Source organism: Centropristis striata, chromosome 18 (assembly GCF_030273125.1).
Source record: "Centropristis striata isolate RG_2023a ecotype Rhode Island chromosome 18, C.striata_1.0, whole genome shotgun sequence".
In the NCBI taxonomy this organism is placed as follows: Eukaryota; Metazoa; Chordata; class Actinopteri; order Perciformes; family Serranidae; genus Centropristis; species Centropristis striata.
The window spans coordinates 35,506,483-35,559,681 of record NC_081534.1 but is presented as its reverse complement, the minus strand read 5'-3'; the positions used below and the strand labels follow the sequence as shown (position 1 = coordinate 35,559,681).

The 53,199-nt window shown below is 39.8% G+C and overlaps 1 protein-coding gene and 1 pseudogene across 1 annotated transcript; both read right to left on the bottom strand.

Annotated features, from left to right (window-relative positions):
- Positions 1 to 1,932: 1,932 nt before the first annotated feature.
- LOC131990768 (NACHT, LRR and PYD domains-containing protein 12-like) lies at positions 1,933 to 9,983 on the bottom strand (annotated as a pseudogene).
- Positions 9,984 to 17,692: 7,709 nt separating this feature from the next.
- Positions 17,693 to 52,813, bottom strand: LOC131990887 (NLR family CARD domain-containing protein 3-like). The gene is made up of 6 exons (XM_059356092.1): positions 52,780 to 52,813; positions 50,151 to 51,954; positions 49,888 to 50,061; positions 49,434 to 49,595; positions 18,634 to 18,680; positions 17,693 to 18,420 (listed from the first exon to the last, which is right to left on the bottom strand). The coding sequence occupies exons 1-6, from the start codon at positions 52,811 to 52,813 to the stop codon at positions 17,834 to 17,836; spliced, it is 2,808 nt and encodes a 935-aa protein (XP_059212075.1). The 3' UTR covers positions 17,693 to 17,833.
- Positions 52,814 to 53,199: the final 386 nt, after the last annotated feature.

The following is a 53,199-nucleotide window of genomic DNA, read 5'->3' as shown; positions in this document are numbered from 1 at the left end:
CCTCCTCATCCTCCTCTTCCTCCTCCTCCGGCTTGCCATAGCGGCTCAGTTCGCTGGCCGACAGCGAGCCTTCGGGGTTCGGCCGCAACGCGCAGCTCCTCGCCTCCTCGTCATCGTCTCCTGCCGAGCGAAGACGCTTCCTGCGACACGTGGAGCCGAGAGGAAGAGGAGCCTCACCCTCCACCAGCTGCAGACAGACACACCAGTCAGGAGGAGGCCAGGAGCTACAGATAAGGGACCAGGACCGGGACCGGGACCGGGACCGGGATCAGGACCAGGATCAGGGTCAGGGTCAGGGTCAGGGTCGGGATCAGGAACAGGAACAGGACCGGGATCGGGATCGGGGTCGGGGTCGGGAACGGGATCGGGATCGAGGTCGGGGTCGGGGTCGGGGTCAGGGTCAGGGTCAGGATCAGGATCAGGATCAGGGTCAGGATCAGGACCAGGATCAGGGTCAGGATCAGGATCAGGATGGATGATGGATGATGGATGGATGGATGGATGGACAGATGATGGATGATGGACGGATGATAGATGGATGGATGGATGGATGGATGCTGGATGGATGGATGGATGATGAATGGATGATGGATGATGAATGGATGATGGTGGATGATGGATGGATGGGTGATGAATGGATGATGGATGGGTGGATGGATGATAGATGGATGGATGGATGGATGGATGGATGGATGGATGGATGGATGATGAATGGATGATGGATGGGTGGATGGATGGATGGATGGATGGATGATAGATGGATGATAGATGGATGGATGGATGGATGGATGATAGATGGATGGATGGATGGATGATAGATAGATGATAGATGGATGATGGATGGATGATAGACAGATGATAGATGGATGATGGATGGATGGATGGATGGATGGATGGATGGATGGATGGATGCTGGATGGATGATGAATGGATGATGGATGGGTGGATGATGGAGGATGGATGATGAATGGATGATGGATGGATGGATGATTGGTGGAAGGTTATAAAACACAGCCAAATACAGAAACACCGCTGGTAGCATAAGATGACAACATGAACTGTTTTGACACCAACAGAACTATAAAAAACTGAAAACAAACTCTGAACTCACTGAATAATCACTGACCTTCATAATAAAAGCATTATGATATCAAATAGCACACATGGAAAACAGGAGAATCATGAAAATACAGAAAAAATAAGAGTGAATGATGCCAACCTCTGCCATGCAAAGAACTCCAAAAACTTCCACTTCAAACACAAACCTCTGAAATGTGTCAGTTTTTTTTGTCTGTTTGTCTGGACTCCAGCTGCAGCAAAGCTCAGACATGATAAAGTGAGATACTCACTGTGTACCTCCTGTAGTCCGGCCTGTGTCCCTGAGCTGTGTCCCAGTACTGAGAGTACATCTCTGTTAATAAACTCTCTGTTCATTAACTTTAATACAAACTCTGAGAAAATAGAGATTCTTCAGCGACTTCTTCATTTGAGAGGTGGCTTCAGTCTCTGAGTGATGAACTCTTCTCTCAGTACAGTAGAGCTGTGTGTGTGTGTGTGTGTGTGTGTGTGTGTCAGGACTGTAGGAGGGGAATGATGTCATTGAAGCGTGAACTTTCAGACTGCAGGACGGTGAAGAGAAGAGATGAGATCCTCTGTTCTGACACTTGGTTACATCACTGCTGAGTTCAGCCACGTGAATAACCAGTGGATACAACCCCAATTACAAAAAAGTTGGGACGCTGTGTTAAATGTAAATAAAAACATAATTCAGTGCTTTGCAAATCTCAAACTCATGTTTTATTCCCACCAGAACATAAAGAACATATCAGATGTGAAAACTGAGCCATTTTAAAGTTTCATTGAAAATATTTTTAATATAACAGCAATATATCTCAAAAAAGTTGGGACCCAATGTTTTTGGAATTAGGTTTTTATTCAACACGTCATCATAGCAGATGATGGATTAAGAGAGTTACTAAACTATCAATTTGGAACTCTGATTAATAACCAAATACCATTTTAATATTTATGAATGGTTGAAGGAATTTGGAGTCCTTTCCATAGAAGAGGTTAGTATCGTTCATACATGTACAACAGTAAATGGACAGGTTGTGGATTCCAAAAAGCTTTTATTCAAAGGAAAACAAAGTAAACTAAACAAACAGCTTCAGAGAGCCGGGGAGGAGGGCAGGGAGGCGGGTTGCAAAGTCAGATCGGTGTGCAGCACCAGAACAAAAGCACAGATAGTTTGATCAAACACTTGTTTTTTCATCAAGGAGACAAGAGTTCTTGTCTAGTTGTCAGAAGTGGTGAAGAGAGTTTAAATACAATGTTTATTAGGACAGTGTGTATAAACCTGTGACCTGTGGGTCTTTAATCCATTATTGAGCAAAATGACAATCATTACAACATCAGCAGGTGCTGCTAAACAAACTGTAAATAAGTGAAAATCAGTTCAGCCCTGAGATCATTCATTAATGATAAATTTAATTTATATAGCGCTTTTCTAAACACTCAATGACACTTAGCAGGCAATAGGGGTGGACAGGACAGGAAGACAGGGATGGAAGAATTAGCCATCAGCGTTTGTAAGAAGAAAACATTTCTGACATTAAAGAAACAATCAGAGAATGAAATGTTAAACAAAGAGAAGCTTCATCCAACATTCAGACCACAGGACAGGAAGTCGTCTCCATCCTACAGACCACACAGAGACACTGAGGAGTCATAGGACCAGAAGCTAAACCCAGGATAAAGAGGTTCAGAGAATGTGGTGTTGAAGGTGTGGAGGTGGATCAGTGAGTCAGAGGAGACTCTGTAGAAGGACAGAGAGCCAGCAGGACAGTCCACATACACTCCTATTCTACCAGAGGAGGAGGAGGAGGAGGAGGAGGAGGAGGAGGAGGAGGAGGAGGAGGAGAAGGAGGATGTTTTTCTGTTATTGTGCCAGACAGTGTAACCAAAATCAGAGCAGATCAGATTCCAGGACTGATCATTCCTTCCAAACCCACAGTCAACAATCTCTCCTTTCCTGCCGATTCCTCTGTAACTCACTGCTACATTAACCCATCCTCTTAACTCGACCTCCCAGTAACAGCGACCAGTCAGACCATCTCTACACAGCAGCTGTTCCCAGTAGTCAAATCTCTCTGGATGATCAGGATATGACTGATCCTCCCACACATATGTCACCTTCCTGTTGTTTTCAGACAGTTTGAGCTCTCTGTGGGCTGTGTTTGTGTCCAGTGTGAGTTGACAGAAATCTGATGGAGAGAAAAAAACACAACACAGCAGCAGTTTATCATCAGACACATCTGAAGGGTTTATTCTTTCTTTGTGTCCTGATGTTGTTCATTTCTATAAAGTTTAATGATGACACATGTTGTCAGTCATGTTTTAAAGGATAAATATCACAACTATTAACTTTGTATTTAAAGCTGTTTTGTCTTCATTAGTCAAATGTAATCCACACTTACACTTCCTCAGACCAGGTGTTAACCTGTGCTCTCCACCATGGTCCACCCTGGAGGAAGAAACACAGTCACAATGATTTTCTATCCAACATGAGTCCTAACTGCTGTTCAACATGAAGCAGAGCTCCTCAGTTTGTCAGTGTGACAGAGAAACAGGCTGAAACTCTTCAAAAAGATAATGTGATGTATAAATATTAAGAGCTCAGTCACCACTGAACTGTCCTCCCTCATAATAAAACACAATGTGAAATCTGGTCCCTTAAAATCAACAGTATGTCCTGCATTCACACATGTCTTTAATGTCTAAATGTCTTTAAATCTCACTTAAAAACCCACCTCTTTTCTCTTGCCTACAATTAAAGTTGTTTTGTTTTGTTTTGTTTTGTTTAGTCTCTTTTTTACCTTTGTCAATTCTGTATTTTATTGCACTTTTTGCACTTTTATGTGAAGCACTTTGGTGCGGCTCAGCCGTCTGTAAATGCGCTATATAAATAAATTTGACTTTGACTTTGACTTTGACATGAACAGCTGAACAGTTTACAGACTGTTCTCAGATCAGTCACCATCACATTCAGTTTGTATTGTGTCATTCATGTTTGAATCTGAGCGTCTGATGAGAGGAAGTGTTGGAAGATGTGCAGAGTGGAAACACCTTGACATTAATGATTCGTTTTAGTTTCAATAAATAAAACTGACTTCACTTGAGATGTCTAAATAAGTAAAAATATTTCAATTTTCAGATGAAAATTACATCAACAATTTTAAAGTTAGCAGAAAATAAGTTTTCTGTTTGGTTTCTGTTTCTGACAGAAGAGTTCATCACACATGATTCATTCAAGGATTGTAGGAAACCTGGAAATCTGACTAATATTGCTGTTTTAATAGTTTCTGGAAATTACTTGAGTTATTTTGGCTTGTCAAAGCTGCCAAAGGTTTTGTGGATCAGAGGGTTCATGAGTTAATGAGACTGCTTCTCTGTTATGAAGCATATGAGAAATACATTTGGACTACAGTGGTAGCTGTACCTGGAACCCAAACAGTGAAGGAATACCCTCAGACCAAACAATATCAATAGAACAGCTTTTTTATATTTCATAACAATCAAAATAATGATGTTTTTATGTTTAGTGTAAACTTTTAGTGTATTTTTCAAGGTTTTCTAAATGTATCATTGAAATGAAGAAGTTTAAAATAACACTGCTGTAGGACATTTTATTTTCTGCCAATTGTTTTGTTTGTCCTTACTGTACTGTGTCCATTCCTGAGAGTGTCTGTCTGTCTGTCTGTCTGTCCATCCATACCTGAGAATGTCTGTCTGTCTGTCCATACCTGAGAGTGTCTGTCTTTCTGTCCATACCTGAGAGTGTCCAGTCTGCATCGTGGATCCTCCAGCAGCTTCACTCCCGAGTCTCCTGGATGATTGTAGCTCAGGTCCAGCTCTCTCAGATGGGAGGGGTTGGAGCTCAAAGCTGAGGCCAGAGAAGAACAGCCTTCCTCTGAGATCAGACAGCCTGACAGACTGGAATTAAGTAAATAACATGAATACAGGTTTTAAGAAAATTATCTTAGCAGGAAAATCATATAGAAGTTGCCCATCTTCACTATCATGGAGCTAAATTTAAATTGAACTTAAAGGATTTAAAAGATCAACTGTTATTGATAATGAATACTGACCTGAGAGTTTTCAGTTCACATAGTGGATTCTGCAGTCCAACAGACAGACGCTTCACTCCTGAATCCTGCAGGTCGTTGTTACTCAGGTCCAGGTCTCTCAGACTAGAGGACTGGGAGCCCAGAGCTGAGGCCAGAGAAGAACAGCCTTCCTCTGAGATCAGACAGCCTGACAGACTGAAACCAGGAGAATATCAAAGCAGGAACAGCAGGAAATTCAAGAATATGTTGACAATCTTCCTTTACAAGAGCCTGAAGCATGATGAGCAGGATTTCAAAGATAAACTTTTTAACAATCAGCAGATACAGACCTGAGGGTTTTTAGTTCACATAGTGGACTCTGCAGTCCAGCAGACAGACACTTCACTCCTGAATCCTTCAGGTTGTTGTTACTCAGGTCCAGGTCTCTCAGACTAGAGGACTGGGAGCTGAGGACTGAGGACAAAGCTTCACAGCTTCTCTCTGAGAGCTTACAGCCAGTTATCCTTAAAATAATTGTACATATTCATCAAGATTAGTTTAAATCCTCCATGTGTTTGAAGGACATGTGTTCAATAATGCAATAACTCCTATTTTAGACTGTTACATATTTTTTATATTTAGCTAAGAGACATTTTTCTGTGCAGATTTGTGTTTGTCTGGCAGCTTTAATTGAGATGTATATGATTAAAATGACTGGGTTTAAACTTTAATTTAATTATTACCTGTGATTTTTTCTTTCTGTGTGCTATTCACGAATAAAAAGAACAAACAGACCCTCAAAAATCAACATGTACATGTAGATTTAAGGTATTTGTCTTTTCATAAAACTGAAAAACAAAGAAACAAACAAAGAAACAAACAAAAAAAAAACCTTCTTAGTGAAATGGCTCTTCAAAACCAGTGTGGCACTTAAGAAATTGTTTCATACTGACTTGAGGGTTTTCAGTTCACATAGTGGATTATTCAGTCCAGCAGACAGAAGCTTCATTCCTGAATCCTGCAGGTCGTTGTTATTGAGGTCCAGGTCTCTCAGACTAGAGGACTGGGAGCTCAGAGCTGAGGCCAGAGAAAAACAGCCTTTCTCTGAGATCAGACAGCCTGACATACTGAAACCAGGATATTATCACAGCAGGACCAACAGGAAAGTCAAAAACATGTTGACAATATTTGCTTAGAAGAGCCTGAAGCATAATGAGTGGGATTTCAAAGATAAACTTTTTAACAACCAGCAGAATACAGACCTGAGGGTTTTCAGTTTACAAAGTGGGCTCTCCAGTCCAACAGACAGAAGCTTCACTCCTGAATCCTTCAGGTTGTTGTTACTCAGGTCAAGGTCTCTCAGACTAGAGGACTGGGAGCTGAGGACTGAGGACAGAGCTTCGCAGCTTCTCTCTGAGAGCTTACAGCCAGTTACCCTTAAAAATAATTGTACATATTCATCAACATTCGTTTAAATATTTCATGTGTTTGAAAGACATGTTTTCAACAATGCAATAACTCCTTTTTAAGCCTGCTATATATATATATAACATTTAGCTAAGAGACAATTGTTTGTGCAGATGTATATTACTCAGGTGGCTTTAACAGAGATGTACATGAATAAAATGACTGGGCTTAAACTTTAATTTAATTATTACCTGTGATTTTTGTCTTTCAGTGTGCTAATGACAAAGAGACCCCCTAAAAACATGTAGATTTAAGGTATTTGTAATTTAATAAAACTGAAAAAAGAAACCCTCAAGAGAAATGGCTCTTCAAAAGCAGTGTGGCACATTATAAATAGTTTCATACTGACTTGAAGGTTTTCAGTTCACATAGTGGACTCTTCAGTCCAGCAGACAGAATCTTCACTCCTAAATCCTGCAGGTTGTTGTTACTCAGGTCCAGGTCTCTCAGACTAGAGGACTGGGAGCTCAGAGCTGAGGCCAGAGAAGAACAGCCTTCCTCTGATATCAGACAGCCTGACAGACTGAAACCAGGAAAATATCACAGCAGAAACAGCAGGAAAGTCAAAAAGATGATGACAATCTTCCCTTACAAGAGCCTGAAGCATGATGAGTGGGATTGCAAAAATCAACTTTTTAACAATCAGCAGAATACAGACCTGAGAGTTTTCAGTTCACATAGTGGACTCTGCAGTCCAGCAGACAGAAGCTTCACTCCTGAATCCTCCAGTTCATTGTTACTCAGGTCCAGGTCTCTCAGACTAGATGACTGGGAGCTGAGGACTGAGGACAGAGCTTCACAGCTTCTCTCTGAGAGCTTACAGCCACTTAACCTGGAGAGGAAAAGAGATGAACATCAGTAAAATGTTTTACTTGTCTTGTATTACAGAAAGCATGTTTCATGTTGTTCATATATCCACTCACAGAGCTTTGTTGGAGGCTTTAACCACTGGCAGCAGCCTCAGAAGAGCCTCCTCTGATGCAGAGTATTTCTTCAGGTCAAACACGTCCAGATCTGTTTCTGATGACAGTAAGATGAAGACCAGAGCTGACCACTGAGCAGGAGACAGTTTATCTGTGGAGAGACTTCCTGATGTCAGGGACTGTTGGATCTCCTCCACTAGAGAACGATCATTCAGTTCATTCAGACAGTGGAACAGGTTGATGCTTTTCTCTGCAGACAGATCCTCACCGATCTTCTTCTTGATGTACTGAACTGTTTCCTGATTGGTCTCTGAGCTACTTCCTGTCTGTGTCAGCAGATCTCGTAGGAGTCTTTGATTGGTCTCCAGAGAAAGACCCAGGAGGAAGCGGAGGAACAAGTCCAGGTGTCCATTTGGACTCTGTAAGGCCTTGTCCACAGCACTTTGGTAGAGATGTTTTGGTTTGTCACTAAATACTCTGGACCACCAACTTGCTTCTGCCATCAGATTGACTCCAGAGTTGATGAAGGTCAGATGGACATGAAGAGCAGCCAGAAACTCCTGAACACTCAGATGGACGAAGCAGAACACTCTGTCCTCGTACAGTCCACTCTCTTCTCTAAAGACCTGTGTGAACACTCCTGAGTACACTGAGGCTGCTGTGATATCGATGCCACACTCTGTCAGGTCTGAGTCATAAAAGATCAGGTTTCCTTTCTGCAGCTGATCAAAAGCCAGTTTTCCCAGAGACTCAATCATCTTCCTGCTCTCTGGACTCCAGTGTGGATCTCTCTCAGATTTCCCATGATATTTGACGTTTGTCCTTTTGGACTGAACCACCAGGAAGTGCATGTACATCTCAGTCAGGGTCTTGGGCAGCTCTCCTCCCTTTCTGGTTTTCATCAGCTTCTCCAGAACTTTAGCAGAGATCCAGCAAAAGACTGGGATGTGGCACATTATGTGGAGGCTTCGTGATGTCTTGATGTGGGAGATGATTCTGCCGGCCAGCTCCTCATCTCTGAATCTCTTCCTGAAGTACTCCTCTTTCTGTGGGTCAGTGAACCCTCTGACCTCTGTCTCCATGACAACACAGTCAACAGGGATCTGATTGGCTGCTGCAGGTCGTGTGGTTATCCAGAGGCGAGCAGAGGGAAGCAGTTTCCCCCTGATGAGGTTTGTCAGCAGCACATCCACTGTGGTGGACTCTGTGACATCGGTCAGGGTCTCAGTGTTGTGGAAGTCCAGAGGAAGTCGACACTCATCCAGACCGTCAAAGATCAACACAACGTGGAACTCTTCAAACCTGCAGATTCCTGCTTCTTTGGTTTCAGTAAAGAAGTGATGAACAAGTTCCACCAAGCTGAACTTTTTCTCCTTCAGCACATTCAGCTTTCTGAAAGTAAATGGAAATATGAAGTGTATGTCCTGGTTGGTTTTGTCTTCAGCCCAGTCCAGAGTGAACTTCTGTGTTCAGACTGTTTTCCCAATGCCAGCCACTCCCTTTGTCAGCACTGTTCTGATTGGTTCATCTCTTCCAGGTAAGGCTTTAAAGATGTCTTCTTGTCTGATTCTTGTTTCTGGTCTGTCTGGTTTCCTGGATGCTGTTTCAATCTGTCTGACCTCATGTTCATCATTGACCTCTGCAGTTTCTTCCTTTAAGATGTAGATCTCTGTGTAGATCTGATTCAGAAGGATTTGGTTTCCTTTTTTAGTGATCCCCTCAAACACAGACTGGAACTTCTTTTGTAATTTGGATTTGAGTTTTCTCTGGCACTCAGCACGAATCTCTGAATGAAGAGAATAATGAAACCAATGAGGGGTTGTTACAGTGAATGTGAGTCATGAACTTGTTGTTCACATTTCTTTATGTATGAAATCTGTTCAGCTCGATAACTACAGTAGGTTCTGAAAAGGTGGTCTCCAGAGACCAATCCAGATCGAGTCAAGTCGAGGGAAGTAATATTGTCCAAACAAACTTACAGACTTCAGCGTGTGTATATTTTAACCAGCTAGAAGCAACCCAAAAACTTTCCCTGCTGGATGTGTTTTTTGTTGCTTGTTCTATGATCAAAAGTGCAACACAACAAACGTGTCTATATTTTTAGATCAGAGAGACGTTAACTACACACCTCATGTTTGCTAAAGTCTCTGTAATCTACGACTTCAGTCTTTGTTACATGCATTTTTACAATGAATAATGATTCTGACTTACCTTCAGGTTCGAAGGAGGTGTTTGATAATTTCTTCACTAGTTCATTCTCATTTATTTTCACTAAAACTGTTCTGGTCACTTGCATCGTCTTTATACTGTAGGTCTGAAACATCTCATCCACGGTTTCCATGCGGTTTGCATTCTCCAGTTGACTCTTTGGGATTGCTGGGAGACCTTCTAGCTCCCCCTGCTGCTGCAGGTACCATTTAAATTCTGTAAAGTTCTCAGCTCCCAAATCTTTTAAAATTCCTAAGAGGACCCCTCGAGGTGTCGCCATCTTTTCTCCCTGCAAAGATCCAAAAGATGCCAAAAACAAATAGTCACTTTAAAAATACAGAATGAGTTATGATGAAGATAGTTTATTCGTTTTTAGTAGTAAGTTTTGTACTGTTGTTAGATCAGAGCTGCAATAATGAGTGGACTTATCAATCAACAGAAAAATGATGGCCAGCTAATAATTGTGTTAATTAATTGTTTAAATTGTTAAATTATTTTGTTGAATACACAACTATGACATAATGATGTTTTTAAACCTAAACCCAAACCTAAATTTCCTGATTTTCTGACTATGTTTGTGTTTTGGACTGATAGACAAAAAGGTTTAAAAATATCAGATGGACTTTGACAAACAAAACTGACTTTTACTGACAATTTATTCATCATAAGATTAATAATCTGGAAATGCATGTTATTTATTTTTACATTATTTATCAGGAACAACAACAAAATGCTGCAGACGTGTTGCATATAGTTTTTCTGTCTGCCCCTTGTGAGGCTTTTATGTTGAAAGATACTGGCAGATTAATTGGTAATGAAACTATTTATTCGTTGCTGCCCTACTGAAGAGAGTGACCTGCCTTTCCTGTGTAACACTTCATCACAGAAACCCAGTCACAGACATCACTGCAGAGGGTGTAGTTCCATGATCTGTCCACTGGGTGATGCCAACTAACCATTGTTGGGACCACCGGTATAAAACAGTTTCTTTTCGTTTGTGCATCCTTGATTGAGTTTAATGGGAAATTGTTTTTAATTTGTCGGCCTCTTAAAATAGCAGCTGAGTCTCTTTTGTTCTCCAACAAAGGAGCCATTGAACTCCGTCCCCCAGGAGCCCTCACAGCTTCACCTACATGAGAAGACCTCAACACTGACTGCTCAGAGGAACCTCTGGACCAAGAGACAGGCGGCTGTGGCTTAGTTGGTAGAGCGGGTTGCCCCCCAACCGATGGTGGTTCGATCCCTGACCGTCGCAGCCTACATGTCGAAGTAACCTTGAGCAAGATACTGAATCCCGAATTGCTCCCGATGCTGCGTTCATTGGTGTGTGAATGAATTCCCAATGGTGGCAGGTGGCACCGTTTAGGGTAGCCTCTGCCACCTGTATGAATGTGTGTGTGAAAGGGTGAATGAGCGCAGTCTGTAGTCTAAATAGTGGTTGAAAAGTGACTAGAAAAGCACTATATAAGTGCAGGTCCATTTACCATTTAGCAGCCACACAGAAGCCTGCCTAAAGGTTCCTGATTAGTTAACAGAGTTTTTACTAAGCCACAAGTTGGCCCAGACACCAAAACACAAGGTCTGCCAGCTCTCTGTGAAGGCAACAGGAGCCAACAAAAAGAGTTAGCACTGAGCAGCTAACCAAGCAATGGACAACAAGGAACTAACTGTCCCAGATTGTTTTTGCTTTTCTCTACAGATGGATGAAATCCTCCCCCTTCATGGACTTGGCAGTAATGTAACTGGGCTTGACATTAACATAGCAACAAGATCTGAACTGTACTCAGTTATTTGGTTTGATGTGTTACATTAGCACCTTTCAGACTGCTGTTTCAAGCTGTGACATTTCCTCCTCTGTGTCACCTTCAACCTGAACGTCCCAGAGGCGTAATGGGGGACCAAGTGATCCTGGCTCTGTACCGCCTTCAGAGGTAGGAACAGAGGTGATATATTTGGTGAGGCTGTTCTAAGTGGGATCAATGTGAACCGACGGAACCAGCAAGGGAGGAAATATGCGACATGCGTTTTTTGTGCAACCAACAGCTGAATAATAGGAAACAAAGTGGACATTATCATCAGAAACACGCCTCTCATTGCTGCTCTGTCACTCTCCACCACTCTTTGTTCTGTGATGCCAGATTACAATGTGAATGGAACCAAATATTACGATGTTGTGGCACCAGTATGAATCTAAGGAGAAATGACAGCAGAGCTCATTACGCAAATTCTGCTGAAACACAGTATAAGAAAGGCTATTGAGTATTATTGTTGTGATCGCTGTGAAGGTTATTGGTAGAAGGTTTCTAAAGAACAATAACTTGAATGTTAGTTTTGCTTTAGATATTTTGTGTTTTGTTTTAATTTCCTTTCTTGTGAATAAAAGCTTTTTGGAATACACATGCTGTCCATTTGATGTTGCACAAGAGTGAATGATGCCAACCTCTTCTAGGAAAAGAACTCCAAATTCCTTCAACCTTTACCAAACATTATTATGGTATATGTTGTTATGGATAATGAGTTAATTAATAATCAGAGTTTATTATTGACAATTTAATACATTTATGAGAATGATTCAGTTGAATTTGCTGTCATTACTCAAGACTGTTTTCCAGAGTGCTGTGCCATCCAGAGGCAACTTGACTTGAGGAGACTAAAAGAAGTTATATTATTGAGTATAATGATTAATTATTTTCAGTATGATGAATAACTTGGATAGCCATCTTAACACACTTTTGAACAGTGACACCACTATAAATGGTGCTCTGGGTTGAGGCAGAGTAAACCCCAACAATGTTTATGTATTTCTTTAGAAATTAACTATTTTGTATGAAAAAATGTGGAAAAGGTTTTCTACAATGATGAGAGCAACATAGGAACCATCTGAATGCTCTGCTCCAGAATGTAAATTATTAGATTCCACTTTCTGAGCAGCAGCTTGTAAAAGTTTACAACATATTCACTCAGAACAATGAACATGACAAATAAACAAACATCAAACAATAAATCTATAGACAAGAAAGTGAAAACTGTGTCTTATCCAAGTATTTCATCACAAACAGATCATCATCAAACTGAATAATTCAGATGTTCAAAGTTCCATTCAACTGTGTGTAATGTTATTATAACTAAAATGAAGTTTTACCATTTGACAGAGAAATGGACAGAAGTGTGTGTCAGATGTTGTTTACAACAGATAAAATGTTTTAACTTCTCTGTCCAACAGGTTTGGACATTCTCTACTTTCTTTACTGATGATGAAAGATTAGATTAAAATGTAAATAGTTATAAATAAACATGAGAATCACTGCAGAAATACATGAAAATCAATCTAAAATCATTGTAATTTAACTTCCTACCAGACACTTTCCACCTTCATGTGTGGAGGAGCGGCTCGTTTCTGTCTCATCAGTCCTGGTGTCTGTGACGCCGCCACACCCTCATAACTTCACAATAAACAACAGAGTGAGGTGAAAACCAGTCCAACCAGTTGGGGGATCCTGCCCAGCCAGAGAGCCGCAGGTTCACTCTCACTCACTGTTACGTGTCAGGCAGCAAGGTGTGTATGTGTGTGTGTTTTTTGTGTTTCTCCTCCCCCTTCGCTGTGTTTTCAGGTGATTGCTGCAGAGCTGCTTCCTGTGTCGCCAGGCCCTGCTGCCTATTGGCTCCCTGCCTCCCCAGCTGGCCAATCACAACCGAGGAGATCCTTTAAAATGGAGGCCATCTCGGGCCTTCAGCTCCTCTCTTGATTTTGATGCTTTTGCTGTCTTTGTTTCTGATGAAAATGGTCTGTGGTAAGTTGGGCTACCCTGTACACTTCACACACGTAGTTGACTTTCTGTTCCTCCACTAGGTCTATTGGTTCTTCCACCATTGTATTGTTTTGGAAAAGTTTTTTTGTTAGAGAAGTTAGTTCTGCCTTTTGTTTGTTAGATCCTAGGCCTTCTTTTGTATGAATTTCAACTCAACATCCTCCCCCACCTTAGTGTGTCTTTTCGTTACAATGAAGCACATTTTTTCACTCCACTTTTGACTTGTTTGATTTTATGATTGTCATGTTATTGTCTGCTGGCTGGGTTTGGTCAAGTCTGATTTTTCATTTTATTTTAATTAAAGTATAAAGGAACCCAAAATACAAAAGTGTCTATGGAAATGTACCTTTTTTAAAACAATTTATATGTCCATGTATTATTGTTGTTGTTATTGCTATTATATTAAAGGATAGAAGGCCTAGAGTATAGTAGGTGGCGCTGTCGGCCTGAAACTGCAGGATTCCCTGGTGGAAGTGTTTTTATTTACCTGTCCCAGGTGTTTGGATCTTTCTTCTTGTTGTTGTTCGCCTGTGTTGAGTGTTGTCTGTATGTTTGTTGTATCTGATGTCTGAAACATTAAACTTGTTAATTCTAATCAACTGTCTCGTTTTATCCTGTTCCACTTCATCCCAGAAACCCAATGAGAGGGTGTAGTTGTGTTATGTGTCCACTAGATGGAGCGAACTACCGTCTGATGAGCTGAAGATCAGCTGTGTTCTAATGAAGCATCATGGGACACAACGTCACATTTACATGGATTTATTTTGAAATCAACTATTTACAATAAAAAAAAAAAAGGCAAATGGTTATGAATTGCACTCTTCTGCAATAATCTGTACCCTTCACTCTGTTCCTCAGTCTGGATTCACTAAAGTGTTCTTAAGATAAAACTTAAGAAAATTCAGAAGAAAAAAATAACATGTTCCTCAGAATGTTCTCAAATCACCATCTTTCTCTTAAGAATTCTCTAAGAATTTATTGTTGTTGACTATTAATCATGAATGTATTATTCTTATTTTTTGTTGTTTCTTTTTTCTCTCTTTGTGTCCTTGAGTGCCAAGAAAAGGGCCTTCTAAATAAAATGTTTTATTATTATTATTAGTCATTACTATTTATGAATTATTGTTTATTCCCTGATTATTGACTCCTATATAATAGGACCATCAGGATCAAAACAGCTCAGACATTTTATTATTTCATGTTCATATCCGTCTTCTGCTGCTGCGTCTTCACTTTGTCTTCTGTTTCTTCACAACGTTTAAATGATGATTTTATTATAAAATGACAAATAAAGCTGTTACAGAATATAAATAATTGTTACTAATGAGGATTTAATATTCTGTTACTGATTGTTAATAACATTCATTATTACAGACAGATAGATAGATACTAATATTACTGATAAAACTTTATTATAACACAGATACTACTGTAATACTATTATAACTACTGTAATACTATTATAATACAACTGTAATACTATTATAACTACTGTAATACTATTATAACTACTGTAATACTATTATAACTACTGTAATACTAATATAATACTACTGTAATACTATTAGAAACGCTCCGTGCCGTAGACTCTGATGTGATGAGTGGGCCGGCTGTCTGTGGTAAGATGGTGACGTATATTTTATGTAACTTTTAATATAATAGAAGTCTTCTGATTTTAAAAAGGACCCAGTCTGAGCTTTTGATCAGAACAGAACTGTAACAACTGGTCAAAACCAGAATAACGTGCTGGAGGATGTGGGATTAGTCAGACAGTAGAAATATAAACAGTATAGGTTGAATCCTTTTAAGGTTAAAAAGTAGACTCAGCAGAGTAAAACGTGCCATACGTTGGCTGTGGGACGTTACAAACAGAATTATTTAAATATTCTTACAGACAGAAAATCCAGAGAGAACACGGCTTCATTGGACTCGGGGACACCGTCTGTTCAGCAGCCTTGAAATGTCTGATCATAAAGGAAACTAAAGGAACTTTGATTGATCTTTGATTGATCTTCTCACTCAGAGAGGTAGTAAATGGAACTACAATGGCCGCCGTATAGGGACAATGGTGACATCCAGCCTTTCTCATAGATATCTCTGGCTGGTTATTTCGCGGGCGCCATCTTTACGACCGTCCCAAAGCTCTTATTTGTGATCGGAGGATAGAGGATAGAGGATAGAGGAGGCATATTGGAGGAGGCACAAGCGAGGATACATGAGAGCATCCTAGGAAGTCTTTTAGCGGTGGCCCCGCCCCCTGACTCGTTGAATAGATGCAGCAGCTGATCGGACTGATGTTATACATCAACATCGCTGTAGTTTCATACCGGAGAAAGACAGATCACAGATTAAACTAAAGTGTGTCACCACAAGTTTTATATTTTATTTATATGATTCACCATGTACTTAAAATCTGTTTCATTGTGACTCTGAACAACAAAAACACCACAAACATATGTCTACATTTATAATAAATTAAGAGAAAGATCGCTCTAGAAGCTTTTTTCCACCATACAGATTTATTATGGATATTATTAAAGTTAAAAAAAACAGTAGAGAGTATGAGAGTCTGTCTGTCAGCAAGAAACACTTTTACATTGTCATTTTCGACGGCGTATTAGGGCCATATATGAAAAAAAAAAAAAATATGGACCCAGGGGAGAGGGGCCCAGCCACCATGGCATGATTAAAAACACCATCACAAGGCCTTTGGGATCAAAAGTTATTGAAAGCTTTACCAACGCACACACTATGTGGGCGTGGCATGGCTGCAAAATATGGCGTCTCGCCATAAATTACAAGATCTTTATAACTTTTACATTCTTTGTCCCATCTGGTCCAAAGATCTCATGCTTCATCAGAGTCCAGCCTTTAACACTTCTAAATAACAATCTTTCATCAAGCCCCGCCCCTTATGCTTTATCCCCGCCCCCTTTCATAAAATGACCACAATGCATACTTTACATAACTCCTCCAACAGATTTAACCCCAGTGACTTCAAACGTGGTCAGTACCATTACAAGGCCTTGGCCAACACAACTTATCAACACCTTTAGTCACCTTCACACTATGTGGCCGTGGCATCCCGGCAAAATATGGCGTCTCGCCATCTAACACCAGACTGCATAACGTGACCATACATTGTCCAATCTGTCCCAAATTTCTCACACATGATGAGGCGCCAGCCCTGAACACACCCATGTGTCAATATTGAAACACAGTCATAGCGCCCCCTGCTGGCTACAGGAAGTAACATGTTTTACACCTAGCCCGAGCAGTAGGTTTCACGTAGAGACACGAAATTTGGTACACTTATGAATCATGTAGAGACACACCAAAAAGCCTCTTGGAGCCATACCTCAAACCCAACAGGAAGTCCGCCATCTTGGTTTGAATATCGCAATATTCAGCGCTTTTGGCCATTTCCAGGTCGCATACTTTAACGAACTCCTCCTACAGATTTTGCCCAATCAACTTCAAACTTGCTCAGTACCATCACAAGGCCTTTGGGATCAAAAGTTATTCAAATCTTTCCCAACGGTCACACTTTGTGGGCGTGGCATGGTGACAAAATATGGCGTCTCACCATTTAACACCAGACTGGATAACTTGACTATACATTGTCCAATCTGTCCCAAATTTCACACACGTGATGAGGGTCCAGCCCTGAACACACCCACATGTCAATATTGACACACAGTCATAGCGCCCCCTGCTGGCAACAGCAAGTAACATGTTTTACACCTGCCCCGAACACAGTGGTAGGAGACCATTTGGGATGCATAGGGACTGAGACCACTGCACCGTGCCCGACGTGGCCTCCCTCGATAGTTAGGCCTAGTTATTATTATTATTATCTTAATTATTATTATTATTGTTGGTACTGGTATTCTTTTCTGATTGTTTTGTTGACAAATTTGATTCAAAGATTTTGACTTTTATCATTCCATAAATCAGAAAATCCTGAAGATAAATATGAGAAGACATCTGGTTTTGAACATGAGAAAATGACTCTGGATTGTGAAGGTAATGTCTTTATTCCTCTTTAAAACAGAATCAGATTTACATTTGTTAGAAGCTGCTGTTCTCGTGAGTCTTTAAACCTTTATTGAGATCAATCACGACAGACATTAGCAGCTACAAGACACTGCTCCAAAAAAAACTGGATTCAAGAGAAAATCAGAGTTCAGCCCTGAGATCATTTCACCGTTTATAAGAAGAAAACATTTGAGACATTAAAGAAACAATCAGAGAGTCAAATTTTAAACAAAGTGAAGCTTCATCCAACATTCAGACCAAATGACAGGAAGTCGTCTCCGTCCTACAGACCACACAGAGACACTGAGGCACAAGAGGACAGTAAACCAAATCCAGGATAAAGAGGTTGAGTGAATGTGGTGTTGAAGGTGTGGAGGTGGATCAGTGAGTCAGAGGAGACTCTGTAGAAGGACAGAGAGCCAGCAGGACAGTCCACATACACTCCTATTCTACCAGAGGAGGAGGAGGAGGAGGAGGAGGAGGAGGAGGAGGAGGAGGAGGAGGAGGAGGAGGAGGAGGAGGAGGAGGGGTGGAATACTCTCTTATTGTGCCTGACCAATAATCCAGAGTAACCAACATTGGAGCAGTACAGACTCCAGGACTGATCATTCATTCCAAACCAATAGTCACTGTATCCTCTCCTGATTCCTATGTAACTCACTGCTACAGTAACTGTTCCTCTCCACTCGACCTCCCAGTAACAGCGACCAGTCAGACCATCTTTACACAGCAGCTGAGGACAGGAGTCAAATCTCTCTGGATGATCAGGATATGACTGTTTTTCTGCAACATATGTCACCTTCCTGTTGTTCTCAGACAGTTTGAGGTTTCTGTTTACTGTGTTTGTGTCCAGTGTGAGTTGACAGAAATCTGATGGAGAGAAAAAGACACAACACAGCAGCAGTTTATCATCAGACACACCTGAAGGGTTTATTCTTTCTTCGTGTCCTGATGTTGATCATTTCTATAAAGTTTAATGATGACACATGTTGTCAGTCATGTTTTAAAGGATAAATATCACAACTATTAACTTTGTATTTAAATCTGTTTTGTCTTCATTAGTCAAATGTAATCCACACTTACACTTCCTCAGACCAGGTGTTAACCTGTGCTCTCCACCATGGTCCACCCTGGAGGAAGAAACACAGTCACAATGATTTTCTATCCAACATGAGTCCTAACTGCTGTTCAACATGAAGCAGAGCTCCTCAGTTTGTCAGTGTGACAGAGAAACAGGCTGAAACTCTTCAAAAAGATAATGGCCCTCATTTATCAAATAAGCGTACGTCAGAAAGTGAGCGTAAAGTGGGCGTAGGATGATTTCTACGCAAGCCTCGGCATTTATCAATTTGGACGTGAGCGGAGGGTACGATCAGATCTCAGTCTGCTCTCAGCTCGTGTAGCAAATTTGAGTCAGCGTGAAGTCCACACGTCTGATTCTGAGAATTGATCTGAGACTATTGTATCGATGCCTGGAGCTGATAAAACTCTGTGGTGTTTTGATTTTTAATAGTGACAAAGCAAAACATGTTTAGACTACATAATTTATCACTAAAACATAATCCAAAAATAAATACACCCTGCGACCGTGAAATTCTTTAAACAGAATACCAGCCGAGGATATTAAATGTTGTTGTCTTCTGCTGTTTACTGTTATTATTATTATTATTATTATTATTATTATTATTATTATTAGCCAGCGGTGCTGCCCGAATAGAAACATTTCCAATCATCGCTGTCACACGCTCCTCAGACTAGGACATCATTATTACAAAATGTAAAGAGGTCAATAACATCTCTCCATCATAATAATAGTAATATTTGGATATTATATAGATTATTAGGCTTTATATATCACGATGTAATTACTCAAACCTCGCCGGGAGTTAAATAGTCCGCTACTCTGCTGACAGCACCACTGATTTCCTCCCTTTTCACTTTTTCTGCTGCCAAACAAAACCAGTTTGTTGTGTTGCAGCTGTTGGACGTCAGCGTTTCACTTTCTGAGAAATTCCTCTTCTTCTTGAATTAAACTTGAATTAAACTTCTTGAACTTACTTTATTTAGTTTATAACTATAAGTACTTTTATTTCATAAACCTCCGTCGCTGCGTATTTCTGTAATATGTCTATATTGTCCCTATTGTTAATTGTAACGGTGCACTTTGCTAATAAAGCTGACTTTAAAGGGTGAAAAAATCCTCTTTTTGGCCGTATTGCGCCCTTCGGTGTCGTAAACTCTGAAGGCGAGTCTTCTGAATCGGGTATATATTATATATATATTATATATATTAGGACGTGGTATTTAAATTACGCATGTTTCGAGCCGCCACATTTATCAACAGCCGATCATTCTCACGATGTGATTGGCGAGATACGATCATTTGATAAATCACACGTGGACCCTGTCGTTAGACCAAATATACGATCAGATCTGAGCTGGTTTCTACGCTCGTTTGATAAATGAGGGCCAATGTGAGGTCATGTCAAGGACCGTAGGAAACCTGGAGATCTGACTAATATTGCTGTTTTTATAGTTTCTGGATATGATTTGGGGTATTTTGGCTTGTCAAAGGGGTTTGTGGATCAGAGGGTTCATTAGTTATTGAGACTGCTTCTCTGTTATGATGCATATGAGAAATAAAGTTGGACTACAGTGGTAGCTGGACCAGGAACCCAATCAGTGAAGGAAAACCCTCAGACCAAACAATATCTATACAATAGAACAGTTTTTTTTATATTTCATTACAATCATAATGATGTTTTTATGTTTACTGCTAACTGTATTTCCTTTTTCTTTTTTCTTTTTCACGGTTTTCTAAATTTAGTATTGAAATGAAGAAGTTTAAGTTAAAACTGCTGTATGACATTTTATCTTCTGTCAATGGTTTTGTTTGTCCTTTCTGTATTGTGTCCATACGTGTCTGTCTGTCTGTCTGTCTGTCTGTCTGTCTGTCTGTCCATACCTGAGACGGTCCAGTCTGCAGCGTGGATCCTCAAACGTGTCTATATTTGTAGATCAGAGAGACGTTAACTACACACCTCATGTTTGTTGAAGTCTCTGTAATCTACAACTTCAATCTTTGTTACATCCATTTTTAAAATGAATAATGATTCTGACTTACCTTCAGGTTTGAAGGAGATGTTTGATAATTTCTTCACCAGTTCATTCTGATTTATCTTCTCTAAAACTGTTCTGGTCACTTGCATCGTGTTTATACTGTAGTTCTTAAACATCTCATCCACGGTTTCCATGCGGTCTGCATCCTCCAGTTGACTCTTTGGGATTGCTGGGAGGCCTTCTAGCTCCCCCTGCTGCTGCAGGAACCACTTAAATTCTTTAAAGTTCTCAGCTCCCAAATCTTTTAAAATTCCTAAGAGGACCCCTCGAGGTGTCGCCATCTTTTCTCCCTGCAAAGATCCAAAAGATGCCAAAAATAAATAGTCACCTCAAAGATACAGACTGAGTTATGATGAAGATAGTTTATTAGTTTTAAGCAAAATATATTCAGTTTTCTACAGCTGTTAGATCAGAGCTGCAACATTAGTGGACTAATTAATCAACAGAAAAAGAGAGGGTTCTTTGTTCCACTCCTTCATTAGGTGTTGAGCTAATTCTTGTTCTCATTGTATAAAGTATTTCAATCAGCCCTTTGTTTAGCTTTTCTGCTTCAAGTTATTGGCAGATTTGTTTGTAATAAAAACGTTCATTAGTTGCAGCCCTACTTCCCTGATGAGAGGGTGTAGCTCTGTCACCTGTCCACTGGATGGTGCTAACCAACCAGCTCAGCTCAGACAGATGAATCACTTGCTAGTCTGACTAATGACACACAACTGCCCTCATTTATCAAACAAGTGTACGACAGAAAGTGAGCGTAAAGTGGCGTACGATCATTTCTACAAGGCTCGGTGTTTATCAGTCTGGACGTGAGGATCAGAACTCAGTCTGCTCTCAGCTCGTTACGCAGGTTAGAGTCAGCATGAAGTCCACACGTCTGAGTCTGAGAACTGATCTGAGACTGTTGTATCGATGGAGCTGATCAAACTCTGTGCTGTTTTGTTTTTAATGGTGACAAACCAAAGCTTGTTTAAGCTACATAATTTATCATTAAAACATCATTTATCACTAAAACATCATTAATCATTAAAACATAATTTATCACTAAAACATAATTTATCATTAAAACATCATTTATCATTAAAACATAATTTATCACTAAAACATCATTTATCATTAAAACATTTATCACTAAAACATCATTTATCATGAAAACATCACTTAAAATAAATACACCCTGCGACCATGAAATTCTTTAACCAGAATACTGGCCGAGGATATTAAATGTTGATGACAGAATTATTATTAAATGTAAAGAAGTGAATATTATTTCTCCATCATAATAATAACTATATTTGGATATTATATAGACTATTAGGCTTTATATATCATGATGTATATGTGAAATATTTGGATGCTACTCTGCTCCTCTGCTGACAGCACCACTGATTTCCTTCCTTTTCTCTTTTTCTGCTGCCAAACTAAACCAGTTTGTTGTTGCAGCTGTTGGACGTCAGCGTTTCACTTTCTGACTCTGAGAAATTCCTCTTCTTTTGATTAAAACTCACTTTAAAACATTGTTTACCTCCTTCAACCAAAAAGATGTGAAAACTTTTAAGTCTGTGCTCAAAATGTAAAATATTCACTAAACTTGTTTGAGTTTAAAACTATAATAGTGGGGCGGATTAGCTGAACAATCGTTCACTTTGTGATAAAAGCATGAAATTTGGTAGATGTGTTGGTGAATATGTTTCAAACAAATCTGGATATTGGGCCACCTCAAAAGCGCCCCCTAGTGGCCGTGGCAGGCATTTGTTATACAAATAAATCAATGATGAATAAAAACTGCCCTTTTAATAATACCAACTGGTGATGAATTGTATATTGTTGGAAAGCCTGATTAGTCACCTTTACAACGAGGTACAGCTTGTAAGGATCGTGCATTCATGGAATGAGCAACGGGGCTAAACGTGTGGGTCGCACCCCCCAAAAATGTGCATCCCCAGTGGGGCGGATTAGCTCAATAAATCACAAGAATTGCTTATTTTGTGATAGAAGCACACAATTTGGTGGATGTGTTGGTGGATATGTTTCAAACAAATCTGTATATTAGGCCATCGCAAATTCGCCCCCTAGTGGCCATAGCAATCATTTTCTTCGTTAAAATTACAAAAAATATTTAAATTATTTCTTAAAATATTTAAAAAATTTAAACTAAATATACAAACGTAAATTAAAAAAATGTAAATACACATATTAAATTAACGAAAATCCAGTTAGACACTCTTTCAGTTATTTTTCCTGCCCCACCACAATCGGACTAGCCATTGAGCTAGCTAGCAAATAAGCTAGCTAGCATTTGCTTCCTGGGACAAGCAGTGCAGTGGACTGTCCATCAAGGTATGTCTAAATATTTTATTTCACCTGTTATAATTATGAATAAAATATGCTATGAACATCATAAAGGCTAAAGAGAAAAACAATCATCATGGGCCTTGGCGGAAAAGTAAATTAGCAAGATAGCAAAAATAGGTACTTAAGCTAGCTAGTTAGCTTGGAACATGTATCAGTGGCTGTTGGGTGTGAAAGCTTAATAAGACACTGTTAAATTATGTCCTGTGGAATGTGGACATCCCTCTCTGCACACACACACACACACACACACACACACACACAGGCACACACACACACACACACACACACACACAAAGGCACACACACACTATATGTAATGTCTCCTTTGCCCATGTGGTTCTTTTTAATCTTTTTTTAAATGTATTTTATAACTCCATCACAGTTAGTCAGGCGGCTTAGGACCAGATTTGAGAAGAAAGGGGACACGCCGGACAAAAGCACCAAAATTTTTCCACATGCTCTCTATCACCAAAGGTTTCAACTTTTGGTAGGAGCCACTTCATCAAGATTGCAGATAGGAGATGGCAGCCATATAAGCCATAAGTCTATGAGAACCAATATATCTTCCAAGCCACTTAGAAGGTCAATCTTGGTGTCAAAATATACATTTTCTGGGTCAAAGAATCATTTAAAGCTATTGAGAATATCACTGGATGACTCACTGTAAATAATTTGTTGATCAAGATCTGACATGAGATGAAAGTGTACCCTTGATTGTTTTGAGCAGTGTACATGGCAGCTAATCCACACTCTCCCATGAACATTTATTCCAAACAGTTTCAACTCAGGATTCCTTGCTGCAGCACTTGAAGCGAGTTGCCCAGTCTGAGTGAAAATGAACATATCTATTTGATCAAATAATCATCTAGTGATATTCTCAATAGCTTTATTGATTCCTGGACCCAGTAAATGTATATTTTGACACCAAGATTGACCTTCTAAGTGGCTTGGAAGATATAGCATTTCTCATAGACTTTATATGGCTGCCATCACCGCAATCTTGATGAAGTGGCGCCTACTAAAAATTGAAACCTATAATGATAGAGAGTATGTGGAAAAAATGTGGTGCTCTTGTCCGGCGTGTCCCCTTTATTTGGCTAAGCCGCCTGACTAAGTCACACACCTCAGTACAAGGATTTTGCCAGAAAGAGTAACCTGCTACAAGTAACCCTAGTAGAATTTTTAAAATGTATGATTTTTTTCTCTGTCTAACTGTGTTTTGTTTTTATTGTTGCAGGTCATACAATATTGAAAATTATTTTTTCTTTTTAAGGAGCAACAGAAGAATACAAGCCAAAGAGCAGGCTGTAGCCTGTGAATGGGAATATCAAGACCTAATAAAATGTTATACAAAGTTAATGTTCTTTCCTATTAGACTGTAATAAAGCTTTTGTCACTTTAACATGTCTCTAAATTATATTTGTGGTGCTGAAAACATGAAACAGCAGCTGTAGGGTAGGCAAAGCATTCCTCGCCAGTAACCACCAGCGGCCATTTTTAAAAATGGCCGCTTTTAAATGGCCATTTTTAAAAAATGGCCGCCACAGCCATCAGAATTTTTTTTGCGATGGCCCAATATCCAGATTCATTAAACATGTATTCAGCAATGAGTGTACCAAATTTGATGCTTTTATCACAAAATGAACGATTGTTCAGCTAATCCGCCCCACTACACAGGGGATGCACATTTTTGGGGGGTGCTACCCACACGTTTAGCCCCGTTGCTCATTCCATGAATGCACGATCCTTACAAGCTGTACCTCGTTGTAAAGGTGACTAATCAGGCTTTCCAACAATATACAATTCATCACCAGTTGGTATTATTAAAAGGGCAGTTTTTATTCATCATTGATTTATTCGTATAACAAATGCCTGCCACGGCCACTAGGGGGCGCTTTTGAGGTGGACCAATATCCAGATTTGTTCGAAACATATTCACCAACACATCTACCAAATTTCATGCTTTTATCACAAAGTGAACGATTGTTGTAAAATATTGAGCTAATCCGCCCCACTATAAGTACTTTTATGTCATAAACCTCCGTCGCTGCGTATTTCTGTTAAATGTCTATTTCCTCCTGTTGTTATTTGTAATGGTGCACTTTGATAATAAAGCTGACTTAAAAAAAAGAGAGAGGAAACTCTTTTTGGCCGTATTGCATCTTTTGGTGTTGTAAACTCTGAGCTGTCTGAATCTAGCGCATAGTATTTAAATGACACTGCCACATTTATCAACAGCCGATCATATTTACGCTGTGATTGGAGAGATACGATCGTTTGATAAATCACACATGAACCCTGTCGTTAGACCAAATATACGATCAGATCTGAGCTGGTTTCTACGCTCGTTTGATAAATGAGGGCCAATGTGAGTTGGTGTGACCACAGGTACAAAGGTATTTTGTTCATTTGTGCATCTTGGACTGATTTTAATTCAGATGCAACATCGTTTTTCATTTGTTAGCCTCTTAAAAATGGCACAAAATGCTCCATCCATCCAGGTTCTTTAAGCCTCTGGGACAGTTGAGACCTGGACTGTGCTAAAGTCTGTTCAGTTAAACCAGGTCTCAGTGTTAGAAGATGTCTGCATTTAACCACTTAACACTTCATTTATACACATAACATCAGAGTATTAACAGTTAAGAAATATAAACACACCTGAGCCAAGTGGATCCAAGCTGTCAGACCAGTTCTGACAAGTTGGACTAGGACTTTATTCTACATTGTCAAAATGTGCCCTTTCCAATCAATGTGTTGTTCACTATAACTTAAAAAAAAGTTAATAAGATGATTTTATTTTCAGGTTGCTGTTTCAGGAAACTACAGCTTATACAGGACAAAAAATGCATTACTTGTATTACTGTATCCACAAATGTATTGTTCTCAATAATGAAAATAAGTCTTAAGATGTAAATCCCCGAACTTTTGTAACATCCTGAAGAACAAAAAGTATTTTAGGGGTTTATGTGTGTAGAGAGAAAACAAGATCTGTGTCTTTAAATCTTTAAGTGATGACAAAAGGTGAGACACAAAAGCTGAACAGAGACACAGATAACACACCTTAGCTGAGTGGATCCAAGCTGAAATTATGCAGAATAATTCAGGTATATACTTTTAAAAACAGCCAATCAGCATCAAGAAACATTCCTCCTGTGCAGTGAAACAGTGACGCAGCACGAAGTGATCAAAGTGATCCTGATGATGAAACATTAACTGATTCCTCTGGTAGGATTCTCACCTGCTGAACTCACTTCAGGTCGACTTACAGACACTTTCCACCTTCATGTGTGGAGGAAACTCTGGGAGAGAAGAAGCTGCTCGTCTTCGTCTTCATCAGTCCTGGTGTCTGTGAGCGTCTGAGCTGAGGACGCCGTCACACCCTCACAACTTCACAGTCCAAGTCTAAAAATAAAACAGAGTGACGTGAAAACCAGTCTAATCAGTGGTAGATGTCAGCCTATTAAAGAGTTTTTATTTCCTTGTTCCACTCCCTTACTTGCCTGAGGTGTTTAGCTAATTATTGATGTAGTTACTGTTGTTATGTTTGTTGTATCTGAAGGATTAAATATTATGATTTCTTAGTTCAAATCAGTTGTTCACAGGTCTTGAGACAGTGTCTTGTTTTATCCTGTTTTTCACTTCATCGCAGAAACACAAACAGACAAATCACTGATTAGATGGTGTAGTTCTGTTACCTGTCCACTAGAAGGTGCTTACTAACCATCTGATGAGCTAAAGATCAGCTTAGAGATTTAATAAAGCAGCACTTTGGATCACACAAGTCTTGCATTCTTCCGAAATAATGTCCGCCCTACATTTTAAGGCACTCAACAATCAGGAAACTATAGGACACCTCTTGTAGAATAGAGCCATACTATTCAGTAACGCTCCACCTACTTCCATGGCATGGATCCACCCATTCTCACCTGACTTCACTCCCTCCTAATCAATGCTCTACTCTATATGTCCCGCCCATTTCCTTTGTTCTGGCTGGCAGCAACAGGAAGCAGCATGTGAGGCTTCTGTCCCTGTGACTCAGATACAAACCTATGGTTGTGAGTGATAAAGTGAGTTTACTGCTTTCTTCATATGTTGATGTTCTTTAATGGTTATTTGTAGATTGGATGTGATTAAATGTTAGACCAGTATAGATTGGTAAATGCTATAATCATCATCTTGTTTGTTTGCCTTGATACTACAGACATAATATTGTGTGTAAGTGCACATGATCTGTTAATTGTAGCTCTTAAGGAAATGCAATAATCTTTATAACCTAATTTAGAATGTTGAATTTCTTATGTTATGTAATTGTTAAATTAATGTTTCTTTGTTATGGAGTACTCGATAATTTCAGCAGTGGTAGGCCTACCCCTAACCCCCCTGGTTAGAGTACTAGTATTCATTGTTTGCTAGGTACCTAATTAAGTGTGATGTTATATATTGGTTAACTGTATTGTAATTCTTGTTTGTTTTTCTGTTTATCATTTATAGAAACCATAACCCTCAAGCCTCAGCACCTCCTATTGCTCTAAATGTGTGCATAGTGACAATAAATGGCTTAAACAGGAACATCAGTTGTCCCTCCTACATTCTTATTGATGTACCATGGTGATGCTCGACCTCCGCTGAACCAATCCTAGGGATAGATTCTACATCTCTGCCTCGGGATGTAAATTATTCAGTATTTTCTATCAAACTGGATAACTCTGTTCAAACTTAATATTCAAAGAAACTGTTTTTAAACACAAAGTCCAGCAAACATGAGACACTGGTTCCCACCAGATCAACTCTGAATGTTGGAGCTGATCCTGGAGCAGTTCCACAATAAACATTAAGTAGTTAATAAGATGATTTTATTTTCATGTTGCTCCCACACCTTGAAAAGAACTACAGCTTATACACTACAGAAATGCTTTAATTGTTTTAGTGCATGGACAAATTTCTTGATTGCAATAATATTTTTAAAAAATGCTACGATGTAAAACCCCTAACTTTTGTGACATCCTGAAGATTTTTTTTTTTCTTTATGGTTTCATGGGTGCAGAGAGAAAATCAAGGTCTGATTCTTTGAATCTTTAAGTAATGACAAAAGGTGAGACACAAAAGCTGAACAGAGACACAGACAAAAGATAAAATTACCTGAGCCAAGTGGATCCAAGCTGTCAGACCAGTTCAGACATTCCAGACATTTTTCACTGATGTGAACAATCAAAGTGTCGATTCTACCTGAGAAACACAAACGTTACTGTTAAATCTTTATAAAACCATTTTTCTTTAACTCAGAGAAATTCTGCAGAATAATTCATATATATTTAAAAACAGCCAATCAGCATCAAGAAACATTCCTCCTGTGCAGTTAAACAGTGACGCAGCACGATGTGATCAAAGTCGACTTACAGACACTTTCCACCTTCATGTGTGGAGGAAACTCTGGGAGAGAAGAAGCTGCTCGTCTTCGTCTTCATCAGTCCTGGTGTCTGTGAGCGTCTGAGCTGAGGACGCCGTCACACCCTAATAACTTCACAGTCCAAGTCTAAAAATAAAACAGAGTGACGTGAAAACCAGTCTAACCAGTGGGAGATGTCAGCAGATTAAAGTGTTTTTATTTCCTTGTTCCACTCCCTTACTTGCCTGAGTTGTTTAGCTAATTATTGATGTAGTTACTGTTGTTATGTTTGTTGTATCTGATGGATGAAATATTATGCTTTCTTAGTTCAAATCAGTTGTCCACTGGTCTTGAGACAGTGTCTTGTTTCATCCTGTTTTTCACTTCATCCCAGAAACACAAACAGACAAATCACTGATTAGATGGTGTAGTTCTGTTACCTGTCCACTAGAAGGTGCTTACTAACCATCTGATGAGATAAAGATCAGCTTTGAGATTTAATAAAGCAGCACTTTGGATCACACAAGTCTTGCATTTTTCCTCAATGTCTACCAACAATTTTAAGCACTTAATCAGGAAACTACAGGACACCTCTGCTTTGGGATGTAAATGATTCAATATTTTCTATCAAACTTGATTACTTGGTTCAGACTTAGGGTGCGTCCCATGTCGTCTATTTCGCATCCCTGCATCCCTCACTTGCGTCTTAGTCCCGCCCACCGGGGATGATGGAGAGACGCAAGTGAGGGAAGCGAGGAGAGAGGAAACGATTTAAGAGACATGGGACGTCCTTCCCTCCGGAGAGTCACGTGAAACGACGTCTGTTTCTAATGACGGCGGGAGCGGATCACAGCTGGATCAGCTGTCAGTCGCTTTAACAGCTGGAGACATGCACTAATAATAAGAATAATAATAAGAATAATAAGAATAGTAATAATAATAAGAATAAGTGTTTTCTCTGTTTAACAAACACCTGCACATGAATAACAACCTCCATTGTGTATTTATACTGGGAACTGTGTCCAGCTCAGGGGCACGGGAATGCCTTCATATTATTTATTTATTATTATTTGCTTCTGTATATATTAGGACGACTATTAGGGCCAAGTATGAAAAAAAAACCGACCCAGGGGAGGGGGGTAATACTGGTCCATGCCTCACTGGGTCCGTCCGGTGCCACACACATACACACACACACACACACACACACACACAGACACACACACACACACACACACACTTCAAAGATGAATAAAGATTCCATAAACCGGCTCCATGGCAGCGTAAAGACGCATCACATGAGGATGACCATGAGGAATGAAGGCTGGGAACAATAAACCTGCTGCTGTGAAAAAAGTTTAGACGAACGTTACACACTGTAACTGTCAACAAGGAGCAGAGGAGGTCTGAAAGAGAGCGCTCCGTGTGAACGCGAGGAGGAGGGAGCGTCAGTCGGATCACTCTGATAAAACACCTTAAACAGAGCGAGTGATGGAGAAGAAGAGACATCCCGCAGGTAGAAAGGAATGAAATGTGCTGATGTAGTACCATCACCTCATGTTATCTGTTTTTAATCATGCCATGGTGGCTGGGTCCCTCTCCCCTGGGTTCCTACTTATTTATTTATTTTTTTCATATATGGCCCTAATACGCCGTCGTAGTAGACGATCCTGGTGATAAATTAATTATTTAATATCCCAGAACATGATTGTTTCCGCTGAACACCGGCCAATATTTTATTAGGTTAGATGATGAAGGTAAAATGTAAATTATGTCACTCAGTAATGATCAGCCTCGCGTGGGACTGATGAAAATGACAAACAATGTAAAAGTGTTTCTTGCTGACGGACAGACTCTCATACTCTCTACTGTTTTTTTTTTTTTAAACTTTAATATATATATATATATATATATATTATATCCATAATAAATCTGTACGGTGGAAAAAACAGATCACGAAAACGAAAAAAAGGAAAAAGGAAAAAAAACTTCTAGAGCGATGTTTCTCTTAATTTATTATAAATGTAGAAATATGTTTGTGGTGTTTTTGTTGTTCAGAGTCACAATAAAACAGATTTTAATTACATGGTGAATCATATAAATAAAATATAAAAATTGTGGTGACACACTTTGGTTTAATCTGTGATCTGTCTTCACTCCGGTATCAAACTACAGCGATGTTGATGTATAACATCAGTCCGATCAGCTGCTGCGTCTATTCAACGAGTCAGGGGGCGGGGCCACCGCTAAAAGACTTCCGCATAGGATTCTCTCGTGTATCCTCGCTTGTGCCTCCTCCGATATGCCTCCTCTATCCTCTATCCTCTATCCTCCGATCACAAATAAGAGCTTTGGGACGGTCTTAAAGATGGCGCCCGCGAAAGAATTTCCGGTTCAAGCGAGGATAGAGGATAGAGGAGGCGAACATTAAGAGCTTTGGCATTACCCTTAGTGTTCAAAGAAACTGTTTTTAAACACTAAGTCCAGCAAACATGAGACACTGGTTCCCACCAGATCAACTCTGAATGCCGGAGCTGATCCAGGAACAGTTCCACTATAAACATCATTCAGAATGTTTTCATTTAACTTGAGACTACAAATTATATAAGGTCAGTGTATGTGAATACTGTGTGTTTATTAGGACAGTATAAACAAGCAACAGATAGTATTTGTACTAAACAGATCAACATCGAGTCTATAGTGATGGTGATAGTAGTGGTGGTCTACAGTGATGGTGATAGTAGTAGTGATGATGGTGATGGTAATGATTATAGTAGTATTGGTCTATAGTGATGGATATGGTGAGTATTGGTCTGTGGTGATGGTAGTAATTTAACATCATGTATGGGATAAATAAATTGTTTAGATTATTTTAAATTGCTTTTGGTCAATTCCTCTATCTGCTGACCTCCTGTAACCTCTCAGAGAGAAGCTTTCGTCAGTCCTCCCAAACCTCCAGTCTGAGGGTTTTCCTGGTACATACACATTATAACCAGCAGGTGAGCTGTGGCACCAAGACATCAGCAGCAGATCCTCGATGTCCTGTAAGGTGTGAGGCGAGGCCTCCATGAATCACACTTGTTTGCACATCCCGCAGATGCTCGATTGAGAAATTTGGAGTTCAAACTGTCAGCTTGAACTTGTGTTCCTGAGCTATATTTGCAGTGTGGCAGGACGTATCATCCTGCTAACTATCAGTAGATCTTTATGATGCTTTGATAAGGATTTATTCTGTTAATGTTTAACTTGAGTTCACTCCAAAGTTCAGAGCTGCTCCGTGATCATATTTCTTTAAAGAACACTTGAGTCTTAAGATGAATTCAGAGAGTTGAGACTGTGTGAATATACAGACCTTTGAAAACCTCCTGCTTTCAGTTACATGTTTGCTCTTGATTCTCTGGTTGGTTTGGATTAATTTCACCTTCACTCATCAGCGTGATGCAGATGATTTTCACCCTCAGAAGGTAACGTAACCAACAGTTTTCAGCCTGTTTGTGTCACTTTTAAACGGATCTATAGTAATAGAGGTGGTTGTTTTAATTTTTTGAACATTGACGCAGCTCAGAAACCCCATTAATATATTATAAAATTCAAAATTATGTTATGTTTACATACTGAAAAATGCAAAAACTGCCTGAATCAGATTTTTTTTCCTTTTCTTTTTTTATTGTAAATGAAGCGCAATATTTATTGAAGTATGACATCAGAAGTTTTGTAACAGCTTCAAGGGTCACACTGCACTCATGATCTTAAAAACAACCATTAAATATCTCTTTATTTCTTGGTAAAAGCAATGATGCATCCTAAAAAACACACATCGGAATAAAACATTTTTTTATTATTATTATTTTTTCTTATATAACATAGCAGAAAGCTGCAGACACCAGAAGACAAATATAAATGATTTAAAGTAATGACAATCAGGATATTTGTGCTACATAGATAATATGACATAAACTGAACATACTTTTTGTACTGTAGCAATACATTTTCCATTTAGTCAGATGGACTACACAAGCACACTCTTTTAATCTTTCAATCATTAATTTTTTTTATTGTAGCTGATGTGTTTACTGTGTGATAAGGTTCAAGGTTATATTTTCACAAACCATATAATCACATAGACTTCTGTACAAACATCTTTATCACTGACTCTGATTAAAACACTTACCATCAAAATAAAACACAGTCCAGCACCTAGACAGGTACAACAAAAAAGTTGGAGACACACCGTAACAGAATGACGTCATCTATTAGCAACAAAAACATCTGTAGAGTAAGTAGAGTAGCTTTGGAGGAGTGAAAACATGCTGTGTGGGTGTTGAGATGTTAAAACAAGAAAAAAAGGAAATCAAAAGGCACTAAAAAAGGGGGGTTCGACAAGATCTGGCTGCTGCTGTGGCTCTTAAAGCATGGTGTGTCCCAGGTATGTTCCATATTGATGATTACACTCAATCAGGTCTGCAGCCCTGAAGAGAGAGAGATGGGGCATACCCATGAAAGAACAATATTTATGCCAATATTTCAGTCTGTAACAGGCAGAAATTGGTTGTTTAATATCATCAACAATTGTAAAATGTTGCATGCCCAAAATTACATTTTGTAAATATAAATAAATAAATAAAAATAAACTTTATTTATAGAGCCCTTTAAGACAGCGTTAGCTGATACAAAGTGCTGTACATGGCAGGACAGACCAACAATAAAAACAAAACAAGCAAAAACAACTAAAACAAAACAAGTCTCATGCTGGGTAAAAACCAATGAATAAAAGTGGGTTTTAAAATGAATATCAATTTTAAAATTAGTCTTAATTTTAATATCAATCTTAATTTTAAAAAACCACAAAGAACAAATAAAAACAAATAAAACAGAACAAAGATTCATGTTGAATTAAAAGCCAATGAATAAAATTGGGTTTTAAGATTTCTTTTAAAAGCGGACAGTGAGGAGGCCTGCCTGATGTGCAAAGGTAAAATGTTCCAAAGGCTCGGAGCAGCGACAGAATGTTTTTTTTTTGTGGTGCATTAAAATGTTGCAGCCTTATTTTGTTTTAAGAACTTAAGGTTTAAACCTTTTTTAAGAATTTGTAGAGTTTCTCCTTTTTCCCTTGGTCACTGCGAGGGTCAGAGGACAGAGGGTGTCGTAACATGTACAGTCTATAAAGCCTTTTGAGGCAAATCTGTGATTTGTGATTCTGCTCTATATGGATGAAATTGAATTGGAAATTGAACTGAATACATTATCTTGAATGAGGACAGGTTAAGGTTTAACAACTTTTTGCCCTCTTACATATAAGAACTGCTATGCTTTAGTCAAAAAGATTTACTCCTTCTCTCAACATGTGTTTCATTCTGTTGTTGTGACACGATTTAACTGTTTTAGCATGAGTATGTTATTGTCCATTTACCACTTTTTTAAATGTCTAAATAGCTTTCCAAATAAAAGTGAATTTGATTGATTGATTTAAATTTGAACTAAATTAAAAAAGACACTACAAAGTTATTTTTTAATACATTTTAGTTCTTTTTTATGTTTGAGTCTGAGTGACAGTTAAGTGGCTCTGTGATGAGCAGCTTGTTGTAATGACTGAGCATGTTGTTGTGTTTGTGTGAAGGTGTGGACTCTGCTATGGATCAGTGTGAGGACAGAGAGGAGGGAGTCCGTCCCTCTAAAACCACTCTGTGTGGGGAACATGACAGCCAGACCAAAGCTCAGAGGTGAGATGAGGATCTCTAACTGTCCAGGACTCTTCAGCACTCAAATCACTCCACCATCATTATTCACACTCAAAGCTCTGTGTGTGTTTGTGTTGAACAGACCAGACTCTCCTGGACCTGGACGTGAACCCAGCTGTGTGTCCATCAAGAGTAACTGGTCTATGGATAAACGTATTTACCTCAAAGATGAACACCAGACTGATCATCAAAGGTCATACATTTTGTAATGTTACAAATTAATTTAGCAAGCAATGATCTAATCAGAAGACAACACATGAGTCAGTGACGTGGAGTTACATTTGGGTCCAATAGGATAGCGGTGCCATCAGTGTGTATAAGGACAGTGCAAATTGTGCATAGAAGCACTACTTTGTGTTACATTCAAAACTATATGTGTGTTTGTGTTGTGTTGAACAAAAGTGAGAATTCAGTATTTTACCCATTTATAAAAAGCTGTATTTATCAGCATGTATTTTCTGACAAAAAGAAGATATCAAAGCACAGACAAGGCATTAAAGAGAGCCATAAAAAAAAATGTATATGACGTTGAAAGATAAGGATTTATCTGAGTAAATTATTTATTTTTGTAGATAAGACTCTGGTGTTTTTTTAAATATATAATTTGCTGTGTTTGTAGTAAAACAAAACAGAAGAAAAAAGACCCCCCAGTCCCCAGCTGTTTGTCCATGAAGAGTGACTGCTCCATGGATAAACGTATTTACCTCAAAGATGAACACCAGACTGATCATCAAAGGTCATACATTTTGTTTTGTTACAAATTCATTTAGCAAGCAAAGATCTAGTCAGAAGACAACACATGAGTCACTGATGTGGAGTTAGATTTGAGTCTAATAGGATATCGGTGCCATCAGGAAGCGTATAAGGACAGGGCAAATTGTGCATAGAAGCAATTTGAGTTACACTCAGAACTATGTGTGTGTTTGTGTTGAACAAAAGTGAGAATTAAGTATTTTACCCATTTAAAAAAGCATTAATTATAAACATGTATTTTCTGACATAAAGAAGATATCAAAGCAGAGACAAGACATTGAAGAGCTCCATAAAAAATCTGTATATGATGTTGAAAGACAAGCATTTATCTGAGTAAATTATTTATTTTTGTAGATAAGACTGGTGCTCACCAGAAACCATCTAGCAGTAGTATTTGAATAAGATATAAAACTGTTTTTTAAATATATTTTGCTCTGTGTTTGTAGTAAGACAAAACAGAAGAAAAAAGACCCCCCAGTCCCCAGCTGTGTGTCCATGAAGAGTGACTGGTCCATGGATAAACGTATTTACCTCAAAGATGAACACCAGACCGATCTTCAAAGGTCATACACTTTGTTTTGTTACAATTTAATTTAACAAGCAAAGATCTAGTCAGAAGACAACACATGAGTCAGTGATGTGGAGTTACATTTGAGTCCAATAGGATATCGGTGCCATCAGGAAGCGTATAAGGACAGGGCAAATTGTGCATAGAAGCAATTTAAGGCTACGTTTACATGAGGACGGTCTGAACAGAAGACGCAAAAGTGGCGTCGCGTCTTCACTTTTTATTCCTCGTTTAGACGAGCATTTTCGGGAGGAAATCTGCTGCATACGGTGACGCAAAAGTGTGTGAAATTCGATTGTATGCAGCCAGGCGGCATCACTTAAAGCCATAAGAGCGTCTTTGGGCATGTGGAAGTTTTCACGCCACACATTTTCATCAGCTACTCCTTCCACAAAGTTATCCACCATCACTAGATCTCCCAGGTCTCGTTCACAGCCGTCTGGCTCGCCTCCGACGGATTGCTGCATCCAAAATGTGATGGAGGTAATTACAGATCCTTCTCTGTTCACTAATACTATCTGTTCATATCCTGTACATTTGGTGGAAAGACTGCTGTAAGTTTATTAGAGCTGCCAGAGCAGCTTGAAGGTCCCACCATGGAAATAATCCCACATGTTTGTTTATTTTCCTGTACTGGAGCATGTATGTGACGTAAACACATACGTGACGTGAGCAGATCTGAGCAGAGTTTTGCGTCTTGGCAGTGTAGACGGACACGCTACGGCGGAGCGTATTTAACTTTTCCATTTTGGAAGGTGGTTTCAGATTTTTGCGTCTTTAAGCCCCAAAAACGCCGTCACCGTCTAAACGAAAGGCACTTCCGATAAAATATTTTGTTGTTCTTACCCGCGAGCGTCCTCGTGTAAACGGGGCCTGAGTTACTCTCAGAACTATGTGTGTGTTTGTGTTGAACAAAAGTGAGAATTAAGTATTTTACCCATTTATAAAAGCATTAATTATAAGCATGTATTTTCTGACATAAAGAAGATATCAAAGCACAGACAAGACATTGAAGAGCTCCATAAAAAATCTGAATATGATGTTGAAAGACAAGCATTTATCTGAGTCAATTATTTATTTTTGTTGATAAGACTGGTGCTCACCAGAAACCATCTAGCAGTAGTATTTGAATGAGATATAAAACTGTTTTTTTTAATATATTATGCCCTGTGTTTGTAGTGAGACAAAAAAGAAGAAAAAAGACCCCCCTGTCCCCAGCTGTGTGTCCATGAAGAGTGACTGGTCCATGGATAAACGTATTTACCTCAAAGATGAACACCAGACTGATCATCAAAGGTCATACATTTTGTTGTTTTACAAATTAATTTAGCAAGCAAGGATCGAGTCAGAAGACAATACGAGTCAGTGACGTAGAGTTACATTAAAATCCAATAAGATATCGGTGCTATCAGGAAGTGTATAAGAACAGGGCAAAAGTGAGAACTCAGTATTTTACCCATTTATAAAAAGCTGTATTCATCAGCATTTATTTTCTGACAGAAAGAAGATATCAAAGCACAGACAAGACATTGAAGAGCTCCATAAAAAATCTGTATATGACGTTGAAAGATAAGAATTTATCTGAGTAAATTATTTATTTTTGTAGATAAAACTCTGGTGCTCACCAGAAACTGTCTAGCAGGTGTATTTGAACAAGATATGAAACTGTTTTTTAAAACATATCATGCCCTGTCTTTGTAGTAAGACAAAACAGAAGAAAAAAGACCCCCCAGTCCCCAGCTGTGTGTCCATGAAGAGTGACTGGTCCATGGATAAACGTATTTACCTCAAAGATGAACACCAGACCGATCTTCAAAGGTCATACACTTTGTTTTGTTACAATTTCATTTAACAAGCAAAGATCTAGTCAGAAGACAACACATGAGTCAGTGATGTGGAGTTACATTTGGGTCCAATAGGATATCGGTGCTATCAGAAAGCGTATAAGGACAGGGCAAATTGTGCATAGAAGCAATTTGAGTTACACTCAGAACTATGTGTGTTTGTGTTGAAAAAAAAAGAGAATTAAGTATTCTACCCATTTATTAAAAGCTGTATTTATCAGCATGTATTTTCTGACATAAAGAAGATGTCAAAGCACAGACAAGGCATTGAAGAGCTCCATAAAAAATCTGTGTATGACGTTGAAAGATAAGCATTTATCTGAGTAAATCTTTTATTTTTGTAGATAAGACTGGTGCTCACCAGAAACCATCTAGCAGTAGTATTTGAATGAGATATTAAACTGTTTGTTACATATATTATGCCCTGTGTTTGTAGTAAGACAAAACTGAAGATAAAAGACCCAACTGTCCCTTGTAACTTTGTTTTGTTACAATTTCATTTAGCGAGCAAAGATCTAGACAGAAGACAACACATGAGTCAGTGACGTGGAGTTACATTTGAGTCCAATGAGATATCAGTGCCATCAGGAAGTGTTTAAGGATTTAGTAACCATAGTAGATTTGACTTTGCTCATCGTAAAAACACAATACGATCATCTCAAGAGACTGTATGTGTAAATATGTTTGAAACACACAAGATTCTTTCCACAGGTTTCAGCAGCAGAGCCCAGAGGTTTCCAGTGGTCAGTCCACCCAGCAGCATCCAACTGACCTGGACTCCATATTCACGGTAAATGTGCAATCACAGTAACCATTTCTCTGCAACAGCCAGCAAACAAGAAATATCTTACTAATATGCAGACGATAAACTGATTTATCAAACAATATCAACAAGTGCCCGTGGTCCCATACTAGCACTGAGTATGGTGCTATGAAAAATAATTTGCATTGTCTTTAACATAAAAGTGATTGTGTTCAGCTAATTTAAATAATGATATTATTCTGTTCCAGTTGCTGGAGGAACACATCTTCAGTTTTGTGAAGAACGAGTTGAAGAAGATCCAGAGAGTCCTGAGTCCAGATTACCCAGAAAGCTTAGAGAATCAGAGGGATGATGAGGAGGTGTTGGACGGGGAAGATAAAGAGCAGAGAAGGAGCAGCAGAGAGGCATTTCTAAAGATCACACTGAACTTCCTGAGGAGAATGAAGCAGGAGGAGCTGGCTGACTGTCTGCAGAGCAGTAAGAGGATTTTAACAGATTAAACATGATGGAAACTGGAAATGGAGGAAACATAATGAAGAGTACATTTCCAAATTCTAATTTTAACATGATGAAGTGTATATTATATCTGAATTATTCTGATCTGACAATCTGTTCTGATTTCCTCAAGATATTTCATGGTTGAGGAAATGAAATTGATCTTGATGTCCTAGAGTTTAAAATTTTGAAATTTATTGTAGCATTAAATTAACAATTTAATTTCTCATTTGTTCAGGAACTGCTGCTGAAGTGTGCAGTGAACTCAAGTCTAACCTTCAGAAAAAGTTCCAGTGTGTATTTGAGGGGATCTCTAAAGCAGGAAACCCAACCCTTCTGAATCAGATCTACACAGAGCTCTACATCACAGAGGGAGGGACTGCAGAGGTCAATAAGGAACATGAGGTCAGACAGATTGAAACAGCATCCAGGAAACCAGACAGACCAGAAACAACAATCAGACAAGAAGACATCTTTAAAGCCCCACCTGGAAGAGATAAACCAATCAGAACAGTGCTGACAAAGGGAGTGGCTGGCATTGGGAAAACAGTCTTAACACAGAAGTTCACTCTGGACTGGGCTGAAGACAAAACCAACCAGTACATCCACTTCATATTTCCATTCACTTTCAGAGAGCTGAATGTGCTGAAAGAGAAAAAGTTCAGCTTGGTGGAACTTGTCCATCACTTCTTTACTGAAACCAAGAAAGCAGGAATCTGCAGGTTTGAAGAGTTCCATGTTGTGTTGATCTTTGACGGTCTGGATGAGTGTCGACTTCCTCTGGACTTCCACAACACTGAGGTCCTGACTGATGTCACAGAGTCCACCTCAGTGGATGTGTTGCTGACAAACCTCATCAGGGGGAAACTGCTTCCCTCTGCTCGCCTCTGGATAACCACACGACCTGCAGCAGCCAATCAGATCCCTGCTGACTGTGTTGACATGGTGACAGAGGTCAGAGGGTTCACTGACCCACAGAAGGAGGAGTACTTCAGGAAGAGATTCACAGATGAGGAGACAGCCGGCAGAATCATCTCCCACATCAAGACATCACGAAGCCTCCACATCATGTGCCACATCCCAGTCTTCTGCTGGATCTCTGCTGGAGTTCTGGAGAAGCTGATGAAAACCAGAGAGGGAGGAGAGCTGCCCAAGACCCTGACTGAAATGTACATCCACTTCCTGGTGGTTCAGTCCAAAGTGAAGAGCATCAAGTATCATGGGAAATCTGAGACAGATCCACAGTGGAGTCCAGAGAGCAGGAAGATGATTGAGTCTCTGGGAAAACTGGCATTTGATCAACTGGAGAAGGGAAACCTGATCTTCTATGACTCAGACCTGAGAGAGTGTGGCTTTGATATCACAGCAGCCTCAAAGTACTCAGGAGTGTTCACACAGGTCTTTAGAGAGGAGAGAGGACTGTACCAGGACAGGGTGTTCTGCTTCGTCCATCTGAGTGTTCAGGAGTTTCTGGCTGCCCTTCATGTCCATCTGACCTTCATCAACTCTGGAGTCAATCTGATGGCAGAAGAACAAACAACCTCCCGACTGTCGAAAATGTACAGAGACAAACTGAAACCAAAACATCTCTACCAGAGTGCTGTGGACAAGGCCTTACAGAGTCAAAATGGACACCTGGACTTGTTCCTCCGCTTCCTCCTGGGTCTTTCTCTGGAGACCAATCAGAACCTCCTACGAGGTCTGCTGACACGGTCAGGAAGTAGCTCACAGACCAATCAGAAAACAACCAAGTACATCAAGAAAAAGATCAGTGAGGATCTGTCTGCAGAGAAAAGCATCAACCTGTTCCACTGTCTGAATGAACTGAATGATCGTTCTCTAGTGGAGGAGATCCAACAGTCCCTGCGATCAGGAAGTCTCTCCACAGATAAACTATCTCCTGCTCAGTGGTCAGCTCTGGTCTTCATCTTACTGTCATCAGAAACAGATCTGGACGTGTTTGACCTGAAGAAATACTCTGCTTCAGAGGAGGCTCTTCTGAGGCTGCTGCCAGTGGTCAAAGCCTCCAACAAAGCTCTGTGAGTGGATGAACGACTGAATATATATATACAATTATATAAGAATTAATATCTGACACCTTTTATTTGTCTTTAGGCTTAGTGGCTGTAAACTCTCAGAGAGAAGCTGTGAAGCTCTTTCCTCAGTCCTCAGTTCCCAGTCCTCTAGTTTGAGAGACCTGGACCTGAGTAACAATGACCTGCAGGATTCAGGAGTGAAAATGCTTTCTGCGGGACTGGCATGTCCACAGTGTCCTCTGGAAACTCTCAGGTTTGGCTTATACAACAAATTCTCACTCCCAACTTGTCAAATACTGACACTTGTTCCGTGCCCTTCCCATATCAGATATGGACACAAAAGGAAACTTTAAACATAATTTCTTGACACAGCTCAACCCTCAGCAACTGCAAGTTAAACTTGATTGCAAGAAAATCTTAATTTAATCATCAGCAAATCCTTCAATTTTAACTGTGAATATAAATTTCAAATCAACAATATGAATGTGCATTCCCAAGTAGTCTTTATTAGCCATCTTTCCATTAAAGTTTAATTAAATTTAGATTTTTTAAATTAGGCATTCAAAAAATGGGAATCAGTGAGTTTGCATAAGCTGGTTAAGGGCCTGTCAGTAACAGGAGAAAAAGAGGAGAAATAGATATCTCTGGAGAACTTCTAGTTATTCTTTCATGTCAGATGAAACAGCTGATTAGTAATGTGAGTTTAATGTCTGTTGATAAAATTTGTTGATGCCTGACTTCACACAAGAAAGACTCAGGAGATTATGATAGCTTAAGTTGAAGTCCTTTATTAATAATTCATGTGCCTTACAGTGACTTGCTAAGCCACTTCTGCCAGACTATTCCTTAGACATGGTATTCATCCTCAAAGATATGGTTAAAGTTGGGGCATGATACCAACCAAAGTAATCTTGGTTGTCTTGGCCATTTTATGCATAGATTTTTAGAATAAACTTGTCTGTTCACAGGAAACATACAGTTTGGTTGAGTCACCAACACCACTTGGTTAAGGTTAGATCAAAGAACAGATTTAGGGTTAAATGAATTACTGGACGCAATTATGTTGGTTATGTAGGTCACACAGAACATAATGTAGAATGCGATGTATCTATGTATAGATGTAAATTTAGTGTTTGGCTAGTATTAGCAAAACTGAATTTTTATTTCATCTGGGGCACAAACCCTCGTCTCCCGGATCAAACAGCAGGGTTTGTTTGACCTCAGCACCACCCCTTTCACCAAACCTAAATGGACCTTTGCACTCTTTAAAAAACTTTATATAACTATAATGGAAAGCCTAGTTCTGCTCATACAGATGCTAAAGGGTTCTTTGTGCATCCATATCTCACGCTGAGGGGCACGACCAGCTGTTGGTCTCTGATGAGTTAGGACACAAGTATAACAGTCCCATGTCAAAGTCAATATCCTAAAATAAAATATTTTTAAATCCATTTCTGTTTTTCACAATCTATAATATTTTGTGGTTTATTAGGAATTTACCCCTGACAATTCTATTATTTTATGATTAATTATGTATTCCATTGGCCTTACACGGAAATGTATCATTCACATTAACTATAAAAATTTTGCATCTTTTTAAAGGCTGGGTGTGTGTAAACTGTCAAGGCGGAGCGGTGAAGTTCTGTCCTCAATTCTCAGCTCCCAGTCCTCTAGTCTGAAAGACCTGGACCTGAGTAACAATGACCTACAGGATTTAGGAGTGGAGCAGCTCTCTGTTGGACTTGGGAGTGCTCGCTGTACACTGGGAAGTCTCAGGTAAGAGGTCAGCAGGTTCAAAAAAATAAAATAATTGGCGTTTAAATGCTTTTCAGATGTCAGATTTCTGTCTACGTGTTAATGTAATTTGTTGCTGCAAAATGTTTTTTAAATTCCAGTCTGTCAGGCTGTCTGATCTCAGAGGAAGGCTGTTCTTCTCTGGCCTCAGCTCTGAGGTCAAACCCCTCCCATTTGAAAGAGTTGGACCTGAGCTACAATCATCCAGGAGACTCAGGAGTCAGGCTGCTGGAGGATCCACGATGCAGACTGGACACTCTCAGGTATGGACAGACAGACAGACAGCAATCTCAGGTATGGACAGACAGACAGACAGTTTCAGGTATGGACAGACAGACACTCTCAGGTATGGACCGACAGACAGACACTCTTAGGCACGGACAGACGAGACAACCACTGAAACACATTACTCCTCAGTATTTCATCCTCTGCTAACCAATAAATCAACAGAGTTCATAACATGATGAATGTGTCATGTGAGAAGGGTTGGGCAACCATTCTGCCTGTAATTCTTACCTGTGAGTGGATCGAATCATGTGTCATTGAAAAGTAATTCTTATGAAAGTTTTCTTGACAGTACATCACATTATCTTGATCAAGAGAAAGGTTCAGACAAACAAGAAAGCTGATAAACACTTTAGATCAGGGGTGTCAAACTGATCCAGGAAAGGGCCTAGTGGGTGCAAGTTTTCATTCCAACCAAGCAGGAGCACACATGACTCCACCCATCTAATCACCTGGGCTGTCTTCACTCGTTTGGTTCCTGGATCAGTTTGACACATGTGCTTTAGACCACATGTGTCAAACTGATCCAGGAAAGGGCCAAGTGGCTGCAGGTTTTTGTTCCATCCAGACAAATCAAACGAGTGAAGACAGCCCAGGTGATTAGATGGGTGGAGTCATGTGTGCTCCTGCTTGGTTGGAATGAAAACTTGCACCCACTAGGCCCTTTCCTGGATCAGTTTGACACATGTGCTTTAGATGTTGAAAAAGCAATAATGACTTAGATTGGATATAAATTAATTTAGAGTGAAGGTTGTTTCATGTTCCCGCTTTCATATTCATCACATGAAGAATATATATAGGTCTGACTGTGTTTCTTCCTCCAGGGTGGACCATGTTGGACAGCAGTGGTTAAAACCTGGTCTGAGGAAGTGTAAGTGTGGATTGATCCCAAATTTGAATAAATATCAATTTAACATTTAATGTTAACCAAAATGTCAACAAGTAAAACATTGATTATGAAGATTATAAACTGCTGCCATTGTTTTGTTCAGATGCCTGTGAACTCAAAGTGGACACAAACACAGCACACAAAAAGCTCAAACTGTCTGAAAACAACAGGAAGGTGACTCTGGTGGGAGAGAAAGAACAGCCTTATCCGAAACATGCAGACAGATTCGACAGCTGCTGTCAGCTGCTGTGCAGAGATGAACTGACTGGTCGCTGTTACTGGGAGGTTGAGTGGAGAGGAAATGTCGATGTAGCCGTGGCTTACAGAGGAATCAGACGGAGTGGAGACAGTGCTGTATGCAGGTTTGGAAGAAACAATCAGTCCTGGAGTCTAAACTGTGCTGATGGTCGTTATTCTGTCTGGAACAACAACAAAGAAACAGTCCTACAGTCCTCCTCCTCCTCTGGTAGAGTAGCAGTGTATGTGGACTGTCCTGCTGGCTCTCTGTCCTTCTACAGAGTCTCCTCTGACTCACTGATCCACCTCCACACCTTCAACACCACATTCACTGAACCTCTTTATCCTGGGTTTGGCTTGGGGTTTGGGGTGGAGTCTTTGATGTTGTCCCTGGACTCCTCAGTGTCTCTGTGTTCATTGTAGGAGAAAGAGTTGAAGAGAAGAGAATGGAGACAGTTTATAATGTGCACTACCATGCTTGCTGCCACTGCTTTGGACCTGCACTGATTTGGATCTATTTATAAATTGGAACTTCAAATTTAAGTGATGTTCTGTTGTCAACTGTTGTCCAAACCTAAACACCGGGAAAAACCTGTTTCTCCAGTGTCATAAACCAGCACTTTGTAAACCCACATCCACCATCAGCACTGCACTACTGACATCTGCAATGTACATCAAAAACACAATAGATTTTCACAAAGAGCTTTTGCTGTGAACTTAACCCAGCCAATGTTTTTCACGACAACATAATTAGAAACACAAGTTATAACCACACACATCAAGTTTCTAGGAAACTGAAAACAAAGATGGAAATGACTCAAACCAACTGTTCAGCTGTCAATGAATTTAAATTAAAATATATGCTTGCTTTGTTTATGTGTTTCCTAACATTACTGATATAAATAAACCATCATCTTTGAAAAAACTTAACTTTCCTACTGTGAGTTGTACTAAAGTCTTGAAGGGTAATTGAAGGGAGGTAGGAGATGCCTTTCCTGAATTAAAAAAAAGTTGTTAGGTTTGTGTCTAGCTTACTTTTACAACTTTTAATGTGTGATTAATTTCTTTTCTACATTACACAATGTGTAATAACATGATTCATCATATTCCAGAAGGAAGTTGTCAGCGTTCCAGTTTTTTTCAATATAGCCATGCTTTTGTTTGGGCAGCATCTAGTGGACATTAGAGGAAATGCATTTAGCAGAGTATGACTGGATCGTTCACAACCTACCGAACAAACTGTAAAAAGGATTTAACCAGCAGAGTTCGATTAAAACTTACTAAAGTTTTGGTTGTGAAATCACCCCCAGTCATCGTGAGAATCATGTGAATAAATAATCCACATTAGAACATTATTTTAAAATTGCAAGTCAGAAAGCATCCATAATTCATAATATGCATTTTTAATTTGTTAAATAGACTTTTAAAAACACTTTCAATTCTTATTCTTGTAACCATTCTGCTTTTTTATATAATGCATTATTTCTCTTAAACAAGAATCACTAAAACAACGTCATGTTTGCATATTTTGTTCAATAAAAGATATGAGACAAAGTCTGATTATTAGTTTTTGGGTATACATTCATATTAATGAACTGGTTTAGTGATAAAGTCCAAGTAACAAACAGTTGTTACTGTAAGTGTTCCTATTAATCATGAAAACAAAAGCAGAAGTCAGTGGTATGAAAATGAGAGCTGTTCAACTTTTCTTACACTCAGTGTCACTCTACCAGACCAAGGATCATACACATCCGTCTCCAACTTTGTGGATAAACAGAGAATAATGCAAAAGGCACGGAACATGGGTGAGATCACTGTCTCTGGGAGCCGCATCCATTTCTTCGAAGATTTTTCCCCTACAGTGGAGAAGAGAAGACGCGAGTTAACAGAAGTAAAAAAATCCCTCCAAACACTGGGGGGTGAGTATCGGATGCTGTTTCCAGCTACGCTATGTGTCTCACACGACAACAAGGTGCAACTTCTCAAAACTGTGGCTGAGGCACAGAGGTATGTTGAGGAAATACAAAGAGAAAAGAGATGATGGGCAAATGCATTATAATATACAACCAAGATGCTAACATTTGATTAAAAGGTCTGAACAATTAAAATACTAAACAAGAGAGGGTAATGGATCAGGTTTATCAACTGTACCATATCGAGCTGAGAGCTATAGTCATTTTTATTTCAGTCTTATTTTGAAATAGAGATAAACCAGTCGCTTTCATATCACCGTATGCTTTATACTACAACAACTTTATTTTATCTAACTGAGGGTGGATAAATAATAAGTGCTTTGTGAACCACCCCCCTCTCTCTTTCCTTTTCCTTTTTTTTCCTTTTAAAAAAAAATTCTCTTTATACTGTTGTGCAGAAATTGGCGACCTCTTGCTGTCCCAGGGAGGTTAGTATAGCATACAATCTGGAGAGCTCTGTCTCATCCTACTAGTGATTTGCTAGGTATTTAGAAGGGGGAAAGTTAGGTTAGTTACCAAGAAGCTTCACATGTGCCCCATAGTGATGTTAAGTTCACAGCAAGAATTTGCAGACCTCCAGCTCATCCTTCTTTGAAAACTTACTTATTCAACCTCTGCCAAAAAGATTTATTTCTTGTATGTATGAAGCCTTTGTTGTAAACTCAAACTATTCCACCGACCATATACGAAGACAGTGGCAAATTGATTTAGAATGTCAGATAGATGAGGATACTTGGACAACAATCATAAAAAACACATTAACCATCCTGAGTTGCAATAATGATAGAGAAAGACAATCTAAAATATTACATAGGCTCCATTATGCACCTTTGTTGAGAGGCAGGCTTGGTCTCAGTTCCTCTAACTGTAACAAGTATGATAGAGAAATTGATACTCATGCAAACATGTTTTGGAAATGCTCGAAGATACAAGTGTTTTGGAATAAGGTGAAGAAAGAGCTGGAAACTTTGATTGGGCATAACTTGGACTTATCACCTCTTCGGTGTGTCTTAGCAGCCAAGGTGCTGAGCACAAGGCAGAACGCAAAACTCATCAGAATACTCTTGTATATGGCAAGAAAAACTATTCTCAAGTTCTGGATTCATAAGGACATTCCTACACTGGAGGATTGGTACAAGGAGGTAATGAGCATAGATCCTCATTGGATAAAACTGACTTATACCCTTCATGACAACGTGGGAGCTTTCACAAGGGTATGGCAACCAGTTTTAGATATTATGGACCAATCTGAGCTTCAATGTTCCTCAGTAAATGATGTAACATGGGTGACTCTGACATATCTTAGAAGAACCTGGTTTTGTTGTAAAAAAATAAATAAATAAATAAATGGTTCTGCACAAAATATGTAAAGGATAATATGTGGATTGCTTGAACCTCAATAAAAAAAATAATTAAAAAAAATGAATGAACATGAGTTTTCCACACACATTTTGCATAACATATAACGCATAGCTTTAGAATGTCAATATCATATTTTTTTATTTTTTGTTAATGTCATTCACTTAACTTTCACCAGTGGTCTTCAGATTTCATAGAAACTGAATTAAGGGTACTGCCTATTGATAACAACTAACACACATGTTGTTAAATTTGAAAACACTTAATTATTGCAAACCTTTACAATTAAACAACATATTCATTAAAACACATAATCATAATAATTTGCAATAAGGTGCAAAACGATAATGTACAAATAATGGTGTATCAGCAGATAATACATTTAAACATGAATTTACGAATCCAGTAAGAAGAGGAATATGGAAAAAAGATAATTCAGTGATTTGCAGTTGTCTAATATACAAAATATTAAATTATCATTTAAAATGTATATATTTTATACTTTTACAAATTTGTAATGTGTATATACAAGTCAATATATTTAAACAATGTCATAACCCAGCTACAATGTACAAATTTGTTTGCAACAAGTTTAATTAATTTACATGTATATATTTATATTTTTCTCTTCTGGAGATCAATTAAGGCTTATCTTGATTTAGAGACATATTTAAAATATTTGGGCTACACGGTGTGGTGTGGTGTGGTGTGGTGTAGTGGTTAGCACTCTTGCATCACAGCAAGAGGGTCTCCGGTTCGACTCCAGCCTGCAGCTCTTCTGTGTGGAGTTTGCATGTTCTCCCAGTGTCAGCGTGGGTTCTCTGGTACTCTGGTACTCCGGCTTCCTCCCACAATCCAAAAACATGCACGTAATTTAATTGGTGACTCTAAATTGCCCGTAGGAGTGTATGAAAGCGTGATTGTCTGTCTTTATGTGTTAGCCCTGTGATTGTCTGGTGACCTGTCCAGGGTGAACCTCGCCTCTCACCCAATGTCAGCTGGGATCGGCTCCAGCCCTCCGCGGCCCGAGTGCGAATAAGCGGTTAAGGATAATGAATGCATGGATTTAGAATATTTTTTCTGTACTTTCTAAGACGAAACTTTAGCCGTTGCATCCATCTATGCTCACTACCAGGCTCCATGGACAAAAAACAAATTTGACCAGTCTTCTCTCTACAGCTCACACAGAGACACTGAGGAGTCAAACGAACACAACTCAAACCCAGGATAAAGAGGTTCAGTGAATGTGGTGTTGAAGGTGTGGAGGTGGATCAGTGTGTCAGAGGAGACTCTGTAGAAGGACAGAGAGCCAGCAGGACAGTCCACATACACTGCTACTCTACCAGAGGAGGAGGAGGATGAGGAGGTGGAGGGGGAGAGAGGAAGGACTGTTTCTCTGTTATTGTGACAGACAGAGTAACGGTCATTGCAGCACTTCAGACTCCAAGAGTGATCATTCCTTCTCCTTCTGACCCTTTTGTAAGAGACAGCAATGTGAACCCATCCTTTCACCTCGACCTCCCAGTAGCAGCGGGAGTCACATGGTCTTTGCAGATCAGCTGATAGCTGTCAGACCTCTCTTGATGATCAGGATATGGCTGCTCATATCGTACTACTGTCAGCTTCCTGTTGTTGTCGGACAGTTTAAGCTTTTTGTTTGTTGTGTCCAGCGTGAGCTTGCAGGCATCTGATGGGGAGAACAAGACACAGCAGCAGTTCATGAACAGCCATACCTGATGGGTTATAAGTTTAATTTAGAATAGATAAGAATATAGAATACATCTCTTCTCAGTAGCTTTGAATGACGAGTATGGCAACCACAAACTTTTTTTTTTGTTCAAGCACAAATTGCATGCTGTTTTGTTCTCATTAATCGAATTTGGATTCACACTTACACTTCCTCAGACCAGTTTTTAACCACTGCTCTCCACCATGGTCCACCCTGGAGGAAGAAACACAGTCAGACCAGTATATGATTTCATAAGTCCTGCATTCTGCGTCTCTGCCCCACTTTTTTACCACTCCACCTGACTCTGTGCATCATCTCCTCACTTCTTACTACTTTCATCATACATACATACATACATACATCAGCCCTGCCATACATAACCAGCCCCATTAACACTCATTAACCAGTAAGCTTCTGAAGACTTACTTTTGTCAATAAATCACTGACTCTATACATTCTATGAATTATTCATGACGGGGAACAATCTTGTTGGCTGTCCATACCTGAGAGTGTCCAGTCTGTCTGTCTACCTGAGAGTGTCTGTCTGTCTGTCTGTCCATACCTGAAAGTGTCCAGTCTGCAGCGTGGATCCTCCAGCAGCATCTCTCCTGAGTCTCCTGGATGATTGTAGCTCAGGTCCAGCTCTCTCAGATGGGAGGGGTTGGAGCTCAGAGCGGAGGCCAGAGAAGAACAGCCTTCCTCTGTAATCATACAGCCTGAAAGTCTACACACACACACACACACACACACACACACACACACACACAGAGAGAGAGAGATAAGCAGATTTAAACCTGGAGGGATCTTGACCCCTGGCCAAAAATAGAAGCCATAAACAGCAATTCCCTGGGGTCCCTATTCTGTGGCATATTTATGTTTGACTATGCTGCTTTGAAAGTTGTCATGGAAGATAATCTTTAGCTAGAATCACCAGATACCAGTGAGACATTATTTGAGAGGAATTAAGGAAAATGAAAAAAACATACCAACAAGGAAACATGATTCTCTTTTCTAACCTGAGAGTTTTCAGTGTACAGTGTGGACTCTTCAGTCCAGCCGAGAGAAACTTCACTCCTGAATCCTGCAGGTCGTTGTTACTCAGGTCCAGGTCTCTTAGACTAGAGGACTGGGAGCTGAGAACTGAGGACAGAGCTTCACAGCTTCTCTCTGAGAGCTTACAGCCACTCAATCTGAGAATAGTTTGCAATAAAAAACATTTCTAATTAGTTCTTGCACATCAGTTTGATACTGTTAATGTTCAATTCATACATTAACATACAGAGCTTTGTTGGAGGCTTTGACCACTGGCAGCAGCCTCAGAAGAGCCTCCTCTGAAGCAGAGTATTTCTTCAGGTCAAACACGTCCAGATCTGTTTCTGATGACAGTAAGATGAAGACCAGAGCTGACCACTGAGCAGGAGACATTTCATCTGTGGAGAGACTTCCTGATCTCAGGGACTGTTGGATCTCCTCCACTAGAGAACCATCATTCAGTTCATTCAGACAGTGGAACAGGTTGATGCTTCTCTCTGCAGACAGATCCTCGCTGATCTTCTTCTTGATGTACTTGGTTGTTTTCTGATTGGTCTGTGAGCTACTTCCTGTCTGTGTCAGCAGACCTCGTAGGAGTCTTTGATTGGTCTCCAGAGAAAGACCCAGGAGGAAGCGGAGGAACAAGTCCAGGTGTCCATTTGGACTCTGTAAGGCCTTGTCCACAGCACTCTGGTAGAGATGTTTTGGTTCAGGTTTGTCTCTAAAGACTTTGCATAGTCGGGAGGTTGTTTGTTCTTCTGCCATCAGATTAACTCCAGAGTTGATGAAGGTCAGATGGACATGAAGAGCAGCCAGAAACTCCTGAACACTCAGATGGACGAAGCAGAACACTTTGTCCTGGTACAGTCCTCTCTCCTCTCTAAAGAACTGTGTGAACACTCCTGAGTACACTGAGGCTGCTGTGATATCGATGCCACACTCTTTTAGGTCTGAGTCATAGAAGATCAGGTTTCCTTTCTGCAGTTGATCAAAAGCCAGTTTTCCCAGAGACTCAATCATCTTCCTACTCTCTGGGCTCCAGTGTGGATCTCTCTCAGATTTCCCATGATACTTGACGTTCGTCAGTTTGGACTGAACCACCAGGAAGTGGATGTACATCTCAGTCAGGGTCTTGGGCAGCTCTCCTCCCTCTCTGGTTTTCATCAGCTTCTCCAGAACTCCAGCAGAGATCCAGCAGAAGACTGGGATGTGGCACATGATGTGGAGGCTTCGTGATGTCTTGATGTGGGAGATGATTCTGCCGGCCTGCTCCTCATCTCTGAATCTCTTCCTGAAGTACTCCTCCTTCTGTGGGTCAGTGAACCCTCGTACCTCTGTCACCAGGTCAACACAGTCAACAGGGATCTGATTGGCTGCTGCAGGTCGTGTGGTTATCCAGAGGCGAGCAGAGGGAAGCAGTTTCCCCCTGATGAGGTTTGTCAGCAGCACATCCACTGAGGTGGACTCTGTGACATCAGTCAGGACCTCAGTGTTGTGGAAGTCCAGAGGAAGTCGACACTCATCCAGACCGTCAAAGATCAACACAACATGGAACTCTTCAAACCTGCAGATTCCTGCTTTCTTGGTTTCAGTAAAGAAGTGATGGACAAGTTCCACCAAGCTGAACTTTTTCTCTTCCAGCACATTCAGCTCTCTGAAAGTGAATGGAAATGTGAAGTGGATGTCCTGGTTGGTTTTGTCTTCAGCCCAGTCCAGAGTGAACTTCTGTGTTAAGACTGTTTTCCCAATGCCAGCCACTCCCTTTGTCAGCACTGTTCTGATTGGTTCATCTCTTCCAGGTGAGGCTTTAAAGATGTCTTCTTGTCTGATTGTTGTTTCTGGTCTGTCTGGTCTCCTGGATGCTGTTTCAATCTGTCTGACCTCATGTTCATCATTGACCACTGTAGTCCCTCCCTCTGTGATGTAGAGCTCTGTGTAGATCTGATTCAGAAGGGTCTGGTTTCCTGCTTTAGAGATCCCCTCAAATACACACTGGAACTTCTTCTGAATATTGGACTTTATTTTTCTCTGGCACAGTGAAACAAGAGTTCCTAAAATAACAAAACATCAAAAAGAAATCAATTGAGGATCAATTACGCCACATTTTGTCTGTTCATATTATATGTTTCATTTAAATCCAATAAGATTACCTAAAGGACAGACTAAATGTTCTAAATGTTCTTCATGTTCCTCATACATCCTTTACTAAAACGCACCCTCTCAATTTAGCGGTCTAATTAAGCTGTAAAATCCCCCAGCTTTCCCTGTGCCTGTCAATGTTCCTGCTGTCCTGTGCCTGTATTGCCAAGGACCTCCTGGAGAATGGCCTTATGATGACAGATGGTGCCAGGCCCACATATATATAGAACTATATACATAGCACTAGTTTCCGGATCCATGCAGTTTTGGGGTGGAATAAACATATTTATCAATCCTAAACAATTCATGTAAATTGCCTGTGAGGAGGGATGCGGTCGGAGTCTTGATGCCAAACGTTAATCTTGTTCTACTGTTGACATTAACATTTCATTGTGAATTGTCTGACTGACCTACATGTAAATGTCTGAGGTGGAGGCACAGATCTTAGAGAGCAGGTCAGCATGAATACACAATACTGCTATGGAGCCAACTCAGACAGTGAGGAACCTGGTTATTTTCAACCTCCACAAGCTCATGAACCTTTTCTCATCTCTATTTACTGCACTGGCTCTCTGTCACAGCTTGCATTTATGTCAAGATTCTACGGCAGTCCTTGCTCCACACCCTATACTCCTCCTCCACCCCTGGCCAAATAACTCTTCCACCTAATCACAGCTATCACTCCAGTTCCATTTCTTGTTTCCATCATATTAAATCTGTTAAAATCCTCTTACTGCTCTGCAGATGGTCAGCCAGCTCCTCCTGCTTCATTCTCCTCAGGAAGTTCAGTGTGATCTTCAGAAATGCATCTCTGCTGCTCCTCCTCTGCTCCTCATCCTCACCATCCAACACGTCCTCATCCTCCCTTTGACTCTCTAAGCATTCTGGGTAATCTGGACTCAGGGCTCTCTGGATCTTCTTCAGCTCGTTCTTCACAAAAGTGACAATGTTCTCCTCCAGCAGCTGAAATAGAAAAATAAGTTGAATTTTCAATTTAAACTGTTGAATCCTAAAATAAATCAAAAAGTCGGCTGGTCTCAAAAGTGCTAAATGGACCAGAATCATAGTTCAGTTAGCAGCAGTATCTGTGCTTTTACATGTACAAACCATAAATACAGAGTCCAGCTCTGTCTGATGCTGCTGAGCAGACTGACCAG

Excerpts from the sequence above, each read along its gene's own strand:
- LOC131990887 (XM_059356092.1), bottom strand. The coding sequence starts at position 52,813 with ATGAAGCAGGAGGAGCTGGCTGACCATCTGCAGA. Across the intron at positions 51,955-52,779 it reads GCTGGCTGACCATCTGCAGA|GAACTCTTGTTTCACTGTGC; the intron begins GCAGTAAGAGGA and ends TTGTTATTTTAG. Across the intron at positions 49,596-49,887 it reads TGTACACTGAAAACTCTCAG|ACTTTCAGGCTGTATGATTA; the intron begins GTTAGAAAAGAG and ends GTGTGTGTGTAG.